This window comes from Sminthopsis crassicaudata, chromosome 4 (genome assembly GCF_048593235.1).
Source record: "Sminthopsis crassicaudata isolate SCR6 chromosome 4, ASM4859323v1, whole genome shotgun sequence".
NCBI classification, from domain to species: Eukaryota; Metazoa; Chordata; class Mammalia; order Dasyuromorphia; family Dasyuridae; genus Sminthopsis; species Sminthopsis crassicaudata.
This window is the reverse complement of record NC_133620.1, coordinates 233,030,634-233,102,722: the sequence shown is the minus strand read 5'-3', so window position 1 is coordinate 233,102,722 and position 72,089 is coordinate 233,030,634. Positions and strand designations below refer to the sequence as shown.

General features: G+C 33.6%; 1 protein-coding gene, 1 long non-coding RNA gene and 1 other non-coding gene across 5 annotated transcripts; 2 read left to right on the top strand and 1 right to left on the bottom strand.

Moving 5' to 3' along the window:
- Positions 1-14,991: 14,991 nt before the first annotated feature.
- LCA5 (lebercilin LCA5) lies at positions 14,992-62,898 on the bottom strand. Of its 3 annotated transcripts, XM_074310452.1 has the most exons (10): positions 62,671-62,898; positions 51,524-51,788; positions 35,665-36,188; positions 30,421-30,558; positions 29,562-29,658; positions 28,160-28,299; positions 26,648-26,704; positions 20,830-20,944; positions 16,729-17,545; positions 14,992-15,128 (listed from the first exon to the last, which is right to left on the bottom strand). In XM_074310452.1, exons 2-9 carry the CDS (start codon positions 51,726-51,728, stop codon positions 16,749-16,751), a joined length of 2,073 nt encoding a protein of 690 aa, XP_074166553.1. In that variant the 5' UTR covers positions 51,729-51,788; positions 62,671-62,898; the 3' UTR covers positions 14,992-15,128; positions 16,729-16,748. The 3 variants fall into 3 exon arrangements, with proteins under 3 accessions (XP_074166553.1, XP_074166552.1, XP_074166550.1); XM_074310451.1 differs by lacking the exon at positions 51,524-51,788 and having other exon boundaries at positions 62,671-62,797; XM_074310449.1 differs by lacking the exon at positions 14,992-15,128 and having other exon boundaries at positions 16,532-17,545; positions 62,671-62,897.
- On the top strand, positions 19,791-19,914 carry LOC141542083 (U6atac minor spliceosomal RNA). The gene has a single exon (XR_012482087.1). It is a non-coding gene; the product is annotated as a U6atac minor spliceosomal RNA (small nuclear RNA).
- LOC141566212 (uncharacterized) lies at positions 37,060-39,960 on the top strand. The gene is made up of 3 exons (XR_012489251.1): positions 37,060-37,159; positions 37,416-37,493; positions 39,667-39,960. It is a non-coding gene; the product is annotated as an uncharacterized LOC141566212 (long non-coding RNA).
- Positions 62,899-72,089: the final 9,191 nt, after the last annotated feature.

Below are 72,089 nucleotides of genomic sequence, written 5' to 3'. Positions count from 1 at the left end.
GGGAAAGGTGTGTGAGAGAAAGAGATGACCTACATTTTAGTAAAATCATTTTAGCAGCTGAGTATTGGATACTTTTGGATTGTAGTTGGAAGAGATTTGAGACAAGACAACCAATTAAGGCTCTTGAAGTGGTTCTGGTGAAAGATGTAGCTGTGAGAGCAGAAGTAAGAGACATGGCTGAAGATAGGAAGAAAAGATTTGGCAATCGTTTAGTATGTGAGGTGAATTAGAAAAAGGAGTCAAAGGTCATAGTGTGGTTGGTGGTGTGGGTGCCTGGACATGGATGATGGTGCTTTCAGAAGAAAGAGGGAGGTTTGGAAAGGAAGAGGGTTTAAGGAGAAAGTGTGTTCTGTTTGGGGCACAATGAGTTTAAGATTAGGGTTGAACATCTAGAAGTGAGAACCATCTTCATAAAAGTAATAAATGAATCCATGGGAGCTGATGAAATCATCAAATAAGATAGTATGGAAGCAAAAAATAAGGGGGCCCAAGATAGAGCACTGGTGGACACCTACAGTTAGAAAGCATGATATGGAGGGAGAACCAGTAAAAGGAGACTGAGAGGAAACAGTTGATCAGACAGAGAAAAGTAGGAAATAGGAATATAATAAAAATATACAGGGGAAAGAAAAGCCAGGAGTAGGTAATAAACAATGCACTTTCTGTGTTGCAGGCACTATGCTAAATTCTGGAATAGAATACAAGCAAAAAGATACTCTTGCTCTCAAGGAATTTATTTCTTAAGGAAGAAGACAACACACAAAAGGAAGTTAGGGAAAGGGGAAAAAACGAAAAGGTCTATGGCTAAGAGTTGAGGGACAGAATGCTGTAAGAGACTTGATGGGAGATGAAGTTTCAAACAGCTGCTGTGGGATTGTTTGTCAATTAGAGAGGTATACAATGTTTGCCTGCTACAGTGAGAGCCTGGATGAAATTATATAACATGAATTATATAACATGAACTCTACTATTCAGCAGAGTTTAGTGATTTCCTCCAGCAATACAAACAGCTTCTCAATAAGAGTGGTCAGTTAATCAGGAGCTTCCTTTAGCTATGTTAGCTGGATGGTTTTTGTTTTATTTTGTATTGTTTTGTTTTCTAATTCCTGCTGGCCCAGGGAGATTTTAAGAAGCTCCCTCCTGAATCCTAATGCATTGCCAAGCAATTAGACTATCGGTTTGCTAGGAAATCCCCATAAAATAAAGCTATGGGATGTTTTAGGAAATTGCAGCCTACTTTAGGCATAGTAAGCCTTTTACAAAAGGTGGCAAATGAGGAACTGTGAGAACACTCCTCAGGTTTCAAAATTAATTCTTTTTTGACAATTAAGTACTACATCTTTTTGTTGTTATTGTTGGAAAAATGCCTGTGAGTATTGATTGAAACTGAAAACAATCCATCATGTTTTTTTTTAAGACAGGTCTCCTTCTGTTTAAACTTAAGGATGTGTGGACACTAGCTCCAGTTAGTTTGAGAGCCAATTGTTAAATTTTCAGTGTTAGCATTTATACTTCAGAAATCAACAAGTGACATAAATCAGGACTTGCTCTATTCTGTTAATTGTCTGGCCTTAAGAAAGTGATGAAGAAAATGTTAATAATGCAGATTAAACTTAAGGATACACTTTCCTTTTGGGTTGCTTGCTGGTTCCCAGCACACTCTTTCAAAATTCTGGTATTTTGGATAGAAACACTAACTTTGGAATCAGAGAACTTGAGTTTGCAATCCTAGCACTGACACTTGTTATCTTGGACAAGTCCTTCGATTTCCTTGGGCCTCAGTTTCCTCATCTAAATACGGGGATTGGTCTAGAAGATCCAGCTCTAGAGTCTATGTATTATGAGGGCCTTGTTCTATATTCTGTTTTCTCTCTATGGTCCCTAACACAGTCAGTGTAATTCTGTCTTATGTTTTACTTGTTTTGTTTGTTGCAATGGGGAATTCATACATTAAGTATTATTTGTATCATTGGGGGAGGAGCGGGAGGGAGGGGGAGGAAAGACAGTTATATAAACTCAATCTTCCTGGAATCCCTGGCTTCCTTCAAGACTAAGATCAAGCCCCACATTCTGAATGAGACCTTTTCTTGGTCTGCTCCAGCACCAGATGCTTTACCTCTCCCTTTTCAACAGGTTACTTTGTATGTGTTCTTAACCCATGTGTATATACCTGCAAATGTTTATGTTGACTCCCTTATTAGAATTTAAGCTTCCTGTGAGCTGGAACTGTTTCATTTTTGTCAATCTCCAGTATCTAGCACAGTGCTTGGAACATAATAAATGCTTAAGTGAGTGATATGTAATTATTATGTTCCAATTTGTATTATATTTATCTACACACATCTCACAGTTCAAAGTAGGTTGCAAAATAGACTAAAGTCAGAGAACAGTATTATTCTTGCCTCCCTCAGCAAACAGCTTAATTCTTTGTAAATGATAGGCGCACCATAACTACTTGCTGAAAGAACTGAATGATTCTTTACATTATGCACAGACATGAGATCTTTTTCCAGACACGACATGTTGGTATGCATCCCTACTAAAAGTAAACAACTAATGTGTACATCTGCCAGAACAATGTAGATTTGAAGTTAAAACAAAGTAAATTGTGCTCTGTGCATGCCTTAACAAGTTTAGACATATGTTCTTCCTCCCTTGTTGTTGTTACTAAATTTTCTTTTGTGCCCTCTTCCACTACAAATTCCCATTGGCAGTGAACAGATGCAAATCAGCAGTCATGTGGATATCATGGGGGGTGTATATTATAGGTTTAATTCACTTCCAAATTTTATCCAATCACAGTCAACCTTTATAAGATGGAAAATAAACATTTAAAAAATCAGCTTCCCTTTCTCTTCAGATGATTTATAATAAATTATTTTAAAAGCTTTCATAATTAAGGCAAACACACTTTTAGGGAAAAGGTATTCTTTTGTACATGATCTTTATATGCATATAGTCATCAGTGTAGAGACTACAAAAATAGTTACATCCGTTAAGACTTTAGTTTCTAAATTTAACAGTAAAGTGTATCAAATTAAAAACCTAAAAGAAATGTGCATTTTAATCAAGATCTGAATATCTCCTTTTCCCTTCTGCAACAAACTTATGACATCACTGAATTTGTTTCCACAGATTATAGACTTGCAATGCTGGAAAGAACCTCAGATTTAATCTAAATCAAACTTCCTTGTTTTAATCTACAAAAACTGAGGCCCATAGAGGCTAAATGACTTGCTCAAAGTTACACAGTCAGCTAGAAGTTACCCCGAAACTGGAACCTCAATGGACTTTCTGCTAGACCATTGTGGCTCGCCAGTGACACTTTATCTGGCATCCAATACTCATTCAACATTATTTAAGTCATTGCTCTATGCCATATTTCAAGTAATGTATAAGAAAGAACCAAAAACAATGTCCACCCTCAAAAGGGGATTAAGTTCTATTGGGGGAAATACAAAATATACACAAAGGAAATACAAAGTAATTTCTGGAAGAACAGGAGCCTAGTAAAAGGAACATTCTAGCGAAACTCTTAAAATATTTCTAAATAATTTTAAAATAACATTTTCAAATCAAATTCTAAAGTGGCATAATCTACAAAAGGTCAGGGTGAAATATATATGACACCTTCACAAAAACAGACTGCGTATTAGGGCATTAAAAACCTCACAACCAAGTGCAGATAAGCAGAAATTTTAATGTACTTTTAAAGATCATAATACAATAAAATTACACTAAATAAAAATCCATGGAAGAATGGATTAAAAATTGAAAATTAAATAATATAATCTTAAAGAATGAAAGAAGTAATCATTAGTACAACTGTGAAAACAATTAATTATTACTTAGTGATAATAATGAGAAAACAGCAAAATCTGTGGAATTCAAAGTAATATTTAGGGGAATATTTATCTTTAAATATTTACATAAATAAAAGAAAGAACAGTTCAATAAACTGTGAAGGTAAAAGAAACAAATAAACAATAAGACAAGCAAAACAAAAATCCAACCCCCAAAACACCAAAATAGAAATCCTAAAATTCAAAGAAAAGATTAATGATAGTGAAAGTTTAAAAAAATGAACTTATAAGTAAAAGTAGGGGTTTGTTTATGAAAAAGAAAACGATAAATAACTGATTGACTTAATTTAAAAAAAGAAAGAAAACCAAAATTACCATCAAAATGAAGAGTGACTTACCACCAAAGGAAAAAAAACACACAATAAAGCTATTAGGAGCTTTTTTGCCCAGTTATATGCCAATAAAACTGACAATCTAAATGAAATGAATATTTAGAAAAATGTAAATTGCCCAGATTAGCAGAAGATGAAATTAGGACATTCATATAATGTCCTAGAGAAAGAAAAAGAAATCTATAGCATTCACAGCAGGAGCCTTTCCCATCCCCTGACCTACTTCCTTCAATTAACCCTTCATGGGTGGAGGGAGGAGGAGGAGGGGAAGAGGCAGTGACATAAACAGAACCACCTACGAAGCAGCATATGACAAGATTACAAAAAGCATTGGTTAAAGCAAAAAATGAAGAACAGGATATATCTGATTTAAAAAAAAATGCATACCCTGTGATTGAAGAGCTTGACTCTTCAGGTCAAAAAAGGAGAAGATGCACTCCTTTTGATTTGGAAAAAATTAAGGATTTGAAAAAAGGTTGCACTCTTTATAGGGCCACATCATCTCATGTTAAAATGTTACTAGGTAGTTTGGCTTATGAAATCCTAACCCCCAGTGATTGGAAATCCATAGCAAGGGCATGTTTAGAACCTGGACAAAACTTGTTGTGGCTTTCAGAGTATCGTGAATTATGTAGGATTCAAGCCAGATGCAATAGGCAAACAGGAGTTAATATACAAATCACTTTTGACCAACTATCAGGTGAACATCAGTATGAAGAGAATTCAGAACAGGTTAATTACTCCACAACAGCTTATGAACAGATTGCAACTGCTGCTATAAAAGCTTGGGGGGGGGGAGTTCCCTCCCCAGACAAAAAGATCGAGGGGAAGCCTTCACAAAAATAGAGCAAGGTCCCAATGAACCCTTTGCAGATTTTGTGGGATGTTTGCAAATAGCTATCACAAGAACTATTGGAGAAAATGCAGCTACAGAAATAATAAGTCAACTGACTAAGGAAAATGCTAATGAGGTTTGCAGAAGAATTATATGGGGACTACACAAAGATGTTCCTTTAGAGGAGATCATAAGATGCTGTGCTACGGTGGTCACAAATGCTTATTATACCCAGACTATGCTGAACATGGAAAGACAGGGTCCCTCTTGGCAAGGGACTACTAAAGAAAGTCGATGTTTTCAGTGGAAAAGTGGGACTTCTGAGAGCCCAATGTAGGTATAGAGATAGAGTGAGAGGACAGGGTGAGAGAATAAAACCCAAAACCCTATGTCCAACATGCCACAAGGGCTTCTACTGGGCCTCAGAATGTAGATTGACCCAGGGAAATGAGAGACAGGGCCCAGCCCCAAATTATCACACAAAAGACAGGTGGGGCATGATGGCAACTAAGTTTATACCCAGAGTGTCTTTAGAAGGTCAGGAGTCTGATGTGACTATCAGCCATAAAGCAATCACATGGCAGAAAGGGATTACATGATCAATCAGCAGAAAAGCAATCAGATAGGCAGAAAGGGATTACAATTGGGGAGAAGAATGCAGGCTTTTTAACCCAACAGAAGGGCAGTGTCCAGTGAGAGCAGCTTCAATATAATGAGCAGCTCCAATGTAATTGCCAGATGATGAGGAGACATTTATAAAGTGGTAAATAGAAGGGACTAGATAGGTTAACTGCTTGGGAGAAAGTGTTTGCTTGTATTTCTACAGATGGAGAAGGAATCAGATGAGCGCCAATGAGCCATATTTGCCTTGTCCATCAGAGACAGAAAAAGAGAAAAACCTCAAAACAAAGGAAAAGACCTAAGAACAAAATCTGCAGGAATCACTGGATTCCCTAACACAAGAAGAGATTGTTGTAGGACTTGAAAACCAGTAAGAATCAATCATTGAATTCCTTGAGATGAAAAATTGTTGATGCGACTATTGCAGGACTCCAAAATTTGCAGGAATTATTGGATTCCTGGCACATGAACTAATGGACAATAGATTGGTTTTGGATTATTTCTAGGATTTATGGACATATATAAATCCTCATGTTGATTCATATTGTTACATCACTAGTAGCCTGTGTTATAGTGCTATGTGCTTATGTAATTTATGTAATTATGTGTAATACATCCCATATTGATGTATATATATATATATATATGTATATATATATATATACATATATATATATATATATATGTATATATATATGTATATATATACGTGTTTTTAAGAGTGCGCCCCTTCAGAAACCTGCTAATCTGATTTGATTTCCCAGTTCCTTTGGTGTTTTCATTTCCCTTCCTGAGATGTCAGGGAGGGTGTGATCACCTCCTTTTTATGGTGTTTTCACTCCTTTTTTGAGCAGTCAGGGAAGGTATGACCACCTTCTTTTGGGGGGTTCTCACCTCCTTGAGAAGTCAGGGAGGTCATGACCACCTATGTTCTAAATCAAAAGAAAGTGAGAGATGTTAGAATTCTTACAAAGTGCTAAGCTAGTGGAATTGATACAGACAATGGTTGTTTAGCAGGGTGTTTAACAGTTCTCTAGATGTACTTAGTACTTACTACAATTCCACAAGATTCACACCTAAGAGAGCCTATATAAGCTAGGAGCCTCAACAAGGATTGACTCCGGGAGATTCAGAAACCAGGATTCAGTCGAGAGATTCACAAGCCAGAGAAGGCAGTCGGGCAGAACTAAGGAAGACAGAGAAGTGGTGGCAGGCTGTCCTGTGGAGAACACTGAAACCAAGATCTGGAAGGCCTCCAGAAAATTAGCCAAGCCCCAAGTGAAGGAGATAAGATTTGGAAAGAGAAAATAAAGGATTTTGGACTTTAACTCCTGGCTGCATTTGAGGTGATTATACTAAGGCTGCCTCCAGAAGCCCCCCAAGAAACCTGTTCCCAGAGAAGATTTATATTTTAGAGAAGAATATTACAGATCATATCAATAACAATAAAAAAAAATAAAAACAACAAACTAAAACCATATAATTAAATAAAAAAAAATCAATACAGGAAACTATTTTGATAAGTTTCAACATCTATTCCTATTTCTAAAAAAAATTGGAAAATATAGGAATGAATGGAACTATTCTTAAATTGATTAGGAGTATCTATCTAAAATCAAAAGCAAGCATTATCTGTAACGGGAATAAACTTAAAGCCTTTGCAGTAAGGATGTGGTAAAGCAGAGATATCCAATATTAACAGTATTATTCAATATTGTATTAGAAATGCTACCTTTAAAAATAAGATGAGAAAAAGAAATTAAAAAAAAAAAAGAAAAAGGAAATGAGGAAACAAAACTATCAGCCTTTGCAGATAATACGATGGTCAAGTTAGAGAATCTCAGAGAATGAATTAAAAAGTTAAAGCAATTAACAACATTAGCAAAGTTGCAAGATATAAAATAAACCCAAATAAATAACTAGCATTTCTGTATATTACTAATAAAACCTAGCAGGAAGAGACAGAAAGAGAAATTCCATTTAAAATAATTATACACATATTCAGAAGTCTACTGCTTAGATGTACCTAGAACTTATGAACACAGTTACAAACATTTTCTACACAAATATAGAGCTAACCAACCGGGGAAATATTAATTACTCATAGATATGGTTAGTCAACGTAATAATGACAATTCTGGCTAAATTAACTTAACTTACTCATACAATGTAATACTAATCAAAAGAAAATAATAAAACACAATAGAATAGAAAGTCAGAAAGATCAAGGAAATCAATGGGAAAAACAAATGAAAGTGATTAGCCTAGCAGTTCTAGATTCCAAACAATACTATAAAGTAGTAATCATTGAAACAATATGGTTCTGGATAAGGAAAGTGCTGTACCAATGGAACAGATTAGATTCATATTAAATAAAAGTAAATGACCATAGTAATCTGATTATTTGGCAACCCAAAAGATCCAAACTTTGGTAACAAGAAGTGACTTTCACAAAACCTAGTGAGAAAATTGAAAAACAGTCTGGCAGAAAATAGGCCTATACCAATAGTTCCATACCATATAATAAGATAAAGTCAAAATGGGTACATGATTTAGACATAGAGGATGATCTCATAAGCAAATTAGGGGGACATGGAAAAAATTACCTGTCAGCTATGAAAAAATTTATGAATACACAATAAAGAGAGAGGACCACAGGGGATAAAATGATTAATTTTTATTAAAGTTTTTGAACAAAGTAATTCAATACAGGTAAAATTCTAAAGAAAGCAGGAGGCTGAGGCAAAATTGTAGCAAATTTCTCTGATATTTAGGGAATTAAGCCAAAATTATAAAAATAAGAGCCACTCCCTGTTTGACAAATGGTTAATGCATATTAATAGGTTTTCAGAAAAAGAAATCAAAGCAATTAATAATCATATGAAAAAATGCTCCATACATCACTAATAATTATACCTATCAGATTGGCTAATATGACAGAAAAGGAAAAGACAAATGCTGCAGGGAATATGGAAAAATAGGGACACTATTGCACTGCTAGAGAAATTGTAAATTGGCTTAACCATTCTGAAGTATGATTTGGAAATATACACAAAGGGCTATAAAATCGTGTATGTACTCTTTGACCAAGCAATACAACTAGTAGGTCTATATCCCAATGATATCAAAGAAAAAGTACAGGACTCATATGTACAAAAATATTTAGAGCAGCTCTTTTTGTGGTAGCAAAGAACTGTTAATTGAGGAGATGCCCATCAATTGAAGGAGAGCTGAACAGCTTTTGGCATATGACTATGATGGAATATCACTATGCTGTAAGAAATGACAAAGGAGATGGTTTGTGAAAACCTTGCTGCAAGACTTATATGAACTGGTATGAACTGAAGTCAACCAAACTAGGAGAACACAGTACACAATAACTGGAATATTGTAAAAATAAAAAAAACTTGAGACTTAAATTAACTGATCAATACAATGATTCCTGACAATTCCAAATAACACATGATGAAAATTGCTATCCATATTCAGAGAACTTATGACCTCAGTACAGACTGAAGCATATTTTCACCTTATTTTCCTTGCTTTTTGTTTGGGACAACATGGTTAATACAGAAATGCACTTTGCATGACTTCATATGTATTACAGGTACCATATTGCTTGAATGGTTGGGGGTGGAGGGAGGCAGAGAATTTCAAACTCAACATTTTTAGAAATGTTAATAAATATTTTTAAAGATAAAAAATAAAACTGAGTAGGGAAAAACATTTTAAAACCCTAAGTAATTTCTAGAAGGGAAGGTTATTAGCAATTGATGGAAGCAGGACAAATTTTCCATAGAAAGTGGAACCTGAGCTAAGCCTTAAAGAAACCCAAATATCCCATGAAGTGAAGGCAAGGCTGGAAGACATTGTAGAGATGAGAGACAGCCTCTGCCAAAGCACAGAGATGAAAGATGGAATTCTCCATCTATTCAATATATTTTTTTAATGTACTGATACACACATACACCCCCCCCCATATTTTTTTATTAGAATGAAGGTTTGAAGGGCAGGATACATAGCACAGTAGTAAACACTTAATAATTGACTGATTTTTTTAAAAATTAGGAACAGAAAATAGGCCAGTATTGCTGAATTTTCGAGCTCATAAAGAGCAATGTATAATAAGCCTGGAAAGATAGGTTGAACTCATATTTTAAGGGCCTTTAAAAGCTAAAAGGGAATTTGTACCTTACTCTGTAAGCAAGATGGAATCACTGCTTGTGAGCAGGAAGTCACTTGGTCAGATCTGTGTTTTATAGAAGCTATATGGAAACATTGGAGTTGGGAATGACTGGCTGCAGAGAGACCAATTAGGAGGCTATTCCACCTGCACAAGTGTAAGTGACAAGGACTTTCAACAAATGAGAAGTTCAAATACAAAGATGGGAATATAAGGGAGAGATCTTCTAGAAGTAGAATACATGAGATGTAGTACCTAAATAGCAGAACATGAGAAGTCAAGAATAACTTGGAAGTTGAGAGGCTGAGAAAATAGAAGATTGCTGGTGTCCTCATTTGGAAGAAGTAGGGAAAGATAATGTTTAAATATATTGAGTTAAAAGTGTCCACTAAGCATCCAATTGAACAAACAAAAAAAGCATTTGGTAGTTCTACACTGGAGTTTAAGGGAGAAACTGAGAGCTGTCTGGATAGAGATGATAGTGGAAAGGTAGTAAGATTACAGAATGTATAGTATAAAAAAAAAAAAAAAATTTAAAAAGGGTCCAGAACAGAAACTTGTCATATGGCCATGCATGGGATGGGGGGAGGGGAAGAAACATGGATGATGCATCATTAAAGAGACTGAATGTCCAGAAGAAGACAGCCACAAAAACTTCCTCACAAATACTTGAGAAAGGAAAAATTATCTAGAAGAGGCTCATCAAGGTCTTCAGCATTAGACCCCAAGATTTAGCAAGTAAGACTTCATTGGGAGGGAAAAAAGACATCATTGGTATCCTTGGGGATAGCAGATTTTTTGAATGATGATTCAGAAGCCAAAAGGCAAAGGGTTGAGAAATGAGGCAAGAAATTTGAAGCAATAATAATAGACTACATTTTCTAGAATTTTAACTATGAAAGGGAAGAGATGCAGATGGGTAAATAATCGTTTCCTGGCCATTCAAACACCATGTTGCCTGCAATGTGGCCATTATTTTCATCCATTGACATCTTCCCCATCAACACATTGGATTCCACTCCAATGATATTGGGCTTTCATAGGAGGGGCACTGCCTTCTCTTGCCCAGACCCAGGTCTAGGATAGAACAAGGGAGAAGAATGTAAAAGATGACACACATAGAGAGATGGGGAGAAGAGTTCATTAATGAAAGATGGCCTCAGTTATTTTCCCCCATGAAGGGATACAGTCTTTGTTACCAAATTTGTAGTTGACCCATTCAGAACATTTATATGATTTTCTCTAGCTGCTTGTTAGAAAAGAAAAAACTGATGGAAGGGGCAATTTGGAGTTGGGACTTTTAGAAAGAAGTATGTGGTAATACCAAAGAAAAGGTAAAGGATTCAAGTTCAGAGGTCAACATAAAAAGTTGAATTGGTTAACAAAGGGGTAGAAATGTTGAAGGGCTAAAGGTGGGACCAAGTGCGGGGTGGTCAAAGAAATGTGCATTATGGGTAGTAGAGCTAGAGCACTTGTGAGTAATAATGACATCAGGAGTACGGCCATTCCTGGTATGACTGAGATGAATGAAAAGTGCAAAGTATGGGAGGTGAGGATGCCCATTAACTGGAAAGCACGTGTATGTGAGGTGACATCATCGTGAACATGGAATACTATAGAGTATAAGGACAGGGTTTGGGGCAGAATTAAGATTATGAGCCAGGAGGGAAGGAGAAAGAACTTTTACTAAGTAGTAAAGGGTAGCCAGCAGATCTGGACCAGATGTTATCTGGATGGAGTGAGTGCCAAAGGAGAGGTCACTCCCATTAGAGAGAGGATCAGAAAGAGGCAGCAAAGGGCAGAAAGTAGGTCTATTTCTCCCTTTGTCTAAAGAGGCTAGGGGCATGACAAAAACGCATCCAGGATTAGAGGGCAGTCAGGCTTGGTATCTTTAAGGGAGGTCAGTTTTCTATGATCGCAGGAAGGTACTTGACAGAAACCAGTCAGATATGAAGGGCAATTTGTTAACAACAGAACAAGTTTCAGGAAGCACAATGGAAGGGAAAGGGGCAGAATGGATAGACTGAGGGAGCAGGGAGCAGTAATAGAAAGGGACAAAAGGGCGCAGAAACCTATGGATTACCTTTTGTAGTAGTAAAGGCACTGTCTGTTTGTCATTCCCCAAGAATGAAATAGAAAACTGGGGTAGCAAAGAAGTTCCTTTCTGGGCATTTCTCTCTTCTGGTCTAGAGCCAGCAATCTGGTGGGGTGGCTAAGAGATGGTGAATACCTCGCCCTGCCCTCCAAACAATAACAAAATGTAAAGGTTTTTTTGGTACAACCAGCAGTGATTTCATTGGCATAGAGAAACTATAGTAAGGAAACTTCCTTTAATAGTAAGTGCTATGCAATTTGTAGCCATCAGGAAGTGCCAGGAGGAGCACAGGGAGTTTGAATGACTTGCTTAAGGTTTCATAACATGAGGGAAGTAGAACATGAATCCAGGTCATCCAGAGTCAGAGACAAAACTGTCCATTTATTGTAACATTCAGCCTTTCACAAAACTTGGAGTAGATGCTTAATAAATTCCTGATGATTAATATATGCTACCTAAGTGAATTTTTCCAGAAAATGGAACCTCCATTAAATGATAAAACTGAAAAAAATAACTTGCCCAGAGTCACAGTCAGTCAGCATTTATCTGAGGCTTAAACTCAGGTCCCAGAATTCTATTACTAGTCCTCTTTCCATTGGATATTTGAATTGCTTCAACAAAGGATATCAAACACGGTGAAATTTAACCATTTCTTGATAAATATTATTATGAACAATCATTGTTGCATTGTGTAGGTATGGTTTGGTGTCTGTCAATCCTGTAGTTTTCCTGCCACTCCCATTTCCTTCTACTTATCTCTTTCCAATCTGCTACTGGCCTTTAAAAAATCAGATAATTAAACTCCTAGAAAATATTAGTTGAGTAAAGTAGGAGGTCTTATGACTACAAAATGGAGGCTCACAGATTTCCCATCACTTTCAAAGGGATAGCTGTGGTTGGATGGACATGTAGGTTATTGCTCCATACAATTTATTCTTCAGATTACTAAAGAGTTCACCCCTCCTATTGTAACCTGAGGTTTACTCATCTCTTTGGAACAAACAGTGCTACCCAATCAGGCACTACAACCTTGAAAAAATGTAGATGAAGAATGGGAAAAGGGGAGATAATCAGAAAAGTTAGGCATATAAGTAAAAAAGCATGAAATGTTTGTTTTTATTTTATAAATCACTTTAGTCATTCATTCTTTGCTATTAAAAGCAATATGTGCTATTAAGATAGCTCTTTAGGGTGAAAGGATTAATTAAAAGTCAATTATCTGATAAGATTAGCATATGGTCTAACCTGTCTCTAGGCAAATCCTTCCATTTAAATTACAAAATTCTCTCAAGTTAAAAAAAAAAAAAAAAAGAGGTAAATTATAAGAAAAATTAACTCTATGGCTTCTGTTTCAACAATATATTTTCTGTGTAATTCTATGATACTATTTAAATAAGGGACCATAACATTCTTTTAACTTTAGTAATAAGAATTCAGAACATAAGAAAAACACTTGATTCTTGTGGAAAGAACTGACTTCCCCATTCTCAATAGATCTGTTCATAAGAGGTCTGTTCTCTAAAATTTCCTGAGTTTTAATATTTTCCTTTTTTAAAATAAAATTTTAGGGTTTTAAAACTTGAATTTTAGGGCTACTTTAAATTTTTTTAAAATTTAATTTATTTTAATTTATTTATTAATATATATTTGACATATAATATATTATAAATAATAATAATAAATTAATTTAATTTAATTCTGCTGTCTGTCTTTGCAAACTCTTACAGTAAGTAAATAAACATTAGATAAGAAAATGTTAAAAATAAACTACTTTTACACAATAATGATCTAAGTATAAAATCTTTACTCAAATTCTTAAAAAAACATTTTAAAAACTAAACAATAGTATAATTAGTACATTTGGGGAGAAAAATTAGCAGATATGCACAAAATTAACATTACATAATATTAGAATCATTGTACACCAGAACTGTATTACAGTAATTATTTTACAAATGTTAAAAATGATTTGTAATATATTAAATGTTTATCTGTTAGACATCAATGTCTCTTTATTAAGAAAGTGAGGACTGTTTAATATAGGTCAGTGCTATTTTGCCCATTTTTAATATCTAAAAGATCACATTTCATAAGATGATAGGGATAATATGTATTAGAATCTTAACTAGTTAAGTCTTGTCAAACTAAGTGAAGAGGTATTGTGTAGATTCCAAGTTAAATATTAGTTTGAGGTCCCCTAGTATTCCTGTTATTGGAAACCAAATTTTTATAGCCAAATTCATGAATACTGATGGAAGAATAAATCATTTATCATTACATGTACAATTCTTTCATTCCTTGTTGTAACATTTTCCCTCATTCTTCATCCAGACTTGTTTTTTTTTTTTTTTTAAATCTAAAAAATCATGAGTACACTCATTGTATATACAGGACATTCCTACTACAGCTGATGGTCAATTTTAACATTCACAGGGACACTATCTGAAAAAGATACCTCTTGTCCACATCAATTTGCCAAAGCAGAGCTACTATCTTAAAGAGCAGGCACTATAGCTGCTTACTAACTCAAAGATTCAAGGCAACATTATACTGATGATATTCCCTTAATGTCTATTTGAGTGTAGATCAGATCTCTAATAGCATATTAAAATTTCAAAACTACATTAAACAATTTTGAGCTGACAATTTTTTTCATTGAATGAGTTAAGAAATATACACGCCTGTAGGTATAGTAACATACATACATTCCTTTTTCTGTGTGCTATAAATGAACTGCATGTAAATCTTCATCTATTGTTTGTATTTTGGATGTTCAATATATTTTATTTAAGTTAATAATTCATCAAAAATTACATTATACATATAAAATTTACTACTATAAAGTAGACACTAAGTTAAAATGGAAACATTATTGTGCCTGCCAAAACTAAATGCACACCTCTCTTACTGGGGAAATATTTGTGTTGGCAGGACTTTCTTGCTGTAATGATAGAAATTTTGCTGGAGGGACTGTCCTTAGAACTGATCTGGAGTAGTTCTAATATAAAGACTCAATATAAAATCTCACACCTGGTTAAAGAGTACATGAGTAAGGAAAAATTAAGGGATGATGCTACATACAAGTCTCTGGGGTTGTGGCAGCAATGAGTTGTTAACATAGTGAAATATCTTCTGACTTCACCTCTGTCTGAATGTGCCAGGGATTTACAATCATCATGGTTGCAGAAGTCTTCAGAAGCTGTGTTAAGACAAGCCATAGCAATCAAATTTGATTGAGGAAATGAATGAAGAGAGTCTTCAGGTCAAGTAATTAGGGCTATTTCCTGCATTAAATCTAATAAAGGCAAAACTCTTGTGTTAAGGGGAGAAATGGAAACAATAAGAATTCAGTAGTTTTAAATTATCATAAATTTTCTTTGTATTAATCTCTTTCAGAAACTTATGAAATAAGTTCTAATCATCAATAGGTAACATCACCAATTTCTGGAATTCCAACATTATTAGTATTTCTTAAATCAAAGACAGTGGCACCTCACAAAAAGCTGGCTAGGGATATTTATTTTAAAATATTTCTCCATCACTAAGATTTTGAAATAGTTTTTAAAATATATTGTAATAGATTTTATTCTAAAGTCTTCCTGAAAACCAAATAAAGTCTGAATTATATGGATTTGGGGCATCATTAAGATCAGAATCTCACGCTATAAAAGCATTTTCCTAAAATGCAAGTTCAAAATTCTTGACCTCAATGTGTGTAATACTATCACCATTATTTGCTTGCTAATCTATAATCTTGAGGCACATACATGGTGAGGGAACAAAAGTATCCTTCCCTAATAAAATTTAAATTTCCTAATCAGGATAAAGCTCTACCATTATAAGGCTTATCAAAGCTGGGGCCTACACACTCTTTCCCTGAATTTGTTCTCCCACTTCTAGTTCACACATTTGATCTGAACTTTGGTAGTCTAGCAACCATTTCTGATAAAGAAAACCAAAGATGGCTGACCTATTGAAAAAGCTCTTTCCTAATTAAAATTGATAGTGAACATGATTAAAGGGTTTACAAAGATTCTTCTTGGGGGGGAAAAAAAAAGTTTTGTTTAACTCTCTTTTCAACTAGCTCTATGAAGGAACATCAGTAGATGTTCTTCAGAAAGTCATTAATTTCTGATAACATATGGGCATAATGGAGGTTAACAATAAGGTGGACTGCACAAAATTAAGCATTCACTCTGCTGCTCTGTTGGTAATAGTTCAGATGCTGAGGTTGCCTGACAGACAGTTGGAGAGAAGGGCATCCTGACATTGCCCCTATTTACTGACGCAAACTTGCCTACTACAAGGTGGGAATCCTGACAAAGTGTTGTTCAGAAGCCACATCACTTAGTTTGATCAGTAGAAAGGACTCCTTTCACCAATTATTCCTTTCCTTCATAAAGGAAAACTGACTATATTCAGTATTATGATGATGATGACAGATGTCAAGCTAACAAAGTGGAACCTGAATAGATGAATGAAGAAGTCTCCAAAGACATAAAACCTGAGCTAATTTAAGAGACTATATATATATATATATATATATATATATCAGTTAAGGAGGGGGAAAAAGAAAAATCAAGAAGAAAAAATTTAAGCCTATTTCATTCAAAATAAACTTTACTCTTGGCAAATTAAAATGACATCACATAGCTATTTTGTATAAATTACTTTTGCTTTGGCTATTTCCACTGTTATTTGACTACTTAGACAACTCCTAAATAAGGAATTTCTGAATATCTCAATTGGGTAAATTCTTTATAATAAATACTATATTTAGGTGTTTTAGTAATATTTACAATTTGAAAAATATGTATAGTCATCTCAGCAGTACTTCTTCAATTTCTTCTTCCAAAGAATCTACTGCCTTTACTGCTGGTCGGTTGTTTGTGTGTTTTAACCGATGCCTGGGGTTAAAATTTCGCTCTTCACTGAAGAAAAAATCCTCATCTTCATCTTGTCCTTTGCCTCTGCTACCTTTTTCATTGAGGAGTACATTTAGATGGTCAAAGTCTCCTTTGCTATTAGTCAGAAATTCAGAGGTAGTATTTTTAGTAGAAAGGGCGCTGTTGGCACGGGCACCAAATAGTTGCTCCATGAGATTAGTTTTTTTCTCCTCTTTTATACTTAAATCTCCACTATCTTTAGTGCTTCTTGACAAATCTACAATGCCACCTTTCTGACTAAACACACTCGATCTCCCTGATGTTTTCCCAAAAGAAGGCACATAACTACCAAATGTGAAATCAGTGGTTGGGCTCCAAATATTTCTTTTTTTCTGATCATCATTAAATGTGGTTGTGTAATCTCCATCTTGACGCCCACTGAATAATAATCTGTCAGTGGCTTCTGAGAACCTGAAACTTTGGGATCTTTTCTCTGGAGAGAGTAATTTTGGGTGTGACCCTCTTAAGTTCAGGGAGGTTTGTATTTCTCTATCAATTTCATCCAATTTAGCAAGTAAAATCTCTCTCTTAAGTCTGTCTTCTTCTTCATCTTCAGACTTTTGATTCTTTAAATTTTCAATCTCGAAAATTGATGTATCCATTATAGGTTTTTCTTCTTTCTTTATTAAAAGCATATTTTCTGTTTGATTTTTAAGCTCTTTTGCCCAATCTACATGGAATCAAATGACAAAACAAAAATACAGATTAAATTTCAAAGAATTAAACTATTAACAGATATTAACGATAATTAATTTTAATCTGCAACTAACTTCTTTCAACATCACCACATCTACCATTATTTCACAACTCAGTATTATCGTTTGAAAAAATATTCTTTAACAAATAAACTAAAAATGTCATTTTAACATCTAGAATTTTATAACCCTATAAAGAGGCTAAATCAATGCTGTAGGCAAATTAAACACTTAATAATAATTTATGTGTCAGTGAAGATATTTTTCCAAATATGGGAACAAACTCAAGAGTATTATAAAATTTCATGTATCACTCCATTAAGGTATTCCCTAATTTTAGCCCATTTACATTTTACATGACAGACACTTCTGACATCAGAAGGCCATTCTACAGACATGCTTGAGGACAACAAAAAGTGAGTAATTTTTAGTTTGTTCTCTTGAAGTATTTTGCTTTTCTTCATATTCTAGTTGGATAAGATAGGGACAGGGATTGAACTTGTGATTTCATTGGAATAAGGAACCTCCACTTGAAAAAATCTTTCTCTACAACCTGTAGTCTTAGATAAATTGCCTAGAGTAGGATTCAACATGTGGGCTGCCTACAACATTCTCATGCAGCCCACACCAGCTTAAAATAAAATATTTAACCGAACAATACAATACAATACAGATAACATTTTAAAACTAAGTCAATATGAATCATTAGGATCCTTAGGTATAGACTAGTGGCTCTTGATTCTATGAGTTTGACAATACTTGCCTACAGCACTGAGATTAATTGACTTGCTCAAGGTCACAGAGCCAGTATCTGTTGGAACTTGTATAGGACTTGAATTTGTTTTTCGTGGTTTCAAGACTGGATTCCTTTCCACTAAGATACTACCTATCCAATTCACTATTTGTTTCACTTATTAGTTCACCATATGACAGTATGTGCACTAGTCAAAAGCTCTAGAAGCAGAATTTTTATTAGCTTGTTTTTAAAATGGGTATAGAAGTGTTAGAATAAGCAGGAGCTAACTGCATAGTTTTTTATCTCAAAAAAAGATTTGTAAAAACATAAAAACTCTTTTACAACACATCAAAAATAACAGAACATTAAAGTGCTTTCTTCCCTCCATTCCATCTCCAAGTCATTCTATTAAAGAAATCGGAATGCAAATTTAAAAATTATCCTTGATTTTCAAGTCTAGTATTTGAAATTTTACTCATTAAAATAGCAAGTTAAATAATCAACACTGTTACAGATATCAGTTTAAGAAAGAAATAGGAATAGAAATTGCAGGACTACAAAGAGCTACTGTCTCAGCAAATTTAATGCATTACATCAGTGGTCTCTTTAGGACTACTGGTGATCACAGAACTATTATAATGGGTTCATGAATCCATGTGTAAACCAAAAATTTTCATTTAGCTCTTTTTTTAGTTCCAAGAATTTATATATAGCATGACTTTGAATAATAAATGCAGAAACTTACCTTCTGTGGATGGATTAAATATATTTTCCATAAATGTATAACTATTTTCAAATATATGATGTGCTATAATTATTGTTAAAATATTAATTTATTTAAAAAATTACTGAATCTAGAAGTTTTTTTGATATATGTTTTCTTAACTAGCAGATAATATAAAAAAGTACTGGAAATATCTACAAATATCTAAATTTTAAAAAGGAGTATTCAAAAAAATTGGGAATTACTGCTTTAGATATTTGTCAGCACATCATTTAATAGTACAGAAAACAGGGACTAATGCTTGTTTGAGACATAGTGCTAAGATAATAAATATAGCATTAACTCCTAAATAATGAGTTTTAGTCAACATACATAGGATAGGACTCATAAACAGATACAAATATCACTTCCATTCATCTTTTCTCAAGGTGACATTCATATACACCGAATTTTATCACCTTTCTGAGGATGGGATGTGTCTGTGTCTATGAAAGAGATACCAAATTCAAAGGTACTGATCCTTTATAGCAAGGCAGGATTACATTCAAACCAACCAAGAGGATTTTTTTTTAAACAATTTATTTTGTGCCAATGTTTTATAATTCTCAAAAAGCTCCTGAATAACATACATTTAATTCTACCCATTCTATTCCTCTTGTTTTGTCCGCTTATAATAGAAAAACAACAACACTCTCATGAAGTATCCTTTATTTTTTTTAAAAAGCTTTTCTTTAGGTTCCTTTCTAATACAACTAGGTTTGTGTTGCATGAAAGGAGAGAAGGTTAGCACTCCCCTTGATAAGGATGGAAGAGGTCCTAGTGGCCTTTACAACACATATATGGTTAAGGCATTGCCACCTACTCTAATACAACCAGATTTAAGTTTCTTCAACTTTTCTTTTCAAAGGAATGACTTTCTAAAATTTTCATTATTTTCATTCCTTCCTTCTGCCTCTAATACTGTGCTTCTATTACAGCCCTCGATATTGAAAATGGATATTGAATTAAAATTCTAACTAGTGATGTATATCTAAGTAGATATACATGTATGACACATAATTAGAAAACCCTAATTTCTACCTCAAATTCAGTTCTTTGATTTTCTTTCACTTTAGTCTCTATCCTAGTTATCTTAGGGTTTAATTTCTAGTTCACTAGAAACTTCAAATTTTGAATTTAGTTCAGCACTTCACTAACACAGTTGTACTTCTTTTCAGCTGTGGTTCTTGTGGTTTCTACAAAAATGGTTAAGATTGGGAGCATCCTAAAAAGCTGCTAATAAGATTACTTAATAGGTATTTGCTGATGTCAATACTGAATGAACTTTAAGGAGCAAATATACCGCTGCACTTAAGTCTGACCATATTCCTGTTAATTTAGAGCTTTAATTTTGGAATTACTTCTAAAATCATTCTAATCCTAGTGTCAGAGCATTAATATTTTGAAAAATTACCATTCAATATGACCATAACCATGCATGATTTATCTGATGTTTCTACAGTTCTAACTTTTTGGCTCAGAGCTGTTCACTTAAGCATCATGGATTAGTTCTTTATATTGAACAACATTTTAGCTTCCTTCCTTTTTTCTTTATTTTTTCTCTCCATATTACAAGTAGTTACTAAAGAAATTATTTTAATTTCTACTTTCTTTATATTATTCCTACTATTCATATTAGCTATGAATTAATATTATCTTCCCTTCATTCTGATTTTGTAAAACCTTATGTAAAAAAAGATATAGAAAATAAAAATTTCCATAGGAATATTCTTCTTTTTTAAGTAGTTTAATTTTCTTACCCTCTTTAAGATTGTCAGTTCTTTTATTTAAAAGATATAGTTCTTCATCTTTTTTAAGTTTTTCTTCTCTTTCTTTATTTGGAGTCTCAGCTTTAGTTTCTTCCTTTAGGCCTCCCTGTTCCAATTAATCATACAAATGGTTATTTAAAAAAAATAAAATAAAGCCTACTAAAAATGTGGAAAATTTTTCCTTATGAGCACAAATATAATTTCTGCTATTATCACAGGAAATATTAAAATCTAACATATCTAAATACATAATTAAGGAGACCAAACCTCACAAATATGTCTTCTACTGCTCTAAGCAAGTTAAAAATTAATAAAATTTCTAATAATACAGAAAGGATACCTGGAGGCATTCAAAAAGAAAGTTTAGCAAATTTCAACAGCAGAAGACATGTACTAGAGTGTTTCAAAATTAGTAGATTAGTAGCTGAACATGTGAAGGGATAAATAATGAAAATTCCAGAACTAGGCCTTAAAACAAAATGAATCTGATTTTAATTGGTTACCTAAGTCCTAGGCCAAGCCCATTTGCTCATTGTTCCAGTCCTGACTGATTCAAATTGAGGTCATTTCTACTTTGGCCAGAAACTCTGAAGGTCTTCCCCTCCCAGATTCATTTATTTATCTGGATGGCTTTTTGGACTAGGTGAAAGAAAAGATTTTTTACCTCAATTGCTACCAACCTTAATTACCGAATGGGCATTGCCTCAAACTGAGACCTGATGAAGACCTTAGCTTAAAAAGACCAAGATCTCCTACTACATCCTGGACCATCTCTAGTTGTCCTAATCTGTATCTGACCACTGAATCAAGATGGCTCTGGAGGGGAGAGTGAGGCAGGGGACCTTGCACAGCTCTCTCTCATTTAAATCCAATTCACTTGCCTGTCATGGCATCACTCCCTGAAGTCATGGTCCTCTTCCAAAATGAAGGACAAACAATAACTACAATATTCCACTTAACCTGCACTCAGGCATTATCAGCTAGAGGCAGTGGAAAATCTAGCGTGCTTAAGCACTCTTTAGGTTTAAAGAAAACCTAAAGGCCTGTCATTCTAAAATGTTCAGACCTTACTTACACCAAATCCCTCATCCCCAACCAAACAACTTAGAAAAGTCACACTGACAAGGTGGATCTAATTTTACTTCATTAGTTGTGTGATCTAAAAGGCAACTAGGATTTATATTTTTACCAAGCTTTAAGGGTGGTTAATTTAACAATTTAGCAAAAGTTCCATTGATTTTAACAAGCACCTCTAGTTTCTAACATTATGAATTGATTTTTAAAATATTTATATATTCCATGTGGCCTTCTGAAGTTTTCTGCTTCTTAGCTTCACTGTGAAGGAAAGATTTTCCCTTTAAAATTTATATTCTTTAGCTTAAAGCTAGTGATAAATTTTTAGCCTCTGTATTCATTTTGAAGCATCCCTTAGTATGTTGAGCATTAAGTGATGATATCAATTAAAGATATTTAGTTGGAAAAGCAAATTCTCAAGGTTTTAAGAGCAATGATTAAGGAGTTTAGCAATTAGTCATTTTAAGATAAAAACCCTAAGACATTGGAGATAATATCAGAAACTTACTCCATTCTGAAAGGGAGTGAAAAAAAAAGAAGAAAAATTAGGTAAATAGAAATTTTTTGCTAATCCTTCCTTGTCTCCTATCTTGTCTGGAATCCCCTTCTGCTCCAATGGAAACACACCCCAGGAGGTCCTTAAGTGCATCTCAGTTGAAGGGATTGCTAACAAGATTGACAATGTCAAGTTTCCTCTGTTTGCTAACCCCTCTCATCTCATATCGGATTAAGAAAGGAGAATGTTAAAGAATGTAAGGAAACTTAAATTCTGCCATACCTGTAAAAATGGAGGAAGCAGCAACAGTTGTGGGGACCCCATACACCTTGCCCAAACACCTCACCAATCCAGCTTTAGGGGAGTGGGGGTGAAGTGAGCACAGGCCCAATGCATTCCCTGAGCCCTGGCACTTAAAACAACCATCAAAGGGAAATCCTGGCATGTCATCCAGCTTTCAGCAGGTTCTGTCCAACAACTGCCTGGGAAGAATCTGGGTGACCCTAGCAGCACTCAGCATGGCAGTGTGAGGTAAGGAAGCCAGTCAGCTTCTGCATTTGGTAAGCCCACCATTCTCTGTTTCAGCCATGGGTATGTAATTTGTGGCAAATTATTTTATCTCTTCCCAGTTTTATGATTTGTAAAGAGAAATAACGATTGTTGTTAAGAAGATCACATGATTGCAAAAGTGCGTAGCATAAAACAAATAATATATCAATGTTAACTGCTTTATTGGATGTAATTGCTTCATATTTGATAGCTTTATATGGGTTTTTAGATATGATTGACATACAGTATCAGTGTTGAAATAAATGATTTCTCTGTATGTGCATGTAGAATAATCTGGAAGCAAATTCAACTAAATTAAGTCCTCCCCAGGACTAGGAGGATAGTGCATAGAGGAAAGAGAGTCTCTTTCTTCCCCTTTCCCTCCCTTCCCTGACTGCATCAGGGATACACAGACGAAGGGTAAAAGAGAGAAAAAGAAAATATGCTCAAGTTCAATAAAATTTGTTATTTGAGATACATAATAAAAGCAGTTTTAAAGGAACTCTAATCAAAAACCCACTAAAGAGATAGGTAAATTGTAATCTATTTGTGTGGATAGGGTTAATAGAAGATTTAAATGGTTCACTTCTGCTTTTGAATTATCAGCAGACTTTCTGAGACTTTTTTAACTTAACCATTTCCTGCCTCACAAAAAAGAAATGGTTTAAAAATCAAATGGCAATTCAGTTTGTCTGCAACATTTAATTAGAATGTAGAGAATCTCATGAACTAAAGTTTTAAGAATTATCATATTTTCTCCCTAAAACAAAAGGGAAACTTATTTAAGGCATTAGAAATCCTCCCTGAGAACTTTCAAAATTATAATAGCTTGGGGACAGGATAAACTAAACAACTAACAGAAGGTGGAAAGTTTATTTAGCCTTGCTAATCCCATTTTATAATATTTTATAAATGTAATTTGTGTGGGATGAACTGAGTGAAGACCCTCTCATGGGAATATGACCTAATTATGAGTTGAAACTTTATAACAACAAGTTGACATAGCTAAAAAGCTGTAGGGGTTCAATTGTCTGGAATGAATATTCCATTCCTGTTTCTCACCACCTCTTGATAAGTATTTAAGAACTTCTTTTAAAGGTAAAGATGGATTTGAATTCTCTCATCTAGGATATCTGTTTGCACAGTAGTTCTCTAGGAAAATTTAAATTAAGAGATTATTATTGACTTATATTCTTTTGTTTCAGGGATAGACTTCCAGATTTAGGGTGTAAGCCTAGACTCCTCTAAACAAAGGGAGAAAAGGTCAAAGTGTTCCATTTAATTTTATGTTTTATGGTTTTTTTTTTCTTCCTTTTACTGACAAATATCTTGTCAGATGGGAGATGCCCATTCTTGCAAGATCACAATAAACCCCTTTTTACTTTTTCTTATTCTGAGAGTCTCTGATTGTTTTTGTGAATGATACTGTCCCCCACACAGTTTGGGGTGTCATTCTGGGGTATTCCCTGTTCATGAGGAGTCTCTCCTGCACCGAATCCTTGGCCAGACATGCCCTTTTCCAATGGTCCTTAAACTTGGCTCAGGAATTCCCGCTCCAATCAAGTAAACTCCAGAAGAGAGATCCTGGAGAAAGCAAAAACTGAAGTAGGCTAGCAAAGACAGAGGATTAATTCTGCCCAGGAGATAAGCTAGCTGAGAGAAGTTTGAAATCAGTCAGTTAGTTAAGTTATGCAGCAGAGCCAGATGAGCAAGAACCTGGGTGACTGGGAATGGAAGAATTTAGGTGATCTGTAAAAGACTCCCATTTCCGTTTGCTATTGGAAAAATCCTAGATAGGTTGAGTGCATAAGGATTTTTTTGGTAAGATCAGGTGAGTCCTCCGCTAAAAAAAGAATAGAGACACTGTGAACCTTGGTGAAGGAAAGTAGCTGGTTCTAAAACTAAGTATCTGAGGAAGATAGCTCATTAGGAAGAGTTGAGATGAAGTACCAAAATGTATAGGGACTATTTACTGTTATTTTGTTTGGGCAGATGCCCTGCTCACTCAGAGAAACTGTATATCCCCTGAGGGTTGGATGTAAGTTCAAAGGAGCCTTCCATATGGCCTACTGGCTCCTAAGGCTTTGGCTCCAGAACTCTCCTCCTGACTTCCACTCCAAGGTGAGGTGAAGAAAAGGAGCTTCATTAACTTAGAAAAGAGTTTGCCTTTTGTGTGTGTTGTGAGCCTGTGTTCTGTCTTCCCTGTTTCTCTGTCAGCCAAATTACAAAGGGAAAGATCTAGCTATTTGGGATTTTAAAAGTGCTTGTTTTGTACATAAGTGCAAATACAAAGTTTGTACAAAGTTATGCAAATAACTTTTAGCTGGAGACAGGAAAGACTAGTTCTGAAATAGGGAAAAGTTTTTAACCGCCATACCATAAAGGAAAAAAAAAAAAAACCAAACTTGATTACCGGATCATTAAGTCAGTAACCAGGGAAATGTCATAAATTACTTAGAGGAATGCCTTCCCTGAACTGTCTGTCATAGGTGGATGTCTTATCTGGGCAAGAACTGAGAGGACAACCTTAGCCTCTGCTCAAGATCAGATTCTTCTAACTCAATTTCCCAGTTCTGTTTCTTTGTTTCCCACCTGATTATTCCTGAGGCTGGCTATTAAGTGGAATTGTTATTTCATGATTGGTTGTCAAACAGAGTTATGCTTTCTCCTGTCATGTATGTGCTCTCAGGCCAAAGCCTGAAGGACCTGTTTTGACACTATTATCATCATGTCCCTGATTTTTCCTCTTATAGCAAACTTCTATAATCAGAGCAAGTCATCAGTTGAAGTCAGGAACACAATACAAGTATGTAGATGATATCTTGATCTGTAGCCCTATCCTGGAGGCTTCTCTGGCTGCTGCCATAAAAACTTTTAACTTTCTGGCCTCTTGGGATGATAGTTTCTTTGTTTGAAGACCCACAATACCTATCAGTCTGTTAAGTATTTGGGCCATGAATTAACTCCCACCTCCCTTTTGCTCCCTGCAGAGAGGAATCAAACAATCTTTTCACTCTCTGAACTTTCCTCAAAGAAAGAACTGTGAACTTTCTTGGACATGGCAGATTCTCAAAGAAACTTGGTGTTTTGGGGGTGACCCTCTTGCCTTAGAGCAGTGCTGGCCACAGCCCTTCTAATTGAGTAAGCCTTTCAACTCACCTTAAGCCAACCATTGGAGATTCTAACTCTCCACTGCCTTTAGAGTATCTTTGCCCTCAACACAGCTTTAGAATTGAGGAAAAGAATGAGAGAGAACATCTATACTGATTCCAAATATGCTTTTCATGTTTTGCCTGCTCATGGATATGAAAGAAAGGGGACTTCTGATAACAAAAAAGAATTCCCCCATTTTAAGTATGCAGAGTAAATTCTACAATTACTGCAAGCTGTCTATAGACCTAGAGAGGTTTCTATTATGTCTTGTAAAGGACACCAGAAGGGAAATTCACTTCAGGCCAAGGGAAACAGGCTTACAAATTCAGCTGCCTGTGCTGCTGCCTATTTGCCCCTGACCATGGCACCTTTAATTCCCCAACTCCCACACTCTCATATAGCTCCCAGAAACAAGCCCTTGTTAAAGAAAGGTACACCCTTTCCCTTTTTGGGTGGTTTCAAACATCTTCAGGCCAACTTCTAATCCCAGAGACCAGCCAGTGGAAACTTCTCTTTGGCCTATATCAAGCTACTCACGTGGGGGAAAATACTGCTCTCCAATCCCTTTTGAAACCTATTTTCGCCAGTCACAAGCTAGGGAAACAATTAAAAAGATCTGTCAGGTCTTCGCAGTTGTTTCCAAGTAAATCCTGAAAGGGCTTTTAAACTTCCCCCCCATCCTGAAGCCCATCCTCAGGAGAAGTATATACTTAGGGAAGGACTAGCAGATAGATTTTACACATATGCTCCATCTCAGGGGCTTCAAACTGCTTTTGGTTTTTGTTGATACCTTTACTAATTGGGTAAGTCTTCCCTTTTGAGATTTAAAAGGCTCAGGGGTTTTGCTAAAGGAGATCAAATCCATTTAAAATTATCTCCACTCTGCATGTCATCCTATCTATCCAGCAATTAATGCCTTTTAAACATTATGGTGCTTGTACCCTAGACCACCTGAGCACTCCCTTCATTGTGTATAACACCACACTTTTACCCATTGCCCCTACTCCTTTGAGGAAACAAAATCAGGGATTTGGGGGAAATGTTCTTTAGTATTTATCCTAGGAAAAGTTGTCTGGATGTGAGACATTCATGATACCTCATCTCCTTCCCCGCCCAAGTCTGCTTCAGGGGCAGCTCTATGTCCCTTATTAGGCTGAGCAGCTCCAGAAGATGAAACCTTCCTTCCTTTGTCCTAATAAAATTGAGGTTCAAACTGCTTAAGAGGGGAAATGATGGGAGGAAACATAGCAGTGATGCCCTGACCTTAAGAGTGCATTTGTTCTAACAATCTGCCTGGCAATAATTCTAAAATCTGGTTTTAGGATAGTCCTACAAGCATAGCTAAAGGTCAGATAATCTGCTGGTTAGTGATAACCAAGTTCCTGAAACAATAGAGACTAGATCACTCCTAAATTCTATCTCTGGGCTACAAAATTAGCATATTAATGATATGAAGGACTGGATAAATTTGTCTTCTTGTTCCTGGTTCCTAGCTAAATGCTTTTGGAACTTAATTTACAATTATAATAAACTTTGCCCTTAACTTGGAAATGGGTTTGATGGGAGGGAATCAAGGGTAATACTTCTGACTTAAAGACACCTGGGTTTAAAGAATGTGTTCAGAGATTTAGTGCTTTTTCTAGTATCATACAGCTAACTTAAGAAAAAGCCAAAGTCAAGCTTTGAATTCCTAATTTCAAATTTAGTGATTTTTTTTCCCCCTAAACTCTGTAAGTCGTACAAAAAATAAGGATTGCAGTTCAATTTTATAAAGCACATTCTGTAATCACTAGAGGGAATAAGAAAAGTAGTCAATATGGATTTTTAAAATTGGTTCAGAGCTACATTATTTGAAGTAGAGAGACTATGGTTAGACTACAAAAGTGCAGTTAAAATTTTAAAGAAATAAATAGAGCCTAATCCCTGGTTAGGGCTAGAAAGCCAGAAGTAACACTGACACTGTTTTTTACATTTCATGAAATTTAACATAGTCTTTATTTTTAGGAAAGAATAGGGACTAAAGTTCAGTTCTAGAATTCTTAAACTCACCAGACTAAGAAATTCCTCTTCTTCTGGTCTGGGTATGTCTTGAGAAACAAAAGGTAGTGATGACAGGTTGTCTTTGAAATATTCAATGGTTTGTACTCCTTTTGTCCTATGTGGTCTTTTAACACGATGGTTGAAAGATGCTAAAAAAAAAAAAAAAAAAAAAAATTAAACTCTGTTAAAGTTGGTATTCCCCAGTTAATGTAGTCATGAAAATGCTATGGAGCTTAGACTAGGGCTTAGACTTGGGCCCAGATAAGTGATTTCATCAGTATAAGGAAACACCAGTGATTAAAACCTCAAAACCTCCCTCTTCTCTGCACCACACTGTGGACCAAATACTCTTCTGCAATACATAACCATAAGAGATCAATTAGTGCCTAAGGCATTAGGCTTCCCAACATTTATAGACCGATAGATATGTCAGATTCAGGATGTGGGCTCTAATCTTCCTCACTTTGAAGATGGCTTTTATCCACTATACTGTTGCTTGAAATATATTGATAAACCAATGTCTAGAATATAAAATGATCACTGGGATAAATAGAAAGGTTGAGCATGAGGAAATATTACAGTGGAAAAAAGAAATAAGATATTTTTTCATATTTTGAAACCAGTATTTTTGATACATACAAAATATTAAATTGCATTAATGGGAATAACATTGCTATAACAGTATTATCCCTTCCCCCACCCTATTTCATGGAACTCTTATTGACATCACACAGAACACCAGGGTTTTGTGAAATAGTTTGGTGATGTATGAAACTATTACTCAGAATTCTGTAAAAGATAGGCAATTCCATTAGATATTCAGCCCCCAAAGGCTTTTTGGAAGGTATGCTTGGGGGCAGGGAAAGGGGGGGGGTGTTGGGAATTATGACTAGATTAATTCGACTTATAATTTATGCTTTTCAATTTTCAGTGTTGAGAGGGGAAAATATTAAATTTTTTAAAAATAAGATATGTAAGTTCATCTTGATGAATTTTTGTGAAAAACAAAGGGAAAAATTAATAAGCCTCCAAAATAATATATAGTAAGAGTATATATATATAAATTATAACACAGAATTTAGGACTTTACTAATAGCAGCAAGAGTTCAACCTTATATTTGAATAGAATTTTAAAATTTCCAAGGACTTTCACATATATTATGTTCTTTGATACAATCCTGTATTATAGATAGGACAGACATCTTAACCACATTTTAAAATTAGATAAATTTATTTGAAGATAAGTTAGGGGCCTTTCTTCTGGTTTTACAGTTCTGAAGTCAGAGTTTCTAACTTTTATACTTTTAAATTAAACTTTAAGGTTTTGACATGGATTTGTATTTCACTTTGGAATTAAGATTTACTCTCATGCTCTACCCCTAGTACTGTCAATGCATAATATTAATTGTACCATTTTTTCTTGGAGAAGCATCTTTGTCTTTCTTAGGAGTTCTCTTCAGTATGCGGTTAGAATATATATTTTTTACATCCAGTTCTTTCTCTTTTTCCTGAAAACAAAGCCAGCACAATCAGCTGAGGTTTTGAAAACTCTATCAGTTGTTCATAAACTTTCTAGTCTGGCATTTGCCTTACTTAAGCTCACAATACTCAATACAAGTGAATATTCAGAGAAATGAAAGAAAAGAGTATTTCTTCCTTCACCTTCTTCCTCCTCCCCATTATAGATCTCAGGACTTCCAACATCCCAAAATTTTTTTCCTTGCCCCATGAGCTTTATGACACTGGGGTAAATAAACAAGCAGTTCTTCCCAAATTAAAATAAATAGTTCTGTAAGAGAACCAAATATTGAGCTTAGAGGAAATAGTTTTGATTCATAATATCTGTCTAATATAATAGTAACCCAGCAGTCAAAATGATATTATTTGCAACAATTCTCTAGCAAAAAAAAAAAAAAAATTTCTATATAGGAATGGTACATTATTCATAAGAAATGAGAATCTACCACATCTACGAAACTGTTAGAAACAGACTAGGTATTTTATTTTTAATATCTTCTAAAATTTCTTAGAGTTGATTATAGTAGCATAGTGTAACAGGGTATTTAACAATTACTATTATGAGTGCATTACAACCATTATATTATGAGAATTTTTATTACCAAGAGCCAAAAATAATGAACACACACAATATATACTAAAATGTCACATAACATACAAAGTACAGCTTTTTCCAAATGAAAATACAGCAATTATTACTAAAAGTCAAGCAGCTCTCAAGTAATACTGCAGTTTAACTTTTTTATGCTCACCCTCAGTTTTTGATATAATGTTTGTAGTTCCCTTTGGAGAATTTTATTTTCATCCTGCACATCATGTGCCCTTTTCTTTTCAGCATGTAGCTGTCGTTGGTAACTGCTAGCATTCAGTTCAAGATTTTTTGACAGCTCCTGTAATATGTGTAAACAGATGAGAAAAAAAAGTTTATTTCAAAAGGAATCTCTTAGTGAATTACTACTTTTAACATCACTTTAAAATGGCTTATTATATCTGTGCTGGTCTAACTATACAAATCATCTTGTGTCTACAAGTTATGGATCTAAAAGAGATCAGGGAGGAGTTATTTTGAAGACCAAAAACAAAACAAAAAACAACCAAGCATGGCAATATTTTGCACTCAAAAAGTACCCAGAGTAACTAAAACAAAGCATTCCTAAGATAAAAAGCCACAAGTTAGATCAACAATATTAAATAACACGTAATTAAAATAAAAGAATCCATTCATCTTCTAAATGGTTTAAGATATCAACAAAATAAGATGCCTTTCTGTTAAAAAAAAAATAGAAATATAGTTAATTCACTTCTTTCTAATTCCCATTTTTCTGAAGTGAGTAAACTTCCTGATCAGAACTTCCATTTTTTATTTTATTTTATTTTTTTTAAAGGAGACAAAGCAATGGAAGGAGACTCTGGATTAGATCCAGAGAGAAAGAGAAAGAGGGAAAACTGGCAAAGAAAGGGATATTCAGGGAAGAAGTCAAAGAAGTAGGGAATTACATCATGAAAGCACACAAAGTAGAAGTTTAAGTGGAAAGATTTTATACAGTATCTAAATCAGGAAGATTTGCTTGCCTTCACTCTTCTAGATTACAAGAAAAATCATTATATATGATTGTATATAACGGATAAAAAAAATTAACATCTAGATTGCACAGCAAGATATATTTCCTATTAGCTAGGCTGAAGAGCAAAAAGCTTCTTTTCAGTTTAAACAATTGCAAAAGGCATCATTAAACTACTAATTTGAAAACTTTTCAAGTACTTTGAAAGCAATTATGTACAAAACAACCTAAGTCATTTACGCTTATATAAGTACTTTCTTTATGCCCAATGAAAGCCACATACTAATCCTAGTAACATTTCTGAATCTTTATTTCCATTATAGACAAAAGACAAATTAAGACTCAAAAATATACCTGGAAAATTAAAAACAAACAACAACAACAAAAAACCTAGAGTTAAGAATGAAGTTCTCCACCAGAATTCTGGCTAAGCCTCAGTTTCCTGATCTATAAATTAAGAGCACTGGACCAGATTATCACTAGAGTTTCTTCTATGATGATTGGATGAAATGACTTCTAAGATTAGGCAGTCAGTAGGTGTTAGGGAAAAAAAAGGAAAAGAGCAAAATATTCTAACTTCCAAATGACCTATACAGATTTTCATATTTCATCTTAATGTAATCTTCAAAAAAAATTTTTTTAAATCCACAAAGCTTGCAATTTAAAACCAACTTGCTTTTGAATGACTTTGAACAATCAGAACTTTTTTATTGAGAACCTTAATTGGGGCACTATTACAAAAGTCCAGCATTACATTATGAATCGTGAAATCTAGGTTCTTTCTAGTCCCAATTGTGCCACTAACTCACTCTCCTATTAGGCAAGTCAAGTCTCAAATTTCCTGTTCTGTTAAATCATCAGATTTTATTAGGTGTTCTCAAGTCCTGCTTTTAAAACATGAATAGTCTTCCTCTTTTAGTCTTAAAATTCCAGGATTTAATTGAAAAGGATTTTTACTTTAAGCACTGGTACAAAGTGATATTTAAGTAACAAACAACTGATGGCTGAATTTGTTTGAAGGATAATTTTATAAAATTATTCCATTGTTAGATAGAATCACTTTTAAAACATGCCACCAATAAGAACAAATGCAGTTTTATTAAGTGAATGGATTTTTAAATGACAAGGAAATAATAACTCAAATACTCAAATTACAAAATATTCAAAAATATGTATACAAAATTCTAAACTGAAATGCTTAAGTTATGGTATCATAAATGTCACATTTTAATTTGTTTGCAGTTCATATTTTCCTTTGGCTATATTTTTCCCACTAAAACATTTGTGAAAACCAAATTTTAGGATATTATTGCCATTTTAAAGATAAGCTTTTCACATATATTATTTCAAATCCACCTTACTCATAAAGTTTGAGAGGAAGATCAATTTCAATTAGTAAAAATCATCAGTTTCAGAATATCTTAAATGGATTTGAGTTCTTAACCTAACCCAGGTTTGAACCTGTATTACATTACTGTAACAGTACTTTATATTATTGTTTTCCTTTGTAATTCTGTGTATTTTGTTTTGTGCATTTAAAAATTTTATTTTAAAGAAACTAGATTGCCAAAAGAGTCCATGACACACGCAAAAAATCAAAGAACCTCTAATACCATAATTGATCTCAAAAAAAAGACCTAATAGCTCTTTCTTAAAAATGTGACAAGGGCATCTAGTTGATGCAGTGGATACAGCATCAGCCTTGAAGTCAGGAAGACCAGAGTTCTGTATGTGATTCTGGGTAAGTCACTTAATCCCAATTGCCTTGGCAAAAAAAAAAAAAAAAAAGAAAAAAAGAAAAAAGAAAGTAAAAATGTGACAAAGTGTGGACAGCAATAGAAAAAAAAAAAATGACCACCATCTAATACTCTGTATATTTATCATCAGCTTTCTTATTTTCTTCTAAAGTTTACCTGTAGTACAATTTTATATTTTTTTGTCTACACGACTATGTGTGAACTAAATAAAAAAATGTTTTTAAAAGTTAAAAGAAAAAAAGTTTTTCAGCTTAATTACTTTCAAGTAGCTACAATTATTAAAACTAGATTAGCAAAGTACTATTTAATAGTCCTTAGAAACTCTCATAGTTTAAAAGTATTTAAAATTGCTTAATCACTACTTTCTAAATAAATGAATATCTGGGGGTTTGACAACTCTAGTCTTTTAAGCAATGTAAATGATTATTTTAAAAAATCACCATAAAACATCTAAGGTTTACTTTGTTAATTTGCTTAGGATCTGAAAGGGACCTAGGATTTAGTTAGTTGAACTTTCATTTTAGAAATTGAGACCCAGAGAAGTTAACTTGTTTAAGGTCACAGAGTAAATAAAAGAATCAGAATATGAATGCAGATACTCTTCTTCCAAATTCAGCATTTTTCAGTTGACTTTCAGGGTTTAAATTAATAAGATCATAAGATCATAATAGTTTTCTGCACAACCCTATCAGAATCTGTTGTTCATTTTCTGTTGTTTTTATTGATCATTTGGTAGTTTTTAAAAAAATTATTAATAAATGAAACATTAATAGATGAAAATATTTCTTAATACAACCTAGAGAGTTCTCAGAGTTGTTTTTTTTTTTTTTTTAATATAGTTGTTTTTTAAGTTTGTATAGATGGCCTGGTAATTATGGCTTCCAAATGAAATTCACACTGGCGGATTGTCATATACCATACAAAAAATGTACTTCCTTATTTTACACATACTCTATCCCACAATAAATATTTGTTTACTAAGCTTTGGGACATTATTAATTTATTTCGTACTTACTATATGCCAGGCATAGTGCTAAAAGCACTGGGCTCAGAGAGAAAGATCAACTCTCTTTCACCACAAAAAGAACCAAAACAATAATCTTGTGCTGTGTATATTTATTTCATAAATAATTCAGTTATTTATGAAAAGGCTATAAGGTAAATAAAGCATGAAAAAGTGTTACTGAGTTAATAATATTGTCCCAAATATACAACATTTTTCATCAAATGAGAAGCTTAACTAAAGCTAGATAGAATTTGATATTGCTTACTGTCATTCCCCTCCCCTTCAACTGAAAAGAAAATGAAATCTCCTCCTCCTTTTATATCACTTTGGAAAAATTTTAAAAATCTGAAAAATACACGAATTTTTAATTAAGATAACTTATTTACACTACCTGATCTCTAACAATTTTACCTTGGAAAGGCAAAAAGTATGGGAATTGTTATTAGAGCATTGAATGCTGTTCTTTCAGCCTGACAAGATGCCCTTTGCTGAAATAGTAAACTGGAGCTCAAAATTTTCTTGCTCAGCTGACACTGCTTTCATTACTGGAAAGTAATATACCTATTCACTCTTTTTTTTTTTTTTTTTTTGGGGGGGGGGGGGGACGACAAGATTTAAGCCATGAGATTTGAATGTGTAAATTCCCTTTACCAATGCAGATCAGTATCTGGTCTGCATTTTATAGTTCTAGGATTACTCGTGGTCCAAAGAAATTAAATGACTCACCAAAGTCAGAGTGTCAGTATATGTGAGGCAGGTTTTGAACTCAGATCTTCTCTCTCCAAGGGAGTGGGGTGTTGGGAATTTCCAGTTTGTCAGGCTGTCTCAAGCTTAAATCACAATAAGTAAATACTATATGATATTCTATTGAAGGGGAATTATTTCCTTCAGGTTATTAGAGTACCTTTTAGTAAAGTGCTGTTTTTATGTGCTAAAAATCTTAGCATAGCTTTTCCTATTATAATTTTGTATAAATTCTAATTTATGTCTATTTAAAGAAACTAATCTAAACATTCATAAGAGTGATAATAACAAGCATTTGCTATAATTTTGCAAAGCACTTTACAAATACGATTTCATTTTATCTTCACAATAACCATAGGAGGGAGATACTATTATTATCTCTATTTTATAAAGGAGTAAACAAATACGTTAAGTTATGTGACTTGTACAGGGTCACATATCTTAATTTAATAAATGCAGGAACTCAGGTTTTCCTGATTGTAGATACAGTGCTTTAGCCACTAATCCATTTCACTTCCTCAAGGGTTTTTCCTGTGGCACTTTCTTCCTTGAAAAACCAAGAACTAAATACATGAAAGAGGACTATTTTCACAGAAAATTGGTGAAACACACACACACACACACACACACACACACACACACACACACACACACACACACACAAGTGAAATATATTCCAAGAATGGCTTAAACAGAAACAAAAAGTAATTTACTTCTAACAACTGATTTAGTATTAACATTTTTGACAATTTAATTCTTCACATTTCCCTTATGTTTACCTAAGATTTACAAAACTATTTAAAATGGTTTCATTTATCAAGGGATTTCAGTAAAACAGAAACTGGTTTTAAACAGAGCACATTATTAAATTACTAATAGGAAAGCAACACAAGATAATATCATTACAAGAAGTTCTTTAAAAATCACCTTAATTTTTTTCTCAGTATCATCTAATTTGTTCTCTGCTAAGACTAGTTTCTTTGCTAGATCTTCTCGTTCAGGTAGATGCTTAGCTTCAGAGAGTCTTTTCAGTTGCTTTAAAGAAGTTTTTGTCTTATAAAGTTCAGACTCTGTGTCTTTCACCTTTTTATCAGTTGCCCGTTCTTTCTCTTGAGATTTTTTTAAGCGCTCTTTTAGTGCTTTAATCTCATTGTTATGTCTGAGTATAAGTTGTGAGATTTCATTTTCTGTATCTTCAAACTTATTCAGGGCTTTCTCCTGTCTGTGCTGAAGCCTTTTCAAAGCCTTGTTTTCTTTTAGCAGCTCATCTAATTTGACCTGGAGTTCAGTCACTTCATTTTGCAGCTCATTGATTTTCAGCAGTCTCGCAGAAAGAACCCGTTTGGTGAGAACATCAATCTCTTTCTGAGAAGGCTCCCTACCAATGCGGCGACATCCCATTCGGAATCCTCTTCTGTTTGGTGGAAACTTGGAGATTGTTCTTCTAGGGGCTAAAAGAAAATAATAGTTTTTTAAGTATATACTTTTATAGAGAACAGTATTATACATAGACTATATACTTCTAAAATTTTTTTTTCTGGGAAGGATGAACTAAATTTTAGCACAGACAGATGTAGATTTCTTTCCTTTAAACAAGGCTTGCTTTTTTTTTCTTTGGCTACAACTACATAATCATGTATTAAAAATGGTATTCAAATTTGAATTCAACAATTCATTCTTAAACACAAATGCTAATAGTATTTTAAAATTTTCTAAGAGAATTATTATTCAACTTATTATTCTAGCAAAAAGAAATACTTCTAGATTTAACCAGCTTGTAATTTAATTATGACATAAACCAAAAATCTGTTTTATACATCTCACTTTTGCCAAAAAAATTAAGAAAAAACAAACCAAAAAACCATCAGAAAAATTTTATTTTTGTAATTCTGTATAAATTAGTAACTTTTTCCTAAACAGATACTCAAAAAAGCACATCATTTATCAATGATTCAAAAATGAATGGTTTTTCTTAAGGTTTCCTTACTGCAAATCTAAGCCAAAGACATCCATTTATCCACCTATCTATTCTATCTGATCACAAGCCAGCCAACCAAAAAGTCCACATTTTAAAAAGTTTAAATATACTTTAATCACAGCATATCCTAATGGATCTATATAATGCTAACAAAAAATCATCAGGTCAACTATAACAAGATAGAATCCAAAATATTTGAGTCAATTCCAATAAAATAAAAAATCTCACGCCTCATTCTGTGATGTATCTATCCCTTTAAGAGAGGCTTGTGTAAGACTGCTATGGTTTAGAATCCTCTCCAAGGTGATCTGAGTGTTTTCCAAAGGGAAACACACTCCAAGCTCTAGATCATTAGAAAAAACTGAAAAAGCAAACAGCTCCTACTTCCTTGGGTCACCTGGGATTACAACATTACAAATCTGGAATCAGATATAATTTAAACACGTAAGTAGGGACAAAATAAAATGATAGGAATTAAAGACTACATAATACTGATTTTTAAAAATTAAATTTGTTTTGAAAAGTCTAAAACTGAATTTAGGTTCCAATTCTGTATATGTATTAATGTGAATGGAACCAATGGTAGAAATAACTAACAAAGCAAAAAAACAACTAACTTCTATTTCATTTTTTAAAAATTACACCCATATACCTGAAAATAAAAGAAAATAAAGCAGGGATGCATTTATTACTATTTCAGATTATGGAAAATTATAGCCCAGATGATTACTTCAGTGTAACTTTGAAGAGACAGAATGTGACAAGAATATTTATGTGGGTAAGATTTAAATTTTTAGTACAATCCATTTATTGACACATACCTGAAAGATACTAAAGTCAAATGGAGAATAAACTTTAAAATCAGGAAGACATAGTTAAATTGGCTGTTGAAATTCTGTACAAGTCACTGAATCTCAGTTCCCCCTGGCAACTCTGTAAGATTCTCTTTAAACATTGAAGAAGGTGGGTACAATTCTTCTGTGGTAAAGGGAGTTTCCCATTAGGTGGTCCCTTCTAATAAAATCTCAGATCTGATCCCCAAATTAAATAAAACTATATACCAAGAAATCTAGGACAACAAAGTTTATTTTCTTTAATAAACTGATAATTCAATTAAGAGACAATACACAAGAAAAATTGATTTATAAAAGTTACTGGACCATTTTTCTAGCTCTCCTGACATCTCTTTTATAAAAAAGAAGCAGTCTGTAAAATAGAAATTAAAGGGAAAAAAAAACCCTAAGTAAAATACCAAAACTTAGTTTCTTTTAATATTTTATACTAAATGTATGTGGAAGGTCAGAGGAGGGTTTAGACCAGTACATGTCTGCCTCCTGACTCTATCAGGAAAAAATGTTCATGCATAGCACTGTTGTATATATTTATATTTATATATATTACTACTATAAAATTATAAAACATAGCAGAAAAAAAATTTTTAAGGATAAGAGAAAGATGAAATATTTGACTGTGGAATAAAGAATGAACCACTAATAAGGGAATAAACATATATGGCCAGATCTTGAAAAATCACTTTGGAGGATAGATTTTGGCAGGGAAGAAAGGGAGGGAGGCCTCTAAGGAAGGGAGACCAATTAGGAAGCTGCCAGACTACACCAGAGGGGATCAGGTTTTAACTAATGGATAGTTTTGTTAGTTGAGAAAAGCAGGCAAGAGGGAGAGATGTAGATTTGTCAAATGATTATATATGTGAAGTGAGTGCAAGTGAGGAGCTAAGGATGAAACTGAGGTTGCTGTGTGATAAGGATTTCAGGGCCCTTCATATAAAAAAAAAAAAGTTCAAAAGAAATCTGGGTTTGGAGGTAAAGGCATTGAGGCACACTGCAACCCATATCCAATCATCCTGTGTGACTTATTGTCCCACTCAAAATGAAAAGGGATGGGGCAAGGAAAGATGTGTCTCCAGAGCTCTACTCCAAAGGGACACTTGGAAGCCAGTAAGTGTATAAACTAGGAGTAAGTGTATAAGCCCAGGGGCTGGAAGGCATTGAGGAGTCAGTGCAACTTGTCAGTGGTATTTGCTGCTACAGGGACTGGGGTTATTACTGAATTGAACCTTCCCTGTAGGGATGATGAAAGATGCAGAAGGGAGGGGATCGGAAACTCAGCACAGTGAAGGAAGATGCTAAGTGAGTAGTGTGTGGTGATAAAAGAAGGCATGGTTGTGTTGGAGATAAATCTATTGACTGAAAAGGACCATAGGACTCACCATCTCAGGCTCTCACTGCCTGAGATAAGTTGATCCCGTGGGGTCAAGACTAAAGCCTTAGGCTTAGAATCAGAAAGGTCTGAATTCAAACCCCGACCCAGATACTAACTAGCTATGTGATCCTGGGCAAAGAACTTAACCTCTCTTGGTCTCAATTTTCTCATCTATAAAATGGGAACATCAAGGGTGCCTGCCTTACAAAGTTATTATGAAGATTAAATAAGAAAAATCAAATGAGATAATATATGCAAAATACTATTTGTTAGCACTAAATACTAGCAATTATTAGAAGGCATAATCAATCAATTAGTATCTAGTGATGTGACCATAAAGGAAATGTTCAACTCTTAGAAATTTGTTTATTTCCCATATGATTTTTTCTTTTTGGTTGAGAAACCACAAGCATTGATATATATACATACATGTTCTGAATTGTCCAAATAGAAGATAAGGTTTTGAAGTAATTTTACTAAATAGTACTAATCAGAGGATAAACACTGGACATCACATTTCTATTTCCAATTATTTTGGTTAGGTAAAATTGAGTACCAAAAAAAAAAAAAAAAAAAAAGTCTTAGACCTTTCCCCTCTTATAAGTATGTAAATATGAAAGTGTATATATTTTTATATAGCTATAGATATACACACTCAATTTTAAATGATTTGATTCTTTTAATTCTTTATTAAAACTACCCTTTGCTTTAAATTTGTTTTTTCTCAGAGATATAGGGAGAAGATGCTTTGGTTCAACCTGAAAATGTTCTTATTATGGAAAACATTCTGGATTTTCTTATATATAATTTACCAAATTTTAAGTAGTGAAATAGGATATAAATGTTATTTCTGATGGAAAAGAAGGCAAATGGCTATGATATATCTTAAATGTACATATGTATACATATAATGTGGCTGTGTTTGCTTAAATGGCTAGATTGAGGGACAAAGAAGAGTACATTCCCTTAAACTCATATTGTATTCTAGCATTTCAGATGAAATAAAGGTCAGTATTTCTCTATTATTCTCTAAACTATTTATAAGTTCTCTGAACTACTATTCACTGTTGACATTTTTGGACAAATAACCAACAGGAATGTTTAATGCTGATTATCTTTCTTGAAATTCTATTTTCAAAAATACTAAAATAGGCTTTTATTCATTCTTGTGAGGAGAAATAGGCTTTTATTAAAGTCAGTGATGTTGAATGTTAAGAAAAAAAATTATGGGTAGCTAAGTGGATAGTGTTGGATCTGAAGTCAATAACACAGAGTTCAAATCTGCCCTTAGGCACTTACTATATTATAAAGGATCATTTGCTTAAAAACCCTTGTCTCAGTTTCCTCAACTGAGCTAGGGAAGGAAATGGCAAACCACCTTAATGTCTTTGCCAAAAAAAGGGGTCATGAAGAATTAGACACAATGAAAACAGCTAAATAACAAATATACAAAAGAAATAATTTAAACAATCACATTACTAATATTCTTTCCTTAATTCAGCTAATTCCAGTGATTGCATTTAAAGCAACAGAAATTTAACTTACTATTAATACTTGACAATTCCAAATAAACAGTTTAGTTATTTGTTTCTAATTTAAATTTAATTTAAGTTTCTAAACAGTACAAGCCAAAGCACAAGTCAGAAAATCAAGAATATCTCTGAAGTTAAGGTAATTAATATGAATAGCTTTCTTAGCAATTTTTTTGTTGTTCAATCATTTGTTATGTCTGACTCTTTCTGGCTCCTTTTGGGGTTTTCTAATCAAAGATACTGGAATGGTTTCAACAAAAAAATTGAGAATTTATTAGGACCCCACATTCTGCTTTTTAACTAGGGCAGTACCCAATGCTGTATGGGAGGAAATCAAAGAAATGTCTGACTTCAAATAAAGACTTTCCATGAGTAAAAGTTCATCAAGTTCAACTTTGAAGTTCAAAGAATCATAGAATCACCAAATTGGAATAGGATTTAGAAATCATCCATTACATTTCTCTTTACAACAAATACCTAATCTCACTCAGAAATTTTCCAAAGCAGCCCATTTTGTTTTAGAACTGCTCTACTGGGTAAGGTAGTTTTTAATGTTAAGTCAAACTTTGTGTTCCTAGTTTTTACCACTGGTCTAATTTTCCCATGACCCAAAAGAAATATGTATGATGAAAACCCTTCAGATATTTTAAAACAAATCATGTTCTCTAATCTAGTTGGGATTCTTTCAATCAATTTTTTCTCCAAATTGAAGTGTCAAGATGCAGAAATTAAATGTTCTTATCTTTTAATACTGCAACTGTGATATCATATTAATGAATTACTGGTACTTGGTTGACATGAGCAACAAAAAATCCATGAATGAAAATATAGAAATTATTTTTATTTAGGAAAACTTTGAATCATGGACAGTCTTACCATCAGATAGATGCTTAAGTATCTGGTTTACAAGTAATCTAATCATCATGAATGAAATAACTCAATGTTCTCCTACTTCTAATCTATTACAAAAAAAAAAAAAATTCATCACCTTTCACAATCTTTCACTATCAGAAATTTTTTCTGTCACAGTTTTAAATTTACTATTCAAATGTTGGACATTAAGCAAATACTTAAGCAACATGCTTACTATATTTTTATCTTTGTAGTCCCTAAAACCAACTCACTGTAGCTACATTTAACTCATTAAGTTAAATTATTTATCACCAGAGATGTTAGAACATATGTGGTAACTATTGTCCATAATTTAGTTGTAATTCTACTAGCTATGTGTTTTCAGAGTGTTTTTTTTTTTTTTTTTAATACAGTGGAATCCTACACTTAAAGAAGAACTCAGCATAACCTTGTTATTTTTCTCAGTTAGTTAGCATAAGTGCTTATTATGTGCCAGGCCCTGTGCTAAGTAATGGGAACATGCACACAAAGGATAAAAAAAACCAGTCCTCGTGTCACCATGGACCTTAAATGACTATTAAAAATGCTACCAAATAACATATGGTTAATTTTTTAAAAATTTACTTTTTCCAGATAATTTTTCTTCCAATTGAATGACCACACAAATAGCTTGCTTAATATAAGGATGTGATAATCCTATCAATGTTTTATAATTGGGAACACTGGAAGTGAAAACTTATTTGTAAGATGTCTTACAATAATTTTAATTTTCCTCTTAATTTACAGAAGTTAATAACTATGCCTAATTTTCCTCTTAATTTACAGAAGTCAATAACTATGCCTAAAGATCTAAATTTTTTTTTGTAGATACCTTTACAATTTTGCAAGCATCATGGATCATTAAAAAAAATGGATATAAGATGGCAAAATTTAGGGCGAGTAGGGCAAATATAGTCTGCATCTCAAGTATAATCACTTTTGCATTTATTCTATATTTGGTACCTGAAACAGGTTCATAAATGTTTGTTTCATTATCAGTCTTGGCTATGAACACTTTTGCTTTCTCTTCAAATCCCCATAATGAGTGCTGTCATTTTAAAAAATGCAATTTATAGATTAAAAAACTCAAGCCTTTATGTAGACTCTGATTATTTCATTCCCTATACCAAGAAAGGCTTTAAGTATTGTCTGCACCATGTGTAACTGAATGTATTAATGAATAATACTTTTCTAAAATGAAATCTTTTTGGCAACATAATTGAATTAAACTAATGGTTGATGGTTCACTCCTATCAGTTGAATGCATATATACTATATACAAGTGAGACAACAAAACTGATAGGTTTACTTTGTCTTTCACTATAACTTCTTTTCTTCATGAAATCTCTCTGGTTGCTTCGTGATAATACAAGGCTCTATGAAAGGAAATTTTGAGAATAAAGTAAAAACTATATATAGCTTGACTTTTGAGGTGTCCAAAATCTACGTGACCATCCCTTATAAAGTACTATTAACAGAAATAAAATTTAAACTCCAACCACATTCATATATTCACCAATTCTCTAATAAAAATTCTTCAAATAAACACAAAATTGAAGGACATCAGAGATCATCTTAGTTAAAAAACATATGAATAGGAAATGTTCCATACAATATCCTATATTGTGGTCATTCAACCAACTCTTAGGGACCTTAAGCAAAAAGAACGCAATACCATAAAGAAAACTCATTTCACTTCAGAGTTTAATTGCTGAAAATTTATTTTAATAAACAAATTCATACTATAAACTTTTACTGTTCCTATTCTCCACACCAACTTCCACTTTTTTCAACTTTATACTGCATGGTATTAAATCCCCTTATCACAATTACTCTCTTCTAGAGTTCAAGTTTGAGCAAGAATCTCTACAATATTTCTAACAAATGATCATGCAGCTTTTCTTAGAAGACCTATGAAGAGGCATTAACTAACGAATGACCAAGGCAACTCATCATTACTTAACAGTCCTTCACATAACTTCTATCATCTCTCCTACACTCTCAAGACTTATTTTCTCAAAATATAACATCCTAGATTCAATCTAATGATCTTTCTACGGCAGGCAGGGCCTTGACATCTCTACCAGCCTAGTCACCACCTTCTGGAAACTGTCAGCTTGATGATATCATCTCTAAAATTTGGCACCCAAAATCTATTAGAAATAATTCAGAACTTTAGCAAAGTTTCAGGATACAAAATAAATCCACATAAATCTTCAGCATTTTTATACATTACCAACACAATCCAACAAGAGATACAAAGAGACATTCCATTCAAAATAACTGTCGATAGTATAAAATATTTGGGAATATATCTACCAAAGGAAAGTCAGGAATTATATGAGCAAAATTACAAAACACTTGCCACAAAAATAAAGTCAGATTTAAATAATTGGAAAAATATTAAGTGCTCTTGGATAGGCCAAGTGAATATAATCAAGATGACAATACTCCCTAAACTAATCTATTTTATTTAGTGCTATACCCAAGAAACTATTTTAATGACCTAGAAAAACTAACAACAAAAGGTTGAGAATTTCAAGGTAATTAATGAAAAAAAAAAAATCAAATGAAGGTGGCCTAGCTGTACCTGATCTAAAACTATATCATAAAGCAGCAGTTACCAAAACCATTTGGTATTGGCTAAGAAATACACTAGTTGATCAGTGGAATAGGTTAGGTTCACAGGACAAGATAGTGAACAAAAATAGCAATCTAGTCTTTGACAAACCCAAAGATCCCAACTTTTGGGATAAGAATTCATTATTTGACAAAAACTGCTGGGAAAACTGGAAATTAGTATGGCAGAAACTAGGCATGGACCCACACTTAACACCATATACTAAGATAAGATCAAAATGGGTCCATGATTTAGGCATAAAGAACGAGATCATAAATAAATTAGAGGAACATAGGATAGTTTACCTCTCAGACTTGTGGAGGAGGAAGGAATTTATGACCAAAGGAGAACTAGAGATCATTATTGATCACAAAATAGAAAATTTTGATTACATCAAATTAAAAAGCTTTTGTACAAACAAAACTAATGCAAACAAGATTAGAAGGGAAGTAACAAATTGGGAAAACATTTTTACAGTTAAAGGTTCTGATAAAGGCCTCATCTCCAAAATATACAGAGAATTGACTTTAATTTATAAGACATCAAGCTAATCTCTAATTGATAAATGGTCAAAGGATATGAACAGACAATTTTCAGATGATGAAATTGAAACTATTTCTACTCATATGAAAGTGTTCCAAATCACTATTGATAAGAGAAAGGAAAATTAAGACAACTCTGAGATACCACTACACACCTGTCAGATTGGCTAAGATGACAAGAACGAATAATGATGAACGTTGGAGGGGCTGTGGGAAAACTGGGACACTGATGCATTGTTGGTGGAGTTGTGAAAGAATCCAACCATTTTGGAGAGCAATCTGGAATTATGCCCAAAAAGTTATCAAACTGTGATCCAGCAGTGCTACTACTGGGCTTATATCCCAAGGAAATACTAAAGAAGGGAAAGGGACCTGTATGTGCCAAAATGTTTGTGGCAGCCCTTTTTATAATGGCTAGAAACTGGAAAATGAATGGATGCCCATCAACTGTAGAATGGTTGGGTAAATTATGGTATATGAATATTATGAAATATTATTGTTCTGTAAGAAATGACCAGCAGGATAAATACAGAAAGGCTTGGAGAGACTTACAGGAACTGATGCTGAGTGAAATGAGCAGAACTAGGAGATTATTATACACTTCAACAATGATACTGTATGAGGATGTATTCTGATGGAAGTGGATATCTTCAACAAAGAGAAGATCTAATCCAGTTCCAATTGATCAATGATGGACAGAATCAGCTACACCCAGAGAAGGAACACTGGGAAATGAGTATAAACTGTTTGCATTTTTTGTTTTTCTTCCCAGGTTATTTTTACCTTCCGAATCCAATTCTTTCTTTGCAACAACAACAATAAAAAAATTCGGTTCTGCATATATATATATTGTACTTAGGATATACTATAACATATTTAATATATATGGGAATCCCTGCCATCTAGGGGAGGGGGTGGAGGGAAAGAGGGGAAAATTCAGAACAGAAGGGAGTACAAGGGATAATGTTGTAAAAAATTACCCATACATATGTACTGTCAAAAAAAAAGGTTATAATTATAAAATTAATTAAAAAAAATTTGGCACCCAAAATGAATATAGTATACTAGATGTGATTAATGGGGAGAATATAGCAAGACTATATTCAAGGACAACCTTGAACAAAATATTATGTCTTAAGATTCCTAAAAGAATAACTTATTTGGCTGTACTGTTGTACTGCAAACAATGCACTATACTTAAATTCACTCAAATTACTTGGAAAATTTTTTCCAATGAATTGCTATAATTTGTTTAGGACTTCTCATTCTAGCATGTCAGGATCTTTCTGTAATTCAGTATGTTAACTACATTTCTTCCAGAATTATATGTGTGTGTGTGTGTGTGTGTGTGTATGTATTGATTATGTCCATCTTGATCTATCATATGAAAAAAAGAAAATAAAGTTGGAGTTGACAATTAAGTACTTAATCTATGCTAGGTACTAGAGATACAAAAGACACAAATTGAATTAGCCTATTCTCTCTAGTGTCCACATTGTGTGCACTATATTGTGTCTGCCACTTTTCATATACTATCTCTTATTATCTTTCCATCCATACAGATTTTTCTTGCTGGCAGATAACTAACTTATTATTTGTATTTCTTCCCCTCACTCTCACAATGCATAACATATAGTAGTGCTCAAAAATTTTATCTGTTATTTGATTGGTACTCTGTAAAATCAAATTTAAGGGCAGAAACAAGGTAACAGAATAATAAGAAGCAACATGGCAATCTTCCTATCACAAGATTCTTCCAAAAAGAGCTAGAAAATGAACCAAACTTAAACTTAATGGAGAAATCCGGAAAAGATCTTTATATATACTGCAAAGAGCAGGATCACCTTCTTGTTACTCTGGGAGAGACTACAAAGCAATAAAAGGAAATTCCAGACAATACATGGAGCTTCACAAGAACTAAAACCAGGTGCCAAGCAACAGCTTTGTTAATCATTTCCCAATTCCTGGTCACACATCCAGAGTAGAATAAGAAAAGAACTTGCATTTCCTAAGAAGGCCTTAGACTTCAGTTTACAGAGGACTAACCAGAACAGGAGTTATAAACCAAAGGGCCAATATTTCTGTCAAAGCTTTCCAGGTGTTTCACAAGAGCTGGTCCAATAGCAGTCTATTCTTACTCAGAACAAAACCCAGATCAAGAACTTGCAGAGCTCATACCAGAAGGCAGCAATTAGATTTTGCTCTGGATTAGATCACTCTGGGAGCAATGAAACTTTGCTGTCCTTAACATCCTGGAATAATACAATACTCAAGAACCCAAGAAAGTAGAAACAGTACCAACCTAGACTTTTCCTCAAGAAGTGCCATATAGACGACTCCAGACCTAGTATCAAATTCAAAATCAGAAAGTAGGACAGAAGAATGAGCAAACAAAAAAGAACTCTTAACTATAATCTATTTGGTGGCAGGGACATGCAGAAGGGAAGGCTATCTCCAAAACATCAACAAGCAATATGACTCAGAGAAAAACATAAGCTGGGCTCAAACTCAATCACAATCACAACAATCAAAAAAAAAAAAAATTTTGATAACACATTTCAAGAAAAGTTAAAAATAAACTACTCACATTTCTTAGAACCCAGAGAGAAATGGAACAAATTAAAGAAACCCCAAAATGAAAATTCCCTTGAACATCATAGAGCTTCTAGATCAAAGGGAAAAAAATTATCATTATAATGACCAACCAGCACTCAATGCAAGATGAACCAAAAAATTTCTGGACATGGACAATGTGGAAATTTACTTTGATTAAAAATGTTTGAATTTGGTTTTACTTTTCTTGAAATCTTAATTAGATAAGAGATTGGAGTAGGAAAGTACAAAGACAGACTGTGGATGATTCAAACAAATTTTTTAAAAAAGAAAATTATCATTTGGATTCTTTTCTCCAGAGAAGTGGCGATGGGAGACTAATTTTCTATGTTACAAATTTTAAAATCACTTTCACTGTTCTTATAAGTCCTTCAAAGACACAAGATTTAGGCATATAACAGAATAATCCCATGATTCCTTTACATTTTATTCTTTCCCAGATTATTTTCTTGATGCACACATGACCTTGTTTAACTTTCTACTGTTTTATTTACATTATAACTGTACTAAAATTTTCTATTATGTACTGTAGTTTTCTTATTACCTTAGTTTATTTTATGGTATACTTGCCTACTTCACAGGCTCTGTACTCAAGTACAGACTCTGATATTTTCTTCCTAATAATCTTCTATTCCATTAGGATGTGATCTCATTCAAAGGCTAAATTCTATTTCTGGATTCTGGTTCTAATTCTCCTTTGGATAGACTTATTACATTATTTGGAGCAATTTTATTTTACTAATTTATCAAATAAAAGACTACAACTGACAGCATTAATGATGTCCTTCATGGAAACTGAATTGTGTTATTCATTAATAGAAAAGGGAAATGGTCATGAGATTAGATTATTCACATCTTCATGATGCCCACAAATGCATGAGAACCATTTATATGCACATGTGTATGTATATATGTATATCTGTGCATGTTTTTTAATACACATACACACCCCCACTTAATAACTGGTTCTGCAAAAAATATGAAATTAGGTTAAGTAATATTATAAGGGAACTACCCTTACAATAACTACAGAATCATTGTTCTAAATATTAAGATACATTCCTTGGCCACCAGAATTTAAACTACAAATGCTTAAATATTCTTAGATCTCATTTGATCTTTGATTCAAGTAAGATAATGAATGTAAATCACTTTGTAAACTTTAAGGAACCATATAAAATATCAGCTAATTGGAAAGGCACCATAGAGCAGACATACAGAGCTCAAGATTCAGTCAAATCACTTATCTCTCTGACTTTGGATTCCTCATCTGTAATAATAGCAAACACCTTACAGAGCTGTTGTGAGGAACAAATAAAAATATATGTAAACCACTTTGCTAATGTTAAAGAGCTAAATATTTATGATATCAATGTTCTGCTTCCCAAGGTATGCAAAAATTTCTAACATAGATACAGCCTGCATGTTCATACTACCTTTAACTGAAGCCATAGGCACAATTTGGAGCAACTCTACTCTTCTCCATGTTTACTCTAATTTACTTCAATTCATCCCTTAGCCCATTCTTGCCCTTTCAAACCTCTACTCACTTCTTTTAAAATTTTGCTACATTCAACTTTTCAACCAATAATCCTTCTACCTCTTCCCTTTTCATTGGAACTTAGCTTTCTCTCATGTTCGAAGATGCTATATTTTGACACGCTATCCTCCAACCAGTTTCCTGCCCTTCAATTGTTTCATTCCCTCATATTTGATTTCAACTTCTCTTATAGTCTCTTATCTTCAACTGCCATTCTCCTGCTCTAACTCTTTCACTGTCTTTACTTTTTCTTCTACAGCTTTGAATATAAGATTCATTATCTTAAACCATTAACCTATAATTATAAATTCCTCTATACTTGTTATTCCAGACATTCATTTTTTATTCCTGGATAGATGTGATGATCTGATTTATCGAATGAATTCTTGATGGGAAAAAAATTCATGAAATAAGTCATCATTGGTGGTCAACAAACTTTTTATTCTTAATTATTCCTTGCAACAACTGTTCCAAATTGTTCTGGTGCTTTAAGTACAGTCCTGACCCTCACAGCAGATGATAAGTCTTCTGCTTTACTAAGATTGAGAATTCCCTCAACTTCCATCCTCTATGCCTCACAACTTCTCAGCACCATTCTCTCTTCCTCACCCGGTGTCAGAAGTTATTCCTTATTAATCATTAAGGCTGATAATTCTGCTTGAGCACCTATCTTTTCTAGGACCTTATTCTAGCAATTATCCTTTTTCTCTTTCATATATCTTTAATGTGTCTCTCCAGTAGCTCCTTCCTTCTTGTGTCTGCCTATACACATGTTCTCCAATATTGAAGACATACATATCCACATAAGCATTCTATTATTCTACATATGACATCTGGTTATCATCCTCTCTTTTCTCTTTACTACTAAACTTCTTTGAATTAGCCAAGTTCCTATTCGTTCAACCACTTTTTTTCATGCTCTTGCAAACTGGCTACCTCTTCTCACTACTGTCCTGAAGAACTGCACTCTCAAAAGTGAACAATAAACTTTTAAGCACCAGATATGAAGTACTTTCTTTGGTCCTCATTCTTACATCTCTTTGCAGCAGGTAGCCACCTCTTCCTTCTAAAGGTAGTATTTTCTTCCTGGGTTTCAGAGATTTTCTTCAATCTCTTATCTAAATATTCTTTGTTTTCTAGGTTTTTTCAGAAACCTCAAGGTTTTCCATGTAACACTTTCTCTTATCAGGAGCAATAATGCATTGGGGAAAGTTCTGCACATGTCATCAGGATACCTGAGTTTAGATCCTTTCTGACATTATTATTAGCTATGCGGCCATGACAAAAGTCACAGCCTCTCTGAGCTTAATTTACTTATCTGGAAAATAAGAACATCAGCTGTAGCAGTATTTCACAGGGTTGTCTGAAAGTTCAAATAAGAATATATAGGTACAGTGTTACATATAAATATCAGTCAACAAGTATTTACTGAGTGTTCAGCATGTGCCACCTCTTATTATTCTATCAATCTTATTCTCATTGCTTCAACTATCATTTCTAAGCAGATGACTTCTAAATCTACCAATCTTTCTCTTTCTCCTGAGCTCCCATCCCATGTTTCTCTACAGAATATCTCTCTGTACTGAATGTTCTAACATTTTACATACAATATATCCTCCTAGATTCTCTTCAGTTCTAAAATTCTATGCTTCAGTATGTATTATTGTTAAGTCTATTTCCCTTCCATAATATTACCACATTTGTTAGGAGTACTACAATTCCCAGCAGTACCAACCAGTACTCCTTGTTCAAAATAGTAGTGTTCCTCTAATTCTTCCCTGTCCCTCACTATTTATAGGCAAAATTCATAAGGCCTGGCCTGTTGGTTATACCTCTGTACCACATGCTCACTCTATTCCCACTGCCTCAACCTTTGCACAGGCTCTTATCACCACCTCCCTATTTCAAACTCCTTCACCTAGCATTCAAACATTCTCTACACTTTGGTATTTTTAACTTCCTTTTTAGTCACATATTCTTTATAATTTAGCCAAACCAGACCATATGTCCTATGTATTCCTGCCTAATCATGTTTTTGCACATGCTGGCACTTACACTTTTCATTCCTTTCTTCCACTTTTGACAAATGAACAACTAATTATACACCTTTTAAAACAACAAAAGAGTCCTCTGAGATGGTCTTTCCTGATCCCACAATCTGAAATTACCTTTTCCCACTTCAATCACATATAATATACTTGTTGTGTATCTCTTGAATGTACATTATCTGTGTTTTACATCCGTCTATTAGACTTTAGGGTGGTTAAGTGGCACAGTGGATAAAGTACTGGTCTTGAAATCATAAAGACTTCTCTTCCTGAGTTCAAAACACAATTCTGTTTAATGTTTTATTGTATTATGCAGAGAATAATATATTATTCTTGAAATGCCATAGCACTCTATCTTGAAACCAACATTATATTCAATCCAGAACAGATTACAAAAGACTTCTATAATCCCACTGTTAAATATATATATATATGTACATGTATGTATTTTGTACAAACTTAGAGCTAAGCTAAGGTACATAAGGGTCCTTGGTAAGATTTGAAAATTTCTCTTCAAATGCCTAGAGACTTAATTTTAATTGTAGGACACTGAACTTAGGTTAACACAAAATAAATACCTACCCACTAGAGAGTAATTTGTTAACACTAAAAATAAACACATGCTTAAAATATTAAAATTTAATTCCCATTTAGCCATCCTTGATATTGTTCCTTATACTGTACCTCATCCTCATATTGTACCCCCAGCTCTGAATCTCATCCAAAGAAATCTTTAAAAAGTAATCTTGAAAATTAAAAAAAAATGAACCTTTCTTTTTTTAGTAGACCTTGCACCTACCTTGGTGATGTACTTGACTATCTGAACTGTATATCTTAGTACCTTTCTTCCTTATTGATGGAGTGCGGTAGGTCTTCTGGGTTGTTGATGACAGGGTAGAAGCGAACGAATTTTCAAAATCATCTGAACAATAGGTATCACTATATTGTTCTTGTTCTGAGTATCCGTCTTGATTGAAATCTGGGCTTCTTGCTCTTTCTCCCATTGTTTTGACATAAAGTCTGTATTCACATAATTTCACGGATCCTTTTCTCCAGAAGTGTCCCTGATAATAGGGAAGTATATTTTAATAGTCTTCCTATACTGATAAAAATACTGTATTCTTTGTAATTCCAATTTTTCTCATGTTCAAATGGTCCAAGTTTCATATTAGTAATCAATATTATCACTCAATACTATTCTTCTGTAATTATAAAAAAATTTTCCTTATAGTTAAGAAACTATAATTTAAAAAAACTTTATGATTAATAATAGAATAGTCTTAAAATAGCCTACTTTTAGGTTTTTAAAGATAATGTAAGCCAAGGGCTTTACAGGGAAAACACAAACATATTCTGCTTATTTTTTTTTTAAATGGGCAAAGGAGTGTATATTTCATAATCTGAACTAAATCTTCATACATAAGAAGTATATCACCATTTTCTAACTGTCAGTTTGTGCTACTTTGATTTTGAACTTTACAAGAATTCTCATTTCATATAAATTCAAATTCACCTTTCCTTAAAGGATTCTTAAAGAAGTCTGAATGAAAATTCATAATGAGGATATGATTAAACTGTTAGCTACAAAGACTACGGAAAAATGAAGAGAAGCTTCAGAACCCAATATCAAACCAAAACATAAACAATGAAACAATTGGCAGGAATACATCATTTAACTGATTTTTTTTTGTTCTATTGAAAACATGGATCCAAATACATACAATTTTTAAATGCTATTATTGCCAAATACACATGGAAAAAGAGTCACTGTCTAAACATCTCTCTATAGCTTCGTAAAAAAAAAAAAAAAAAAAAAAAGTTGATAAATGATAAAAATTAGGGATATCAGACTGTATACCTATGTTAACTTTACTGTAATGTCCATACATAAACATTAACTTCACCTTTCATTTCATAAATCTGTGTATCATCATGGTACAGCATTTACTAAGTCTAGATTTTATGTAAAAGCTTTTGTTTGGTATATCCCTTTGTTATATAAGCTAATTTTAATGAAAGGGTAGGGAAAAATTTGCATTACATCGAAACTGCATTACATCTATCTATATAGTAGAAGCCTTCAGAATAGTCCTATGGAAACAGAACTGTATGTATATTAGGATAATAAGCATGTTTAATAAACCTTAGCATAATGAGAAGCACCACAATGTGGACTGCCACATAACATGAATAATAAAAATAGAACACAAATATGTTTTGTAAAAAGGCATTAATAAAAATTACATCTCTAGGCATATAAGAATAGTGTATATAAGAAATTCGCTACCTTAATTTTTAGTGGTGAAAATGTTATATTTTATAAAATTATTTAAGTTAGATCTGCATACTATTTAAATACTATCAATAGCAATATAACCTTATTCATTGTTCATTTCTACCTGAAATCACCTTTGGGTCCAGATAAATTCCACAAATATAAAGCAAACTGTTAAGATTCTATCATGGACAGTTATACTTACATACAAAGATTTCTTTAGTCTGGACTTTTATGTATGGATTGGTTGGTGAATAGTGAATTCCTGGTGAAGAAACTATCATTAACTGCTCTGAAACTTAAATAACTAAGAAAGTTACTTTATTTAAAAAAAAAAAAGCACATGTGGAATTTATTTGTGTATATATAGAAAAAGAAAGCAACAACTTGTTTTCAAAATTTTATAACCAACTACTTATACCATAGCATGTATAAGAAAACTTTGGGGAAGTCTTAAATATATTTGTTGAATGAAATAATTATCTGTTGTCATTTTTTATAAAACAAAAATATTCCATTGCTTTTATATACTACAACTTATTCAGGATAATTTTAAAAAACTGATTATCTGTGATTAGATGCTTAATTTTATCTCTACAGGGAACAATTCTCTACTACTTGTTTTAGCAAGGTCCAGACTGGACCCTAAAAGAGAAAATAGCTATTATAAATATTTTTACACAGTATGCTACAAAGTATCATATAAACACAAAATCTTTTAAAATACTTTGGTTTTGAAAATTTTACTAAGCACTAAGTAACTAGCCAAAAATCCATGTGGTAGTGAATTCAGAGATTGTCTTTTGAAATATGGATAACGTAATTTTTTTTTAAATTTTAGTACTTCCCCTGCAAAAATAACATCACATTATTTTTATGAAACCCAAATTTCCTTACAAACAAAATCCACAAGGAAAAAATGAAAACAGTATTTTCTTACATTATGTGACAATTTTGAGTCTATAAAAACTAACTAGTATTTCCAACCTTCTTCTACAATTGCAATCTCATGTTAAGTTAGAAATAAAATTCCTAGTTGTAGACTGATCCAACCATTCTTAAAAACAATTTGTTACTATGCCCAAAGGGCTATAAAACTGTACATAACCAGCTAGGGGGTGCAGTGGATAGAGCACCCGCCTTGAATTCAGGAGGACCCGAGTTCAAATCTGTCTTAGACACTTAACACTTCTTAGCTGTGTGACCCTGGGCAAATCACTTTGAAAAACAAAAAACTGTACATAACCTTTCATCTACCAGTGTAACTACTGGGTCTCTATCCCAGAGATGTTAAAAGAATTTAGGACCCACCTAGGAAAAAAATATTTGTAGCAGCTTTTTTGTTGTGGCAAAGAATTGGAAAATGAGTGGATGTCCATCAATTGTGGCATAGTTGAATAAGTTACTGTATATAAAAGTAATGGATTATTATTGTTTTTAAAAATGATGAACACACTGATTTTAGAAAAGCCTGGAAAGATTTACATGAACTGATGTGGAATGAAGCAAGCAAAACCAGGAAAACATTGTACACAGCAACAATATTGTGTGATGTTCAACTATGATAAGATTTGGCTCTTTTCAACAATTCAAAGATACAAGGCAATTCCAATAAACTTTGGATAAAAAGTGCCATTTGCATACAGAGAGAGAACTATGGAGACTGAATGTAGATAATAGTATACTATTTTCATCTTTTATTTTCTTCTGGGTTTTTTTTGTAGATTTTTCCTTTTGTTCTGATTTTTTTCTTCCAATATGATTCATGTGGAGATATGTAAAAAATGAATGAATATGTGTAACTTAAAATAATTTTTATATATATACATATATATACATATATGTAAAATAAAATTCCCATTCTGTTGCAAAGATAATTCCAACTTAATGTTCTTAATATAAAAAATTTTATTTTAATAATCTAAGTCTTCACTAGAATGTAACTGATCTGGCCACTCTGCAACTTTACTTCAAGTTACTGTAATCAAAGAATATGTCTAGTGATGTAATTTCCAAATTAGCTATTCAGGTTCTGGGGTCAAAAGTTATCAAGGCTTCAATTGGGCTTATAATTAAAGCTTATTTAGATTTGTAGGAAATACCAGAGCTAACCCTGTTAGCACAATCTTCAAGGACTTTCACACCCACATGGAATGAAATTTTAGAATAGAGAAAGTTGACCATGACTAGAATATTTATTTTTAGAATATTAGTCTCTAGGGGCAGGTAAGTGGATAGAGCACCAGCCCTGAATTCAGGGGGACCTGAGTTCAAATCTCATCTTATATACTTAACACTTCCTAAACACTTCCTACCTGTATGACCCTGAGCAAGTCACTTAACCCCAATTGCCTCAGCAAAAAAAAAAAAAAAAAAAAAAAAAAAAAAAAAAAAAAAAAAAAGAATATTAGTCTCTAGTCTAGAAAATGTAAATAGATACTAAAAGTTTTTTTTTTTCCCCCTAAAAATCTTTTTAATTTTAAAAGGCAATAGTATTCAAATGAATTGACAATGGATTGCTGGGGCCTTTCAAGTTCCAAAAGGGAAAATTTAGAAAAATTAACTTTTTGTTCCTTTCTTCTATACTGTATCTATAAGAACTTAAATTAGTACTTTTTTTTTTACATGTTAGTTTAAAAAAGGAATTCTCTCCCTTTTTTATGTCATGGAACAGTCCTGAAACACATTTGGCAGTTTAAAGATTACAAACCTCCTCAGAATGTTTTAATGTTTTTAAATATATAAAATGAAATCTAAGGTAGTATAAAACAATTATATTGAAATGCAGTTAAGAAAACATTTTTTAAAAAATGCAAATGAAAACCTAGTTTAAAACAAGTTATTATAGTATTTCCATTATGTCTGGGTGGATCATCCCCTGTTGGCATTTTCAGTTATCTTTTTATAGCATTCTTTTATTCTCCACTTTGTCTTTTTCTCTTTATTTTAATCCTAACATTTTTTAAGGCCTGCTTACATAAATGAAGTGTTGAACACGACAAAAGATGTTGCTGTCCCCATGTCCCTAACAAGATTGTTTCTCTCTTTTTTTTTAAAATTATTAAACTAGTTACAGTAAATTTAGTCACTGGCAAATGAAATAAAGAGCCTTTACCTTTTATGAAAAACAATTATTTAGGGTTTCTTTAAGTACTAAAAATTTAGATCCCATTTAGAGTTCTGTTATTGACCTGTGATAATGGGGTATCTAGTTTGGAAAAATAACTATATTCCACAGGATCCCTTCACAATAATATTATTTTTATGTCTATTTTAATTTCAATCAACAAGCATTTTACTTTCCCCTTGCAGCTAATAAGACTACAATTTTTCAATTACAATTTCAATTTCAAATACTAAGAAATAAACTGCAGATTTTCTAACAAAGACCAATAGGACTCCACAGAGAGGTAAATGTCAAAATATTTCATAGATCTAGAACTTTTTTTAAAATGTCAATTATTCCCTGGGGTGAAGGGGAGGGGGAAAGAGGAAGACAAAGTCAAAATTCATATAGCAGTTTCAAGGGAAATAGTTAAGTTTTCAAAAAGACAATAAAGTTGAGGTAGCATGATTCATCTGCAATATCCATCATCAACCAGAAAAGTGTAGCATACATCTCTCCATAATTGCTCTAAGAGGTCTGGAGCTATTTTCTTCCTTCCTTATAAATCCACATAACACCCTTATTCCTCCTAAAATAAAGGTGACATTCCCAATTCTGAAAGCTTAAAATTTATATGAAGGTTCTTAGAGCTTCTGCTGGTCATTTGCATATAAGCATTTGTTACAGTTAACAAAGCAAAACCAAATGACTTCTTTATGATCTTTAAGTAACATTTTAAAAATTAATGTAAAGGTTAAAAAAAATCCAATGTACAAGAAATCCAAATGCCAATATCATAAAACACAAGCAAGCTGTGCTAAAACAAAAAGTCATACTGGCAAAATGTGTAGCAAATAAAATTTGTAATCTGTTTGTAGTTTAATCACTGTCCATAAAGTAAAACCCGTTTATAACTCTAGTATTAAGAGACTACTACCAATTCATACCTGGCTTTAAATACAGACATGTTTTAAGGGATATGTTATAACACTAGTGTTAAGAGATGGACTATTACCAATTCATACCTGGCTTTAAATACAGACATGTTTTAAGGGCTATGTGTTGTTCTATGTCAGTCAAAGCAGTGTTTTAGGAACATAATCTTATGATTAAGACAATATTTAATTAGTTAAGCAATTGTTCCTTAAAAATACAGAATCACTGACATTTAGATTTTGATCTCTCCCTACCTTATTGTTCAGATACCTTAGAAAAAGTGAGACAACCGAACACTTCACACAAATGTTCTCTGTAATAATGAGTTGTCAGAATTCTACTGTACTTTTGTTTTTGACCTCATAAGGGGAATGTTTCAGGGTTGGTACATCACTAGTTAATAAAAAGATATGCAGATAATTCATTCTTTTAAAGTTGCTAATTCTCTATACTTGAATACTTTATTATCTTAGGGAATGCAAATATAAATTAATTTACATAAATGTCTAATAATACTGATGAACAACACAAAGAAATCTGAATATGAAATTTGCCTAGTACTACATAATAGAACATTGGAAAATAACTGACAGCAATTTATATCAAAACAATAATATTGCTTTTTGAATGTTTCATGAATAAAGGCCTTTTTTTAATGAAAAGAAAGGTAAAAAAAAAAAATCCCCCCAACCTTATTATTTCAAATTTCATTTTTTTTCTATAGTTTGCATAGAGATAAAAGAAAAATATACACATAAATATATACACACATATACCCTATCTCATTATCTGATTCTAAATTAAATATTAGATTATTAAAGCCATTGTTTTTTTTTTTAAAGTATAATTACTGACCCCAAATGGATTTAATTTGATCTTAGTGCTCTCACAATTCTTCATGTCAGAGATATTACAGATAACCTGAAAACATATATATTCCCTTTCAAAAGTAATGCCCTTTCTCTCATTTAATGTGGAAGGAAGAGCATCAGATTGGAATAAAGAGAAATGTTATCAAATATATGGCCCTGATAATTTTGAATTGCATCATCTTAGATAAGTCACATAACTTTAAGTTCTACTTTCCTTACTTGTAAAATAGGTGATAATAAAGACTTCACACTACATAGCTCATGGAGTAGTTTATAAGGAATATACTGTATAAACTGTAAAACACTCTATTAATGCAATAAATGAAGTTAGAATCATTTTCTATCTCCTATTCGTCACCTCACTGAGAAAGCTGTTTTTTATTGAACAATTAAAAGACAATTAAAATTACCTTGAATCCCATTTTATTTAAAAAAAAAAACCCACAAACATATAATTCCCCCATGTAACTTTTTTAAAACATTTTTTCTTTATCACAAATTTATTTATTAAAACACAAAGAAGAAACTATCTGAAATTGTTAGAAATGTTTGTTTTTAAAATAACAAATAACAAGGTAATAACAAAATTGTCTTATTTGTTTCTGTTCCCTTTCAAATTTTTTTTATGCTTTTTTTTGTATCTAACCCCAGGCAAGTCATTTAACTCATTTGCTTCAGTTTCCTCATCAGTAAAATGAGTTGAAGAAGGAAATTGGTAAACCATTCTAGTATCTTTGCCAAAAAAAACCCTAAATGGGGTCCTAAAAGAGTTGACATGACTGAAAATGACTGAATAGAACTGACACTCCTCTGCTCCTCTTGCAACAGCTTAATCAAACTAAACATATTAATATATTGATGATGTCAGAAGATCTCAAATGCACCTCTAAAGTCTATCATCTCCATGCAATTAAAAAAAAAAAAAATCCCTTCCTTAAAATACCCCCAAGTGCATTAATTTTCCTATATGCTATATCACCAAATCCAGACTGGATGGAATTTTCTAAATCACACTGTGAGTCTCTGCTGTATATTTTACATATATACTTAACAATATAGAGCAGATCTTACAAAGTCAGAATCATAGAATCTGATGATTGGAAGTGACCTCAGAGATCATTTATACCAACCTTTTATGAAAAGCAAAATCCTATCTACATAGAAGAAAACTAGTCATCTAAGCACCTTATCTCCAGTAACAGAGAAACCTGTTCATTTTTGAAAATGCCCATTTTATTTTTGAATAGCTCTTAAGTGTTAGTGACTGGGGACTCATTCTATACTTCTTAAAACTATGGGTTGGGAGAGGGCATGAAATTTATGACATTATCAGTGAATGTTTCATTTGTATACTTATTTTATATATCTACATTCTTGGGGTCAAAAATTTCTTGGGCGAAAAAGTGGAAAAAGTTTAAGAAGCCCATTCTATAGAACAGGAATTCTCAAACTACGGCCAGAAGGCCAGATGCGGCCAGCTGGGGTATGACAAATGGGCTGAGGGGAGGAGACAAAGTGTGAGTTTTTGTTTTTATGATAGTCTGGCCTTCCAACAGTCTGAGGGACAGTGAACTGGCCCCCTATTTAAAAAGTTTGAGGACCACTGCGAACAATCTTTCAAATATCCTGTCTTCACCATTCGAGCCTAAACATCATCGTGTAGCATTTCAAGTTCCCTGTACTAGCTATCACCACCTGGCAATGTCTATTCTGAAATGTGAGGCTAGCTTGTTAGTGCCCTTTCAGAAAGCAACATCTAGACTGTACTTAATATTCCAAATGCAGCTTGGCCCACATTTGGAAGACAACAGTATCATCTCCCTTGCTAGGAATACTTAATCAAACTGCCTTTTTTTTTTTTTTTTTAGCTACCAGTTCACTGTTAAGTTTCTCTACTTAGAAGCTTGGTTTCAGCTCTCATAAGCTCTCTCTCCCTTGCCTTCAAACTTTTTCCTCTCAAATACATCCAAATACAAAGATATTAAAAAAGATGTTTCTAATAAAGTGGAGGTCTACCTATGGCATTTCCTTGTTCTATAAGTTTCATATTTCTATGCTGCCTCTGAGATTTAAAAAAAAAAAAAAATCTTCCCTTTGACATTGAAAATCCTTTAAGATCCATCCCTAAGCTTTCATTCCATGAAACACACATCGTACAGTGTTTCAGCTGAACTGGACTATTTTTCATTCTCCACATATATAATAACTGCATCAGTTATATTTTTTATTTTGGGATTGTAATATTCTCTGTCTTCATTGAAAACTTTTGTTTGTATTTATCTCTGTACACACACACATTATCTTCCCCTCCTCCCCAACAGAATGTAATCTCTTTAAGGCAAGGCAGTTTTCATTTTTTTCTTTATATACCTAAGGCCTAAAAGTACCTGGCACATAGCAGATAGTTGCTTGTCTATTCAACTAAGCAGTGGCCGATAGTCCATTAAATACCCAGGTTCTTTGAGATGTTTATGAATTGAATTCTTCCATCCTGTTCTATGGTAGCTAATTTATTTAATACAGGTGCATATTTATATTGATCCCTTTAATTAATGAACAACATGGAACAGGGGAAAGAGTACTGTGTTTATAGACACAGCCTACATTCAAATCCCATCTCTAACAATTAAAATGACTTTTCATTGTGTCCCTTTTCTGGGTTTCAGTTATCTGTGATATTAGTGGACTGGATTAGATTGAGTGTCAAAATAAAATAGCAATAGATTCCTAGTGGCAGCATATAGACTTAAAGAACCACAAATCAACACCATGTTATATTAATTTTATCTTGTTAAGCATTTCCCAAAGACACTTTAATCTAGTTCAGACCCTTTAGGAAGTTGTGTCAGCTACTTACAGTCAGTCTGACACCTCAGTAGATGATCTCTACAGATCTCTCTCCTGGTCTTAAATCTATGATTTGACCTCTAATAAAATTTTCATCTTAGTAATTTTTGACACATTCTAGTCAAATGAGATCTTTGGGGCTTTCAATAACTTTATCCAATCATTAACTCTCCTAGTTTCAGGATCATCTACAAATGTGATGATGTATGTATGCCCAGACATCTTCATCTAACTTAAAACACCAAAATATTGACTGGTAGAAAACCAAGGAAAGAATCATAAAGATCCATTAATTAAAACTTTCTGCTTTCAGATAATCAACCAGAAAAGAATTTATCTAGCCATACTTTCATGCAATATTCCTTTTCACCTTGCCTATAATAATACATAAGCTGACTGAAATTTATGAAGACTAAATATAGTAACTGCTGAGAAACAGAAATGAAATTAGTTGAATGTAATTTTTAATGGACCAGTGCTGGCTCTTCCTTTTCTAAGAGTTCATCAATACTTAATTCTATAATTTCCAAAGAATAATAATGCCTCATATTATATAATTAACATGTACAAAGCAGTTCCCCTTCCCCCCACAAATGTGATAAAGCAAATAAATATATTTATGGAAGAGGTAACAGACTCTGAAAAGTTAAATGATCAATAATTTCAAGTATCTTCTTAAGCCCTTTCTGAAATTGTCATTTGCCTCCTGTTCTGTACCATTTTCTCTACTACTGACAACTCAAAAAAGTATTCTGCAGCACTAAGGTTAATTGCAATGTTGTTGTCAATATCCTATCCCTAAACATTTCTCTTATTGGTCAGAAGTAAAACAAAGAATGTAAAAATACCGGCTTCTCAAGGGCATAGGCTTTGTGTCTGGCACACGGAAAGTATTTAATACATGCTTGATGACGGATGATAGAAAGATGGAAAGAAAATGTCAATTCCAAGTAAGTTCCATACTTTATTTTTTAAGTTACCACCACATCATTACACATAAAAATAACTCCATCTCTATCATATTCATCTGCATTCAAGGAAGGGGAGCGGACAGGGAAGAGAATTCATCAATTTATGTGAATCTTGAATTCTCTTAATTTTCAGAAGGCACATCAATTTATTCTTGAAAAGCACAACCTTTAGATTCTCCCATCTCCTTAATTTGTCTTATCTTTCATTTTGCTGATGAGTAAACAAGAGACCCTAAATAGTTTAAAAGATTTGCTCAGATTAACACAGCTCCTAAAGCTCTAACGTGAAATTTGAATCCAGATCCTCCGGTCTCCCAAATTCCAGTGCCACCTTTTATTTACATTCCAGACACAAAATAGACGCTTAATGTATGCTTTTTGATGGGTCTCATACTCTGAAAACCTAAGATTTGAAATAAGAATTATTGGAGCATTATCCCCTCTAAAAGGTCCCTTTCCACTCTGAACAAGTGCCCTAGCCTCGGCCTTCTATTTCAATTCTATCAGGTCCAGGGTTCCTTTAATAAATAGTTATCATAGGTTTGCAGATGGGACCATAAGACATGTTCTTTCCTCCGTACACACACAGACACACACTCTTTACAGAAAAGAAAAGTCTCAAAGGAGGGAGGCAGGATTCAAATCCTGCTCTTCAGTGGCGTTCTTATCCCTCCTCACCCACCCTATCAGTTCCCCGGCCTCCCCTCGTCCTCGTCCGGAGGGGCAGATCCTCCCTTTCTCAAGGACCGCATCTCCCCCACTCCATCAGGAGGGTCTCACTCTTCCCTCTGGAAAGCTTCACACGCCCCGACTTTGGCATTTCAACCACCAGGAAAGTCACATCCCTCTCACATTAGGGGCTCCCAATACCTCCAACACATACAGACACGCCCTCCACCCCGGCCCTCCCGGTCCCCTCAGTCCCCAGGCTTCCCTCACCGAAGCTGGACCGTCTTCTCCACCTTCCTTTTCACTAAGAAGCCTCCGGGCCCTAGATCTCCATGTTAGACCACCAATGGGCGGACGCCCGAGGGCGGCGGGGGAGTCCCTCCCCAGGAGGGTGCGGGGCTGGCTATGAGCTGCGGTTGCCAGGTTGCGCTGTGTTTGAACCAGAAGCCGGGGGCGGGGGCGAGGGCGGGGGCAGAGGCTCTGGGGGTAGCGACTCGGGCTCCAGGGTAACGGAAGCGACGGCCCAGCTTGCACTGCGGTGCAGCCTCAGCCAATGGCGCTTCTTCCCCTACTCCCATTGGGTGGTGCTAGCGGACTGTCCTTCCTATTGGCTACAACTCTAGTAGATGATGCGGAGGGGGCGGGACGATTGGGGGTGAGGGTGAGGGTTAACATTGGCTGTCTAAACAGCTAAACCCTCATGGAGTTCTCTATCGGGAATGTCGGAGAGAGACTCTTTTGTGTGTGCTTGAGTGGTGTTTTTGCATATACCTTTTGAAATTCCCCCTTCCAATTTCTTCGGGAGTTAAGCTGAGGATTCGGATAAGGGGGCGACCCCAGGAGAAGATGGGGAGGGGAGGGGAAAGGAAGCAGTCTTGTGGGGGTGGGGCGGGATTTGGTGGGTGAAATCGGAATACGAGAAACGGAGTTGGAGGGATGGCTTCTTGCACTTGGGCCCTTTCAGAGAATGAATCTCTTTTTCTGGGGTCGGACTTTTCAGTCGTAGAAAGAATTTATCGTTTCCAGGGTGAAAAGGCCAAATAAAATTCCAAGAACGCTGTTATTCTATTTAGTTTTCAGGGATTTTTGTTTTTGCATCGTGGACTCCGTCGGCAGTCCGGAGGAGCCTTTGTTCTCCCCAAGAGCGTTTTCAAATACTTAAAATAAAATTTACCAAGGAAATCATTTATTTTGCAAAAAAGAATTTTTTCCTTTAAGTTTATGTCTCCCCCTCCACCTCACCCCTCCGTCAAGAAATGCTCTTTCTCCTTCTCTCCCGCTTTCCGGCTTCAAGTTGCAACTAAAATCCCGACTTTGTATGAGAAACCTTTCCTGACCCCTGTTAATTCTAAAATCTTGTTTCAGATGATCCGCGATTTATCCTCTTCTAAGCCATAGCTTCTACATAAGTTTGCATCTCCCCAGTTCAATCAATTTTATTGAGATCAAGTACATATAGAAGCTTCACATAAAGAAGTTTAATTACTGTTAAATGATTGATTTTAAATAGACTTTCAGGAAATTAAGACCTTCCAAAAGAAGGATACAAACGTATATTATTTATATGCTGTTTTTAAGTAATTTGAATATTTAACTTTTGTACCCAAGGTCCATTTCCACAAGCATTAATTAAGCACCTTTTTGCTAGTAGCAGAAAAGACAAATGAATAATCTTAGGTATCTTTGCCTCGGACATATTTTCATACTCCAGACCAGATGATTTGGGGATAATTTTTTTTTTATTATATATATATATATATATATATATATTTTATAATATTATCCCTTGTATTCATTTTTCCAAATTACCCCCCCTCCCTCTATTCCCTCCCCCCGACGACAGGCAATACCATACATTTTACATGTGTTACAATATAGTCTAGGTACAATACATGTGTGCGAATATCATTTTCTTGTTGCACAATAAACATTAGAATCCGAAGGTACATGCAACCTGGGCAGACAGATATTAGTGCTAACAATTTACATTCACTTCCCAGTGTTTCTTCTCTGGGTGTAGCTACCTCTGTCCATCATTGATCAACTGGAAGTGAGTTGGATCTTCCCCATGTTGAAGATTTCCACTTCCATCAGAATACATCCTCATACAGTATTGTTGTTGAAGTGTACAGTGATCTTCCGGCTCCGCTCATTTCACTCAGCATCAGTTGATGTAAGTCTCTCCAAGCCTCTCTGTATTCCTCCTGCTGGTCATTTCTTACAGAGCAATAATATTCCATAACCTTCATGTACCACAATTTACCCAACCATTCTCCAACTGATGGACATTCATTCAACTTCCAGTTTCTAGCTACAACAAAAAGAGCTGCCACAAACATTTTGGCACATATATGTCTATTTCCGCTCTTTAGTATTTCTTTGGGATATAATCCCAGTAGTAGTGCTGCTGGGTCAAAGGGTATGCACAGTTTGATAACTTTTTGGGCATAATTCCAGATTGCTCTCCAGAATGGCTGGATTCTTTCACAACTTGGGGATAATTTTTTTGAGAGGGAAAGTTAAATTCTCTGTATTATATGTTTATTGTTACAAGGAGGTAGTTTTTGGAAGAAAAGTAAGGGCAACATATAAGTGATAAGTTGAAAGTCAGTTCTGAGAATAAAATAAGTCCTTAATAAACGTTTTTGATGTTTTTTTTTTCAAAGAACTGCATTGAAGAGATTTGTGGTTAAAAGCCTTTTCATCTTGTTCTTCTAAAATGTGAAATAGGATAATATCTTTTTTTGACTGAGACAAACTTTGCAATACAGGAAAAGATGATAACTTGTGCAGATCAGTATATTTTTACTTTTGTCAGCAATGCCCACCACTACTGAGATATTTGAATGCACTTTGAGAAGTATGTGTAGAAAACTATCTAGCATTACAGTGGAAAGTAAGATGAATGAATCCCTAAAAAGAAACTGAAATGATAAATACCAATCTATTGAATCTTTATTTTCTCTAAATTCACTGTGTAATACAAAGATTAATGATGTTACCTAAAAGAAAAACAATCTGCATAATTTTATTTTTTAATTTAAATTGAATTGTTAGATGGATATTGTTAATCACTTGGAAATCAATGGCCAAAAAAACACCCTGAAATATTTTACTTAAACATAAAAAGCATCATTCATTGTGACCAAAAAAGAACTAGAGGGGCAGCTAGGTGGCGCAGTGGATAGAGCACCAGCCCTGAATTCAGGAGGACCTGAGTTCAAATCTGATCTCAGACACTTAATACTTCCTAGCTGTGTGACCTTGGGCAAGTCACTTAACCCCAGCCTCAAAAAAAAAAAAAAATAACTAGAGATCATTATTGATCACACAATGGAAAACTTTGATTATATCAAATTAAAAAGCTTTTATACAAACAAAACTAATGTAGACAAGATTAGAAGGGAAACAATAAACTGGAAGAACATTTTTATAGTCAAAGGTTCTGATAAAGGCCTTATTTCCAAATATATAGAGAATTGACTCTATAAGAAATCAAGCCATTCTCCAATTGATATATGGTCAAAGGATATGAACAGACAATTTTTGAATGAAGAAATAGAAATTATTTCTAGCCATATGAAAAAATGCTCCAAATTATTATTAATCAGAGAAATGCAAATTAAGATAACTCTGAGATACCACTACATACCTGTCAGATTGGCTAGAATAACAGGAAAAGATAATGCTGAATTTTGGAGGGGATGTGGGAAAACTGGGACACTGATGCATTGTTGGTGGAATTGTGAATGAATCCAATCATTCTGGAGAGTGATTTGGAACTATGCTCAAAAAGTTACCAAACTATACATACCCTTTGATCCAGCAGTGTTTCTACTGGGCTTATATCCCAAAGAGATCTTAAAGAAGGGAAAAGGACCTGTATGTGCAAGAATGTTTGTGGCAGCCCTTTTTGTAATGGCTAGAAACTGGAGATTGAATGGATGTGGATGCCCATCAAGGAGAATGGCTGAATAAGTTATGGTATATGAATGTTATGGAATATTATTGTTCTGTCGAGAAAGGCCTGGAGAGACTTACATGAACTGATGCTGAGTGACATGAGCAGGACCAGGAGATCATTATATACTTCAACAACAATACTATATGATGATCAATTCTGATGGATGTGGCCCTCTTCAACAAAGAGATGAACCAAATCAGTTCCATTTTTTCAATAATGAAGAGAACCAGCTACACCCAGCAAAAGAACTATGGGAAATGAGTGTGAACCACTACATAGCATTTCTACTCCTTCTATTTTTGTCCGCTTGCATTTTTTATTTCCTTCTCAGGTTATTTTTACCTTATGTCTAAGTCTGATTTTTCTTGTGCAGCAGAATCACCATGGATATACATATATTGTATTTAACATATACTTTAACATATTTAACATGTATGGGTCTACCTGCCATCTAGGGGAGGGGGTGGGCAGAAGAAGGGGAAAAATTGGAACAAAAGATTTTGCAAGGGTCATTGCTGAAAAATTACCCATGCATATATCTTGTAAATAAAAAGCTATAATAATAAAAAGCATCATTCAGCATAGTTAAATTTAGTTTATGGATAGTATAGGGACAGAAAAGATAGAAAAATAATATTTACAGGCAAAGGCAACTGAGTTTATTCCTGATGAATTTTATGAATTTTATGCTGAATTGCTAAAAAAAAAAAATAGAATAATTGAGATATGACACCTCTTCTTGCTCATTCTGGTAGAATTACTGCTATTGGATGGGAGAAATAATTAAAAATATGGTAGTTCCCAAAATTAATAAGAATTACAAAACAATTGACTACAACAGCTGGGTCAATTCACACCACCACATAAAAAAACAAATGTTTGGCAACCTATATATAAATAAGATATTGATGATTAGAGAAATGCAAATTAAAACAACTGAGATCATCTTATACCTATCAGATTGGCTAAAATGATAGAAGAGGGCAGTGACAAATGTTGGAAGGGATGTGGAAAAAATGGGACTAATACATTGTTGGTGGAACTGTGAACTGATCTATCCATTTTTGGAATGTAATTTGGAATTTTGTTCAAAGAGTTATTAAACTGTATACCCTTTTGACCCAGCAATAGATATGTAGGTCTGTTTTCTTAAGGTAATTAGGGGAAAAGAAGTTCTAAGAACAACTTGGAATGACTAAGTCATTTTAAGTATTACAGATACTCAAATCAAATACAAAGGACCTGTGAAGGAAGATGCTATCTAACCTAAAAAAGAACAATAGAAGTATGTATAGTCTAGATTTATATATGTGTGTGTGTGTGTGTGTGTGTGTGTATATGTGTGTGTATGTGTGTGTATGTGTGTGTAGGTATATATACACACACATTTGTGTCTTATTAATAGTAGCCTTCTCTAGGGCATGGTGAGAAGAGAGAGAGAAAAAAGTACACAATAGAGAACAAAAGAAAACTTAGAAGGGACTACAGAAAAGCAGGATAACCTTGAAAATGATATGTAGAATTTAACACATAATTTTTTCAAAAAAAGTAAACAGCGTGAAATGGAAATTAATGGTTTCATATTGAATCTTTATGTTGTACTGTGTACATGGAAATGTTATTTTTTTTGGTCTTTTTTTGTATTTGAGTTCAAAATGAATAAAAGCAAATGTTTTAAAATAAGTAATTGAACTGGTAAAAAAAATAGAATAAATGAACAAGAAAACAAAGAACCTAACTATAAAAATATGCTATGGTGAGAGATCAAGATACAAAACTCAGAAGACAATTGCATCAAAACAGCTATAGGCAAAGCCTCAAAGATAAATGTGAATTGTTTAGTAAACCCAATAAGAATTTTGGAAGAGCTAAAGATTATTTTAAAAATTTAATAAGAATGATAGAATAAAAATTGGCCCAAAAAATGAGAGTAATGCAAGAAACAGATTGATAAAAGAGGCACAAAAATTTGAAGAAAATAACACCATAAGTCCTGGAAGCAGCCTAATGGGAAAAGAGGTTAAAAAAAACTTAATTTTAAAAAATGAGCTATCTAGAAACAGGCAAATCATAAAAGAAATGAAAAATAGAAGAAAAACTTGAAATATCTCATCAGAAAAACAACAGACCTGATAAATAGATCATAACAAGATCATTTAAGAATTAGTGAAGTGCCTAATATGATCAAAGAAAAAAATCTAGATAGTACATTTCAAAAAATTAAAAAGAAAACTGTTAGGATTACCAGGTGAGAAACTCAGGTTGTCTGGACAATTACAAGGTGAGAACTCAGGTTGACTTGACAGTTCTCTGGCTCAGACCTTTGTTTCAGGCCTTTAAAGGGAGTTTACACCTTAGGAATTCTAAAAGGAGCAAGTTCATTGGTGGAAGTATTTCCCCAAGTCCCACTGAGTTCTCACCTGCCTATTCTCTGGGAGGATAAAAGAAGGGCAGCATTGGGTCTGAGAGAATCGACTCTGGGATAGAGTTTTGACACCAGGCGGGCTGAAAGGAGACCAGTCTGATTTGAGGAAGGACAAGAGCTGAAGGAGATGCAGAGCTCCCAGGAAACCTGTGCACAGAGGAAAAGATTTTACAGATCTCCTCCCAGAGAAGGATTATAATTGAGCAGATGGACGCTCACAATTCAAGAGCATTACAAAAAACCTCTCTAGTATTCTAAAAACAGGGAGTGAAATAATAATTGAAAGAATCCATTAATGACTTATAGAAAGAGATATTCAGTGGTGATTCAGGAACACAAGATTTTGCAAGGGTGAATGTTGAAAATTATGTATGTATATGTTTTGAAAATATAAAACTCTAATAAAAAATAAGTAATTTTTTTAAAAATTGGAATTGAATAATATGTTATTTACAAGAAACATACTTGAAATAAAGAGGTACATACAGAGTTAGAATAAGGAGTTGGAACAGAATCTATTCTGCTTCAGCTAAAATAAAAAAGGCAAATTAGCAATCAATATCTGACAACACAAAAGCAAAAGTGATACCAAATACAAAAAGTGAAGTGATACCAATATTAAATACATATGTTGTTTCAATTGTGTCCAACTCTTCACGATTCCATTTGAGGTTTTCTTGCAAAAATACTGGAATAGTTTACCATTTCCGTTTTCAGTTCATTTTACAGATGAGGAAACAGAAGCAAACAAGGTTAAGTGATTTGCTCAGGGTCATATAGCTCCTAAATGTTTGAGGACAGATTTGAACTCATGAAGATGAGTCTTCCTGACTCCAGGCCTAGCACCCTATTCATTGTGATACCCACTAGTTCCTAAATGGCCAAATGGGCCAAAGGAGTAAATAGACAGTAAAACTATGCTAGTGGAGAATCTCAAATTTCCTTTCTTAGAGCTAGATAGAATTAACCATAGAATAAATAGGAAAGAAGTCAGAGAGATGAATAGAATCTTAGAAAAGTTAGCGATGATAGGCCTTTGGAGAAAACTAAATAGGAAGAGAAAGGAGTATAGCTTTTTGTCAGTTACACATGGCACCTTCACACCAAAAAAAAAAGTATTAGGGCTTAAAAACCTCACAATCAAGTGCAAAAAAGCAGAAATATTAAATACACACGTTCAGACCATAGTACAATAAAAATTACATTTTTATGGGGTTATAAATCAAAAATTTATTAATTAACTAAATAATCCAATCCTGAAAAATGAGTGGGTCAAAGAACATATCATAGAAACAATCAGCAATTTCATTAAAGATAATGACAACAATGTGACATACCAACATTTGAGGTTGAGTCAAAGCACTAATTAGGGAGAATTTCTATCTCTAAACATACACAAAAATAAAATAGACAAAGCAAATTGATGAATTGGGCATGTAATTAAAAAAAACTAGAAAAATTAAATTCTAGATCTCTAATGAATATCTTAAAAATCAGAGATTAATAAAATAGATATAAATCATTGTTTTATTTAAAAAAGAAAATCAAATTACTAATATCAAAAATGAAAATGGATTCCAAAAATTTTGGAATTAAAGCAAATAGGTGTTATTTTGTCCAATTATGCAGCAGCAAAACTGATAATCTAAGTGAAATGGATGAATATTTACAAAACTAAAAATTTCTCAAATTACATATTGGGAATAGAATACTTAACCTTTTTTGAGAAAAAGAAATTGAATGAACCATAAATGAGCTTCTGAAGAAAAAAATCTACAAGACAAGATGGATTTACAAGTGAATTCTTTCATACATTTAAGGAACGATTAATTTCTTTTTTTATTATAGCTTTTTATTTACAAAACATATGCATGGGTAATTTGTCAACATTGACAGTTGCAAAACATTCTGTTCCAACTTTTCCCCTCCTTCCCCCCCATCCCTTAGATGGTAGGTAGTCCAATACATGTTAAATATGTTAAAGCCAATATATGTATACATATGTATACAGTTATCTTTCTTCACAAGAAAAATCAGATCTAGAAAGAAAGAAACAAACCTGAGAAGGAAAATAAAAATGCAAGCAAACAATAACAGAAAGAAGGGAAATACTATGTTGTGGTCTACACTCATTAAGGAACAATTAATTTCAAATATATTATAAACTATTTGGAAAAATAGCTAATGAAGGAGTCCTATCAAATTCCTTCTATGACATAACTATTTTTCTAACCTAAATCAAGGAGAACAAAAAAGAAAGAAAACTATAAACTAATTTTTCTAATGAATATTAATGCAAATAATTTTTTTATTTAGAATTTTTTCCACAGTATATATGCATGAGTAATTTTTTTATAATATTATCCCTTGTATTCATTTTTCCAAATTACCCCCCCACTCCCTCCCCCCCCATGACAGGCAATCCCATACATTTTACATGTGTTACAATATAACCTAGATACAACATATGTGTGTAAATACCATTTTCTTGTTGCACATTAAGTATTAGATTCCGAAGGTATAAGTAACCTGGGTAGATAGACAGTAGTGCTAACAATTTACATTCACTTCCCAGTGTTCTTTCTCTGGGTGTAGTTATTTCTGTCCATCATTGATCACCTGGAAGTGAGTTGGATCTTCTTTATATTGAAGATATCCACTTCCATCAGAATACATCTTCATACAACATTGAAGTGTACAGCGATCTTCTGGTTCTATTCATTTCACTCAGCATCAGTTGATGTAAGTCTCTCCAAGCCTCTCTGTATTCCTCCTGCTGGTCATTTCTTACAGAGCAATAATATTCCATAACCTTCATATACCATAATTTACCCAATCATTCTCCAATTGATGGACATCCATTCATCTTCCAGTTTCTAGCTACAACAAAAAGAGCTGCCACAAACATTTTGGCACATATATGTCTCTTTCCGCTCTTTAGTATTTCTTTGGGATATAAGCCCAATAGCAGCAATGCTGGGTCAAAGGGTATGCACAGTTTGATAACTTTTTGGGCATAGTTCCAAATTGCTCTCCAGAATGGCAGGATTCTTTCACAACTCCACCAACAATGTATCAGTGTCCCAGTTTTCCCACATAATGCAAATAATTTAAATAAAATATTAGTAAAAAGTCTTTGACAAAATGTAACACCCTTTCATGTTAAAAACATTAGAAAGTATAAGAACAAATGAAGCTTTTTAAAAAAATGATGAATAATATGTCTTCTAAATCCAAAAGCAAATATTATCTTTATCTGAGATAAGTTATAAACCTTCAAAGTAAAACCAGGAGTGAAGC

Excerpts from the sequence above, each read along its gene's own strand:
- LCA5 (XM_074310452.1), bottom strand. The coding sequence starts at position 51,728 with ATGGGAGAAAGAGCAAGAAGCCCAGATTTCAATCAAGACGGATACTCA. Across the intron at positions 29,659-30,420 it reads CATTATATCAAAAACTGAGG|GAAAAAGAGAAAGAACTGGA; the intron begins GTGAGCATAAAA and ends CTTTGTTTTCAG. Across the intron at positions 26,705-28,159 it reads AAGAGGAATTTCTTAGTCTG|CTTGTGACTGGCGAAAATAG; the intron begins GTGAGTTTAAGA and ends TTGTTTCCCTAG.